The sequence below is a fragment of the Capsicum annuum genome, chromosome 1, assembly GCF_002878395.1.
Source record: "Capsicum annuum cultivar UCD-10X-F1 chromosome 1, UCD10Xv1.1, whole genome shotgun sequence".
NCBI lineage: Eukaryota > Viridiplantae > Streptophyta > Magnoliopsida > Solanales > Solanaceae > Capsicum > Capsicum annuum.
In genome coordinates this window covers 69,422,693-69,494,781 of record NC_061111.1, presented here as the reverse complement: position 1 = coordinate 69,494,781, position 72,089 = coordinate 69,422,693, and the positions used below count along the sequence as shown (strand labels likewise).

Below are 72,089 nucleotides of genomic sequence, written 5' to 3'. Positions count from 1 at the left end.
CATCTTTGTTCTACATAATTGCAAATAGAATTGAATCATGAGATTACAAAAATATTTTTGAATTGAATAAGTACTTCGAATTGAATAAGAAGTATCAACAAAGGATTCATGAATGAAGATAAAATGTTGATTTCTAATGGTAACTAAATATTTAATTTCTTTTCATTGTACATGATTTTGTAGTAACTTCCATGTCGAGTTATCCACTTAGTCATGCAAATCGGTGTAAATTTAATAGTAAAAAATTAATTAAATATATTTATGATAAAATCTTTTCTTATTAGAAGTCATCAAAATTAATAACTAATATTTCTTTCATTAGTATAAGAATTTTAAATCAACTAAATTTGATTTAAAGAAGATTTACAAAGTCTATAAATCTACATCTAAAATATATTAAATCTATTAACCATCTGAAACTTCTGATGGTAAAATATAGGGATAATACTAAAAAAAAATACCTGAACTTTGATCGAATTTTCAGTTGATCATACTGAACTTTGCGGGGGTCCTATTACCCCCTAGACTTTTTTTTTTTTTCATATTTTAATGTTATATGTCTGCCCACTTAGACACGTGTTAATATGAGATTGGCGCGTGTATTACACATGCCAATATACGTGTAAAAATAAGATTGACGCGTGTATTACACGTACTAGCCGCCGAAACTGGGTATAGAGTTTCGGGGGGGAGGGGGGGAGGGGGGAATTAAATCCATTTTAAAAAGTCTAGGGGGTAATAGGACCCCCGCAAAGTTCAGTATGCTCAACTGAAAATCCGATCAAAGTTCAGGTATTTTTGTGAGTATTATCCCTAAAATATATATGTGTTTACGATAAAATATATATTTTGAACTTTTTGCACTTCATTAATTCGTAATAGATAAAATTGTCTAATTTTAAATAATTGTTACACGTGCGAGGCACGTGCAGATAAACTTGTAATATTTAATTGTCAAGAGAGGTTATATCTTATAATTAATTAAAATTTAGGCTAAATAGAGTAATTAAGAGCTTATGGTTGCTAAGCCATGTAGTTATCCTTTAAAAAAATTGCATGCCACCTTGCACATTATAACACTTGTCTCGCCGGCCACTCCTATACCCGCCATAGTATTCAAGTGGAATCAGGATTTAAAATTATGAATTTAAGTTTTTTTTTTAAAATTTTAATTATTAAATTTTAAATTAATAATTAAATATACATTAAATAAATTTCTTAAAATAAATATAGTGTTTGGCCTAAGGTTATCGAGATTTTAATTCTAACTCTTACCAAGAGGAAACAAATGATCAATGATTTTAGTTAAATTTGAACGGATCAAAATAGACTGAATCAATAATGTAGCGGACACGTGTTTTTGCTTTTTTGTAGGCAACACAAACCAATTAAAGTGAGGTGATTGAACTTTTAGATGACAAGAGAAGCAATACCATCCATGTTGGTGTAATATATCACAATTACAATAAATTACAATTGAAAATAAAATAAACAAAAGTGAATAAATAAAATTTAGGTTGAGACACAGATATCTCGCTTTCTATAAGAAGATTCAAGTTCATTGCACCATATTCTACACTGATCCAGCAGTATCATTCTTGATTTGTCCCCACTAGGATACAATAATCCAACAACATCATACAACTCAAACAACTCCAATTTAGTTGAAGAATCCAAAATTCCACTAAAGAAACACCTTCCTTCAAAATATAATTACTCTCCCTATATAGTGAATATCGTTGGGCACTTATAATATTTTCTTTTTCTAATTCTCCTTTTTACTATTCTCACCTCACTACATACTCTAATATTTTTCCACACTTCACATAATTCTCATACTTCTCTAGTTACTACACATATATAAAAGAGCTCAATAGCCATGCCTAAGAATCAAGGAATATTATTTATCTTTTTTTGTTGGTTTTTTGAGTTTTTTTTTTTAATTTCTCCACCTTTAGAAATTTATAAAATACTATCAATCAATGCTATTAAATTATAAGCTAATACCTATACAATTACATCAAATTAAATTCAATAAATGTTACAAAATGTTTCTAACCCCTTTGCATTCTTCCTTTCACATATACATACACACTAGGATTTTTTTTTGCTCATACACTCTAATTTGTGAGCTTCGGGCTCCTAAAAGTTACTCCCAAACATGAAAAAAGAAAAGACACATGAATTTCTATATACTAAAGTTTGCCTGCATACATTCAAAGCATGGTAATTCAATTGTATTAAGAAACTTTTAAAAAGAAAAATCTCTATGATTTCCTCCTCTCCTAATTTTCATTATCCTTTCGTTATATTCTTAATATTATAATCTTAATCTTATTTTGGATTCAATTAGTTTCTTATTTTGTTATTTTTATAATTTTTTAATTTTTTAATTTTTTAAGTTATTCCACATATATGATGTGATAATTAATTTCACGATATATCTCAATTCATGAGACTACTTTATCTAAGAATTCGAGTTTTACAATGGATATCACACGTTCATTGGTAGATCTAAAACATGCACGGATCATTATTTTTTCTTTTTTGTTTACATCTAAAACTTTCAGGAAATATTGATCAATTTCTTACATTGAAATGACATGTACTTATTAAATTAGATATTGATAAATTTATCATTTCTTCATGTGTTGTTGTTATGCAGGAAGCAAGTTTTTATTGAGGAGTAATATGAAGAACTATGTAGGTAAAATTTTGTTGTTGTTTTTTCTTAATATTGAAATTTACGTTTTATTTTTAAGGAAAATGATTACACACGTCAAATTAGATGTTAATTTACTTATGATGATTATCAATGCTTTATGTTGTTGTTGTTATGCAGGAAGCGGGTTTTATTGAGGAGTAACATGATGAATCTACGGAGGTAATATTTGTTGTCTTAATTTGTTTTCCTTAAGATTATAATTTACATTTTATTTTTAAAGAAAATAATCACACACGTCAAAATATACTTTTTTAATTATTTAATTTTTTTAAAGAAAAATAATCACATACATTTAAATACATTTTTTGATTAATTTATATATTTATATAAAGAAGCGACATGTACAAGGTGATATGACACCTCTCTATAGCCTTTATTCTTATTTATCTTTTTTTGTTCTTCTTGTATGATTTTTCTCTCTTAGTTTTCTTTATTATTTTTCTTTAAAAAACCATCTACATAACTCAAATTTTTTCATCTTAATAACATCTACTCTTAATTAATATTAGTAATATCCATAATTTCCAAAGCTTTCACGTTGATAACTTTATTTATTTAATAAATAATTTTATGATATCTTAAACTCACATAAATGTTATTCCTATTTAAGTAAAAAAAATTTGAGTCATACTGTTTATATATATATATATATATATATATATATTAAATTTTCACAACTTCACCCATTATTATTTGACATTTAAGGAAAAAATAACTTACATGAGAAGTCAAAAAAAAAAGTAAAAGACATATATATAAAATAGAATATGATTAAGCAGAGGAAAGGATTGACCAATTAATTATCAGTGATCAAGTATCATGAAAAAATTGATTGTACGTGAGATGAAGAATGATTAATTGAAAAATTAATTGCAATATTATTTACTTAGCCATTTCGCAGTCTCATTAAATAAATAAATAAATAAATAAATAAATAAATATAATAAAGGTGAATGATAAAAAAAGAGATTTTTAAAAAGATTTTAGAATAGTAAATGAGGAAAAAGTTCAAAATTATGAGAAAATGGATACTAATATGTTATGACTTTGAATACAATGAAAAATAAATTATCTTTTGAAGTTCACAATGCAAACATTATATAAGTTCTTAGTATCATAACTATTTCATTAGCTAAGATTTAATGAAACTATTTAGGGCAATTTTAATTGATACATTAATGCAATTTTTAGTTATTCACGTACAAATCAATCCAAACGATTTTTCTCTACATAATGAAAGCATACGATAACCACTTATCTAACACTTTGGTTATATATATATAAATATATATATATATATATATATATATATATATATATATATGTATGAATCATTTTTTTTAAAAAATCAAAATAAGAAAATTAGCTAAACTTGAGTATCATCATCATCTTTTGTTAAAAGATAAATAAATTTCCACCATTCATTTAGTGACCTAAGAATCGAATTGAAAGGATATAAATTTATTAGATTTGTGCACAAATACAAAGTCTAAAGCTTAACTTATTATTACATCTTCAAAAATATATTTCAATCGAGATTAATTATAAATATTTTTCAAACGTCAAAGTCACATCAAGAACATATTCTATGTGAAGGGAATATATTTTCAAACTCTTAAATGTTATGGGGATAAAGTGGAATTAACTCTTCACTTACACATATTCTCTTTCTGTTATCTCTTTTTTTAATATATGTCAATAAAAAATAATGTTCATTTATTGTCAATATCTAATGATTTAATAAATTATATACAAAAAATAGTTAGCATATGAATGTACCACTAAATTTCCATTTATTTTATTTCTGAATAATTTAAAATTATTAATATGATAAAAATCGCGCGAAGCACAGTCTATTTCTTTAGTATAGATAGTAAAATGGCTGGGAATATGAACGATCTAGAGATTAAAAGAATTTCAAGAACTAATAGTCATAGGAGTTACAAGCAACTAGGAACAATTCTTACTAATAATTCATGCCAGTAAAAACACATGAAGAAGCTCACCGAAGTTAATGGGGAAGCAACCACGTTTTGTCACAGTGGAAAAGGCAATTAAGCCTAATAACTAAAGATGCTTCACGTCTATTGTTGATACACTTCTAACATATTAAAATGCACCTATAGACCATGATCTAAATGATTTTTAACTCAAATGCTCACTCAACTTATGATTTTTCTCTCAGAAATTCATTCAACTATGAATTCTTTTTCCAGAAAGTCATTCAACTTTAATTTTTACTCAAAAAGTCACTCAACTATAACTATTTTACTTACAAAGTCACTCAAACTATATAATTGATATTTTTCATTAAAATTTGCTAACATGTAATTTTTTTAACAAAAAATTTAAGAAATAAAAAAGATTTTCATTTAAACAATCAATTTAATGACCCGCTCATATCCAAAATTCAGTTAAATGGTTTAAATGAATATCTTTTTTATTTCTTAAAATTTTGATTTTATGACTATTTTTCGCAATGTTTTTGTCCATTGATTACTCTATACTCTAAAGTATATATAGTTATATAGATCTCCAATTAATATCCTACAATCACAATCATTTGGTTGTATAATTTTTACTACTAATTTTACCTCGTTGTAATGTATATATTATAATGTTACTAATATTTAATAACATTTGTTCATATTTTATATCATATCATTTTAGTTAGAATCTATATAGCGCTCCCTTTTATCAACTTATTAAGAATATAATTTATTGAATTTATTTGATGCATATGTATATTATGTTGGGTTCATAGTAATGAAAGTGTGTTGAATGAAAAATGGAGAAATCAAGTGGAAGAGAAAAAAATAAAGTTAACACCAAATTAGAAAGTGTACTCAATTTTGACAAGTTTACTCTTTCTCCCACATCGGTGGAAGAAGAGAACTTGAGAGTGTTTATAATGAGAAACACTTACTCCACATGGCAAGTGAGGCAAGAAATAGATGATGCCTTGCATCGTCGTCGTCGTCGCTCGCTCGCTCGGCTCGGCTTTGGATTTGGATTTGGATTTGGCAAATGATCGATCGATGAGATCTATCTTTTTGGACAAAATTTATTTGAGATTCGAATTTCTGAACAGTAATCCTCCATTTAATAATTTTTGCATGCAGTAACAGTAATGTTTTGCGTGAACAGTAGCGCCCTATTTTGCGTGAACAGTGGCACTGTTACGTGAACAGTAGCACTGTTTTGTGTGAACAGTAGCACTGTTTACGTGAAAAATTGTACTGATTCACGAACTGCTGCAACACTTCTTCGAACTGACACACTTATTCACGAAATGACATGCTTGTTCAGGAACTGTCACACTGTTTGGCCGAATGGACATGAATTTTTAGAAAAGGTAATACCTTTTAGAGAACCTTTGTCTCTTTTCAGAAGAGGCATCTCTTCGCTATAAATAACCTGGTTTTCATCCATAGGTTAAGAGATAGAAAATACAGAAATTTTTAGATTACAAAACATTCTTCTTGTCTTAAAAAAATACTCTAAGTGTGATCATTCAAACCGTGAGTGTGTTCGAAGAATCCGCCTATTTGAGGTACCTCTATAGTCGGATTGAAGGCCATTTTATCCTGGGAGGAATATTCCATAACCTCGGGTACAGTGAGGGGAATTATTCCTTAAGGAAAGTTCGTGAATTCAGACGACTTGACCTTAATCATTTCTGTTTCATCTTTATTTTTTGAAAAATAAATACACCTCTTGGAAAGGTCCTTTTGATCTTGTGTTGAGGGTGTTTAATACTTCATTGTGTTCTTGTTCATACTTGAACTCAAGTTGAAGTTGTTGTTCTGTGATACAGATTCTACGTATCCGTATTGTGGAAAATAACAATCTTAAGGAATAATTCTTATAGAATCTGTATTGCTTGTTTTTGGAGATTAAAGCTTAGGTTTTCTACTTCGCTTGAATTTAACTAGTGATTAGAAGACATAAAATCTTTATCACAAGTTAAGGTTCACTCGGTTGACAATTCGAAGTAATATAAACTTCATCATTAACTAGAAACAAGAAGAAGAAGAGTTTAAAGTTATTTAACTTTATTAATAGTATTCTGAAAAACACTAATTTTCTGTCTTGTGGTGACAGGAAAAATGACAATTGAAAGTCAAATGATGGATGCGACAACGTCTATGGGGGCAAATAATATTACCACATCAAGTCGCACAAATGCTCCGCCAACGATGGCACCGGCGAAGAAGCCCGAAAAATTTTCTGGCATCGACTTCAAGCGGTGACAACAAAAGATGTTCTTTTACCTCACCATTTTATGTCTACAACGGTTCACTAGCGAAGACGCTCCCGAGGTGTCCGAGGGAACCTCAGACAAGGACCTTTTCGTTATTATAGAAGCTTGGAAACATTCGGATTTCCTTTGCAGGAACTATATTCTGAGTGGTCTCCAAGACGACCTCTATAATGTCTATAGTGGAACCAAGACATAAAAAAAAAACTATGGGGGGCACTTGAACGGAAATATAAAATGGAAGATGCGGAATTAAGAAATTCCTTGTTGCACGGTTCCTGGATTTCAAAATGATTGATAGCAAATCTGTTGTCTCTCAAGTACAAGAGTTGCAAGTCATCATACATGATCTCCTAGCAGAAGGTATATTTTTAAAAAATACCTTAGTTGAACAAATTAAAAATGTTCATAATACTCACATAAACTGTTTTGTAGGTTTAATTGTGAATGCTGCTTTCCAAGTAGCAACAATAGTTGAGAAGCTACCACCTTGGTGGAAATACTTCAAAAACTACTTAAAGCATAAGCGCAAGGAGATGATCGTCGAAGATCTTATCGTTCATCTTCGTATTGAAGAGGACAATAAAGCTACCGAAAGAAGGTCAAAGGGAAATTCTACAACGAGTGGAGCACATATTGTAGAAGATGGCCAAAATAACTCGAAGAAAACAAAGAAAGTTGAACATGGAAGCAATCAACCCAAGAAAAAGTTCAAGGGAAAATGCTTCAATTATGGCAAAATTGACCACAAGTCCACAGATTGTCGAGCCCCGAAGAAAAGTAAGAAAAAATACCAAGCGAATATGATTGAGTCCAACCAAGAATATGATGATTAATGTGCTATGTTCATGGAATTCAACTTGATGGGGAATCCATGTGAATGGTGGATGGATTTAAGTGCCACACGCCATGTTTGCATAAACAAAGAGTTGTTCTCGTCATTTGCTCCGGCTCAAGTAGAAGAAATACTTTATATGGCCAACTCCGCTACTGTTAAGGTAGAGGGAATAGAAAAAATTTGCCTAAAGATGACTTCCGGCAAGGTCTTGACACTGAACAATGTTTTATATGTTTTGGAGTTACGTAGAAATTTAATTTCTATTTCACTCCTAGATAAGAACAGATTCAAATATGTAACCGTTTCTAGAAAAATTGTAGTGGGCAAAGGAGAAATGTATGTAGGAAAAGGCTATCTCACGGAGGGCCTTTATAATATGAATATAATGACTGTTGAAATGAATAAAAGTTTGAATTCGTCTTATTTGCTTGAGTCTTATGATTTATGGCATGAACGTTTAGGCTATGTTAATTACGAGACGTTACAAAAACTGATTAACTTAGAAGTTTTGCCAAACTCTGAGTGCAATAAATCAAAATGTCAAACGTGTGTGGAATTGAAGTATGCAAAGCATCCTTATAAGTCCATTGAAAAGAATTCGAATCCCTTAGAATTAATACACACTGACATTTGTGATATGAAGTCAACACCATCTCGTGGTGGGAAAAAAATATTTCATAACTTTTATTGACGATTGCACTAGATATTGTTATGTCTACTTGCTAAATAGTAAGGATGAAGAAATAGATGCGTTTAGGCAATATAAAACTGAAGTTGAAAATCAGTTAGACAAAAAGATCAAAATGATAAGAAGTGATAGGGGCGGAGAATATGAATCTCCCTTTACGGAAATATGTGTAGAGAATGAAATAATCCATCAAACTACGGCCCCGTATTCACCTCAATCTAATGGAATTGCGAAAATAAAAAACCAAACTTTGAAGGAAATGATGAATGCCTTACTTATAAGTTCTGGTTTACCGTAAAATTTATGGGGAGAGGCCATCCTTACGGCCAATAGTATACTCAACAGAGTTCCCCATAGTAAGACACAATCAATTCCTTACGAAAAATGTAAAGAAAGGAAACCTAACTTGAAATATTTCAAAGTGTGGGGGTGTCTAGCGAAGGTTCAAGTTCCTATACCTAAAAGGGTTAAGATAGGACCTAAAATAGTGGACTGTGTGTTCATAGGATATGCTAAAAGTAGTAAAGCATGTCGATTTTTGGTTCATAAATCTGAACATCTGGATATTAATGAAAATACGGTAATTGAATCAGACAATGCTGAATTCTTTGAAAATATTTACCTGTATAAAATTAGACATTAACAATCTAGCGGAGGATCTAAACGACCTCGAGATGAACCAAGTGAGAATGTACATAATGAAGAAAATCCAAGACGTAGTACACGTCAAAGAATGTCAACTTCATTTGGATTGGATTTTGTAACATTTCTCTTAGAAAATGAGCCTCAAATATTTAAAAAAGCGACATTGTCTTCAAACTCATCCTTTTGGAAAGAGGCAGTCAATAGTGAGATTGATTCAATCTTAAACAACCATACATGGGAATTGGTTGACCTTCCTCCCGGAAATAAACCTTTAGGTTCTAAATGGATCTTCAAAAGGAAAATGAAGGCGGATGGTACTATTGAAAAATACAAGGCAAGACTTGTAGTAAAAGGCTTAAAACAGAAGGAAGGCCTTGATTAATTTGATACATATTCGCCAGTAACAAGGATAACCTTGATTCGAATGTTAATTGCCTTGACGGCGGTATATGATCTTCAAATCCATCAAATGTATATTAAAACCACATTCCTAAATGGAGATTTGGAGGAAGAAATTTACATGGAACAACCTGAGGGTTTTGTGGTTCTAGGAAAGGAAAACAAGGTGTGTAAACTTATTAAGTCACTATATGGACTAAAGCAAGCACCAAAATAATGACATGCGAAGTTTTACCAAACCATGTTGGCAAACGGATTCAAAATAAATGAATGTGATAAATGTGTTTATATTAAAGACACTCCAAATCACCAAGTCATTGTCTGTTTATATGTGGATGATATGTTGATCATCAGTAGAGACATTTCTGACATAAATGCAACAAAACGATTGCTCGAGAGTAAGTTTGACATAAAGGACCTTGGAGTTGCAGATGTGATCTTAGGTATAAGAATCCATCGAACTCCACAAGGGTTGGCATTATCATAGTCTCATTATATCGAAAAGGTACTTAACAAGTTCAAGTATATAGAATTCGGTATTGCCAAGACTCCATTGGATACGAGCTTTGCACTTCGAAAGAATGAAGGTAAAAGTGACTTGCAATTAGAGTATGCAAGGGTATTGGGATGTTTAATGTATATAATGAACTGTACAGACCAGATATAGCATGCGCTATCAGTAAATTAAGTCGGTACACGAGTAATCCTAACAAAACTCACTGGATGGCAATAAATAGAGTTTTGGGTATCTTAAATACACTCAAAATTATGCTCAGCATTATAATAAATATCCTGCGGTACTTGAAGGATATAGTGATGCAAATTGGATCACCGAATCGAATAAAGTAAAATCCATAAGTGGATATGTATTTACTATCGATGGAGGAGCAATTTCTTAAAAATTATCCAAACAGACCTGTATCGCTCGCTCTACAATGGAATTTGAATTTATTGCTTTAGATAAAGCCAGTGAAGAAGCAGAATGGCTCCAAAATTTCTTGGAAGATATTCCGTATTGGCCCAATCCAGTGGCACCAGTATGTATACACTGTGATAGCCAAACGGCAATAGGTAGGGCAGGGAGCATGATGTATAACGGTAAATCTCATTATATAAGATGAAGACATAATACTGTAAGAGAACTTCTCTCTAGCAGAATTATCACTGTAGACTATGTAAAGTCAAAGAATAATGTGTCGGATCCACTTACAAAAGGCCTATCTAGAGAAGGAGTAGAAAGGACATCCAAGGGAATGGGTTTAAGGCCTAGGACGAGTCAGCATGGCGGTAACTCTACCTAGCAAACTGGAGATCCCAAGAGCTAGGTTCAAGGATATCAAACAAAGTTATGTCTGCCAGGTTCAACATTGTCAATTACCCAACCCATTCTCATGATGTAGACAATGTATAGTAAATAAGGATAAGACTTAAGGTGAAAAGTCTTTTAATGATTATCTAAATTTGGCAGATTTGACCAAATAGTTTAATCTATAGGAGTGAACATTTAGAAATCACCTATGTGTGGGTGAAGTGGAAGCCGCTTCAAAGAGAATGTTAGTAAAGGTCTATTCTCTAAGCTCTCATGAAAACTGGAACGTGTTCATGGCTAAAAATAATAAATCGTAAGAACCATAAACGGTAAAAGGCTGGTTGTGTGACATGTGTTATCTAGGTGTACATTAAAGCTCGACGGTTCAAAGATATCAAATCTACCAATTGACCGAGTGCATCCGATGCATGTTCACTACGGAAAGTTAAAGGGAAACCCACTTATCCAAATGCAATCAGTCTTTGCTTGATAATCACATACTTGTCCATAAAAGCTTTACGAAAAATATCCATTCCCCATTCATGTGGGGGATTGTTGGGTTCATAGTAATGAAAGTGTGTTGGATGGAAAATGGAGAAATCAAGTGAAAGAGAAAAAAATTGAGTTAACACCAAATTGAAAAGTGTACTCAATTTTGGCAAGTTTATTCTTTCTCCAACATTGGTGGAAGAAGAGAACTTGAGAGTGTTTATAATGAAAAACACTTACTCCACATGGCAAGTGAGGAAAGAAATAGATGATGCCTCACGTCATTGTCGTCGTCGCTCGCTCGGCTCGGCTTTGGATTTGGCAAATGATCGATCGATGAGATCTATCTTTTTGGAAAAAATTTATTTGAGATCCAAATTTTTGAACAGTAATCCTCCATTTAATAATTTTTGCATGCAGTAACAGTAATGTTTTGTGTGAATAGTATCGCACTGTTACGTGAACAGTAGCACTGTTTTGCGTGAATAGTGGCACTGTTCACGTAAACAGAGCTACTGTTTTGCGTGAACAGTAGCACTATTTATGTGAACAGTTGCACTAATTCACAAACTGCTGCAACACTTCATTGAACTGACACACTTATTTACGAAATGACATGCCTGTTCAGGAACAGTCACATTGTTTGGCCGAATGGACATGAATTTTCAAAAAAGGTAATACCTTTTAGATGAACCTTTGTCTCTTTTCAGAAAAGGAATCTCTTGGCTATGAATAACCTAGTTTTCATCTACAGGTTAAGAGATAGAAAATACAGAAATTTTCAAATTACAAAACATTCTTCTTGTCTTAAAAAAATACTCTAAGTGTGATCGTTCAAACCGTGAGTGTGTTCGAAGAATCTGCCTATTTGAGGTAACTCTATAGTCGGATTGAAGGCCATTTTATCCTGGAAGAAAGATTTCATAACCTCGGGTACAGTGAGGGGAATTATTCCTTAAGGAAAGTCCGTGAACTCAGACGACTTGGCCTTAATCATTTCTGTTTCATCTTTATTTTCTGAAAAATAAATACACCTCTTGGAAAGGTCTTTTTGATCTTATGTTGAGGGTGTTTAATACTTCATTGTGTTCTTGTTCATACTTGAACACAAGTTGAAGTTGTTGTTCTGTGATACAGATTCTACGTACCCTTATTGTGGAAAATAACATATCACACAAGTGGTAATACAAAAAATTGCATTATGATTGAAAAATCAATTCTGTAAATAAGTATCACATTTAAAGTTATTTTAATCTAATCAGCTAAATGAATAAGATTCTAAAAATCTTAAAAATTAATATTAACATTATAAGTGAATTGATATAACTATTTAGAATATTTTAAAATTTCAGAGGCTTAAATATAAAGTAAACATGTAATAATATTGTTCAATTTTTTCTTTTAATTTTTTTTTAGAATTTTGGTTTTAAATAAAATTTTATGTTAAAATTTTTTAATATAAAATAATTAATTGAATAGGTTAAGTGACTTTGTAAGTAAAATATCCATAGTTAAGTGACTTTTGAAGTAAAAATCAATGTTGGGTGACTTTCTGAGATAAGAATCCTAAGTTGAGTGACTTTTAAAGTAAGAAATAAAGTTGAGTGACTTTCTGAAACAAAAATCGTAAATTGAGTGACCATTTAAATTATTAACTCTGATCTAGATTGAAAATGATATTGAAATGAGAACACAAGACTTTAACCATCTTACCAAAAGGGATAAGATGTATCTATATTATAAGAAAACTAGCACTATGATCTGTTAAATGTGAAATGATATAAAAACGATTAAATATTAGTCACATATGAAATGATGCGAGATCTGTTAAGTGTGAAATGATATAAAACGATTAAATATTCATCACATATGAAATGATATGAGCACTTACCTTTAGGAGTATATAATAGAAACTGGTATAGTTTCATAAGGATGTAATACCAGTACTTGACATAAGAAAAGAAATGTGTGTTATCTTTAATAGCGTAAACATTTAGATGAGATGAAGATACATTTTAACATGATATTATTAGCAGATAGAGGCCCTAAACTTTAAGGGGCTTGTCCTTTGAAGAATTCCTGCAGATTGACTATTTATAGAGCAGCCTTAGTTGTATCGCTGAAAAATCATCAGTATGGTCCAAGAAGGGAATTGATTCACTGCAGACAGATATGAGTAATTGTGAAGAAAGGGTATTGTTGATAGGAGGAATACAGGCAGGTATGAGTAAGTGTGGAGAAGTCATGTTGTTGATGGAGGAAGACTGAATGTGCGTGAGATTCATGGAAGATGGAGTGCTGCTGATTGAGGGAATGTATGTGTCACTTAAGTGAATGAAATTTGAGTGTTTTGTGACTATGGTTTGTCATCATCAAAAAGGAGAAAATTGTTGTTTCATGTTTTGATGATGACTACATGATGCTCAAAGGACCAGGTCCGCTACATGTCTCGATGAAGGACAGCTTTCGCACTCTGCACAATTTTATCCTGTAGCATAAATATTGTACAAGTGCACAATGTACCAAATTGGACACCTGGTCCAATCAAATTTCGAACAAGATTTCTATACTCATATAAATACAAGAGGAAGCAACATTGCTTCATAGTTTTTGCAAGATTGATATTTTTGAGTGTGGCGGCAAAAACCCTAAAGCTCAAGATCTGAATTTTATATTGCTCTTAGTTTTATTATTCTTGAGTCATGTCCTTAAATCAATTTACTCCGGTGTTGTGAGTAAAGTTTTTCTCTTTTCTTTGAGTTTTTCTTAGGTAGAATTACTAAAGTATTGTTGGATAGAGTTATCCAACTTTGAGGGAGTTTTGACAGAGCTGACTGAAGGGTTGTGATAGAGTTATTACAATCAGTAGGGACTTAGAGTCAAGTCCAATTTGAGTCTACAATCAAGCATCATTTTGATTATAGTGGAGTTGAGAAAATCTGTGAGGAAAAATCATGATTTTCCATCTTTGAGCAAGGAGGTTTCCACGTAAAAATTCATTTGTGCCCATTTACTTTTAGTACAATCTGTGTGTTTCTATTTTACTGTCATATATTACTTCGTAGGGACCTGGTACCTTAGCGGTGGTGGACCCCTATGTTTCAACAATTGGTATTAGAGTGGGGTTTACTCTAAAAGGTTAACACCTAGAGTGGATTCTTGGTCATGACTGCCCCATCAAATTCGAAGGAGGGACAATCAACCACTAAACCACCTCGATTCAATAGTCGATACTATGGTTGGTGGAAACAAGAATGCATGAATTTATCATAGCTGAAGATAATGAGCTTTGGGATGTGATTCTTGATGAACCTTATGTTCTAGTGAAGAAAGTAAAGGAAAGGGACATAGCCAAGCTAGTTGCTAAAACGTGAAGAGAGTATAATGAAGAAGATCATAAGAATATTGAAAAGAATTTCAAAGCTAAGTATTTACTAGTGTGTAGGATAGGACCAAATGAGTACAACCGTATCTCTTCTTGTGAAAGTAACAAGGAGATCTGGGACTGTCTAAGGACTGCTCATGAGGGAACAAGTCAAGTAAAAGAATTGAAGATGGATATGCTAACCACTCAATATGAAACCTTCTCTATGAAGGAGAGTGAAACCATTCAAGAGATGTAGACCAGATTCACCTCATCACTAATGAATTGCACTATCTTGGTGAGCTGATTCCACTTTATAAACAAGTGAGGAAGATTTGGGAGTTCTCCCTAAGTTTTGAGAGAGTAAGGTTGATGTAATTACCGAGGCTAGAGATTTGAAAAACTCTCACCATGGATGAATTAATTGAAAACTTAAAATCTCACAAAATAAAGAAACAACAAGACCAGGAGAAGAATGATCCAAAAAGGGAAAAGTCATTGGCCTTAAAAGACTCAAAATCTGAGTCTAGTGAGGAGGATACAAATGTTTCCTACCTAGCTAGAAAGATTGTTAGGGCCATGAAAAGAAATGACAAATTTCAAAAGAAAGGAGTAGCTGCAGGCAAGCAGGTGCGGTGGAGGTTTGCCACAAATATGGGAAACCGGGTCATTTTATCAAGGATTATCCCTTGCACAAAATGCATTATCTAGAGTATCTGAATTCAGAGGAAGACAAAGCAAAAAAGAAGGACCAGGTCTCTGACAAGTCAAGAAGGAAAGTTGCAACTAACTATATGATGAAACAAACTCTAGCTATTTGGGGAGACTCTTCAAGTGAGTATGATGAATAAGAAAAACTGAAGATGCATCTATGTTGGTCGTGGAAGATAGTGAAACTTTGTATGACTCTCTCTTTGCTTTCATGGCTAGGTCAGGTGGTAAAGAGGAGGATGAGGTAACTCTTTTTAACATTAAGCAGAACTTAAATGATTACTCTACTAAGAAGTTAAAGAAACTTGCTAATGTCCTGATTGACTCTGTATGTGAACTTACCACTAAGAAACATCCACTTGAAGATAAGGTAGAAACTCTAGAACATGAAAAATTAGCTTTAACCTTTCAGTTATCTGAGATAGGAGAACATTTCCTAAAATTGAAATTTAAAAACAAGGAAATACTGGAAAAATTGAGGAAGTTAGATAAATCTGACTGTAAAGGGAAAAAATGAGGCTACTAAATTGCAAATTGAACTTGAGGAGAAGTTGAGAAATTCTCAAAAGTTTCTTATGACTGCCTTTGAAAAAAAATTATAAGTTAGAAAAGGACCCAGTTTGCATAAGAGAAGATCTTAACAAATACTTGAAATAGAACACCTCCTCTTAGATTGTAGAAAACTTAATAAATCAGGGTATGGGTAATGGAAAAAGTCTTGGATGTCAATACAACACTCCTACTTTTAAGCATCATAACAATTTCTTGGTTGTTAACAACTCTTTATGCACCAATTATGGAAGGAATTATCATAAAAAGAGGATTTTCAAGAATAGCTTAGAGCCAAAATAAATTTAGCTAAGCATGTTCTGCAGATGCAACCTCTTTTCAAGGGACCTAGTCCTTTGACAAAATTAAAAAAGACTAAACTGCCTAGCTGGACTAAGAAAGTAGTGATCACTCCTCTATCTTCTTTTTGGAAATTTAGACTCAAGTGGGTTCCCTGTATATAGGTGGGAGTAAGGGGAAATAGTCAAATATGGTTCATGGATAGGGGATGCTCTACATATATGACTGGAAGAACTGACTATTTTCTCTCACTCAAGGCACTTTAAGATGGAGGTATCTCTTTTGACAGACGAAAGGTTACATTCATTATGTTGAGATGATAGGGAAGTCCTTAAATCATTCTATTGAGGATGTTTACTATGTGAAAAGATTGATGTACAACCTACTAAGTGTGTCCCAAATATGTGATAAAGGGAATGAAGTGAAGTTCTTATCTAATGGGTGCACTGTAACAAACTTGAAGTCTAGGAAGGTTATTCTAAAAAAAGATACAAACATGTATGTGGCTGATTTATACTCAATTGTTGGATATGAATTGACCTATTTAAGTGCTCAAAGCGACAATGCTAATCTATGGCACAGAAGGTTGGAAAATGTAAGCTCCTTTCTACTTAACAAATTTATCTCAAAGGACATGGTCCGTTTTGTTCTAAAGCTATAATTTTTAGATACCAAGGTTTGTGATGCTTATGTTAAAGGAAAACAAACCAGATCATCTTTCAAGCGGAAAAAACACACAACAAGACCCCTTAAATTATTGCACATGAACCTATGTGGACCTATCAAAGTCCAAAGTAAGGTAGGGAAGAGATATGTTTTTGTTAGTATGGATGACTACTCCGGATTTACTTGGACCATGTTTCTAAGAACCAAGGATGAAACCTATGAAGTACTTGTGATCTTTGCCAAACGAATCCAAGAAAAACTGAACAACAAAATAGCAGGGTTCAGATGAGAGACATTAAGGAGAACCTGATAAAAACACTCAAGGACCTTGTACTAGTAAACCTCAATCAAGAAGATCAAATTAGAAGCATAAGTCATCTCACCCCTTTGAAAATTTGATTTCCCCATTAGAATCTAGTATGCAAACAAGGTCACAAATATGGAACTTTATGGCATTATCAACTTTTTTTTTATCCCAACTTAAGCTTAAAAATTTGAAGGAATACCTTAAAGATGCTAATTGGATTAATGTTATGCAATAAGAACTTTAGCTATTTGAAAGGAGAAAAGTCTGGTACCTAGTCCCCATACCTACTGACAGAACTATCATTGGGATAAAATGAGTGTACAAAAACAAGAAAAATGAACATGACATTATCAATCGAAATAAAGCAAGGCTTGTTATACAAGGATATAATCAAGAAAAAAATTACTATGATGAGACCTTTGATCCCGTTGCAAGGATGGAAGCAATTAGGATCCTTATTGCTTTTGCAGCCTATATAGATTTCAAGCTTATTCAAATGGATTTCAAGAGTGCTTTTCTAAATGGAAATTTTAAGAAAGAAGTATATGTTAAGCAACCTCCAGATTTTGATGATATTTGCCTCCTACATTATGTGCTTAAGTTGGATAAAGCTCTACAAAGGTTGAAGCAGACACCTAGAGCTTGGTATGCGAGACTGTCATAGTTTCTTCTAAAAAATGGAATTAATATAGGGAAAATTGACAACACCCTATTTCTTAAGACTAGAGGAAACAACTTATTGATAGTGCAAATTTCTGTTGATGATAGAATTTTTGGAGCAACCTCTGAATCCTCATGTGAAGAGTTTGCCAAATTAATGAAAACTGAATTTAAAATGATTATGATAGATGAGTTGAGCTTCTTTCTAGGGCTACAAATTAAACAAACATCCCAGGGCACAATGATTTCTCAAGAAAAATACATCAAGAAGCTGCTGAAGAAATACAACATAGGGGATATCAAGCCTATTGATACTCTTATTGGACTAGCTCAAATATGTATATTGGTGAACCTGGTCCCTCAGTTAATGAGACCATGTATAGAGAGATTATTAGATCTTTGCTATATCTTACTACTAGCAGGCCTGATATTGTGTTTAGTATGGATATGTGTTCTAGATTTTAGGCATGTCCAAAGGAGTTTCATTTGAAAGTTACCTAGAGAAATCTTAAATATTTGAAAGGGACAGAGGATCTGGTCCTGTTCTATCCACCTAGAGATAATTTTGATCTAATTGGGTATGCCGATGCTGACTACATTGTATATTTGGTAGATATAAAAAGTACCTCTGGATTGGCTTATTTTCTTGGTCCATCTCTTATTTCTTGGGGATCTTAGAAGCAAAATTCAGTTGCTCTATCTACTGCTGAAGTTGAATATGTAGCAACAACTTCTTGTTGTGCTTAATTTCTATGGATAAAACAGCAGCTGAAGGTTTTTGGGATTGTCTTAGACACTATTCCACTAATGTGTGATAATACAAGTGCTCTAAATATGGCAAAAAACCCTGTACAACATAAGAGGACAAAGCACATTGATGTGAGGCATCATTTCTTGAGAGATAATATTAAAAAGGGGAGCTATTTTTATAAAGTTTTGTAAGATAGAGGACCAAGTGCCTGACATCTTCACAAAGGCTCTTAACAATGAGTAATTTGTGAAGAACATGATAAAGCTGGGTTTGATTAAGATGAATTAACCTACCTAAGTGGATCAAATTCCTCTTTTGGCTGTGATTAGAAGGCAAGTATCCTTGTTTCAGTTTGTGCAATTTGGTCTATCTATGTACCATACATTTTACAGGTATACACATATGGTGAGCAACTTCTGAAGGAGAGCAGATGATATAGACATCAACTAAAAGTTCCTTCAAGCAAGGGAGGGACCTGGTCCCATTCCACAGTTAGTATCATGCATGTGTGTCTTAAAAATTACATAAATTGACTATCTGAAAAGCCCCATCCTTTCCTGCTTGTCTGAAAGATATTAAATTACCTAAAAGGTGAAAAGGTACACCTATTGAGACCGGACATGTCCGATGTCCGTTAAGTCTAAATGTTGTACATTTTTACTTCTTTAAATATCCAAAATCAAATCCCTTACTTTTCTCACTTCTCCCTAAATTAACTCTAAAAATCCTTAACAAAAAATTCTCTCATTTTCTTAGGAATCTCTTTTCTTATATTCAATTTGTTCTTAATCTTCAAATGGCTGACAAAATTTCTCCTTCTAGCCCATAAAAAATTTTAGAAACCCCCCAATCTCCTCCATTCTCCACTAAAAACCCTCTCTTTGTCTCTTCTTCATTACCTGTGCCCATGGTAGAGTCCACCATGGAAATAATTTCTGATATCGTGGAACCAAACCCAAAACAATCCTTGGTTGTTGACAGTAGTAAAGCTTTTGGTTTACCAATAGAAACTGAATTCCATACAACTGATAATCCCTTAGAAACCCTAAAAGTAGACATACCACCTGAGAATCTAGAAGAATCGAGTTCTCCTACACCCTCAGAATCCAACCCAATCTTTGCTCAACTGTTTGAGAAAGACCTCCTAGTAGAAAAGTTAAATCTCTCTTGTAGTATTTTGGCAGGGGAAGATTGAGTGGTTAAGAACTTGATCTTACTGGCTAATGATCCAAGAGAAATTATAGTTGGAATAGAAGAGAATGTAGATAGTGATATTCCACTCCCCTTATTTGACAAAACCCCTAAATTTACTGCGACACTTTTTTGCAACCTCCTATGGAGGATAAAGAGGTTGATAATTGTGATATGCCCTTAATATGGGCTATGCAAAAATAAAAAGATAGCATAGGAAAGGAAAAACCTAATGTGTAATACCCCGAGAGTACACCCTAGGCATCACACGGTGCTTACAGCCCCGAAGGACTACAAGCTAACCCATGACTGGTACCTGCTATGGGCACTGAATAAAATTGATAACAAAAGATTTATTTTGCAAAATTTAACTGAAATTACCATAATATTTTAAGTCATAATTCTGATAATCTCTAAAAAATAACACTGCTAATAACAACTGAAAACTGACTAACTATCTGTACTTTTCTAAAAGCCTCTAACTAAATAAAGGAGAAGTTGATGGGACAAGCACCCAACTAACTCCGACTGTCTACAAAAACTGAGAAACTTAAATAAACATAACTGGTCCTTAGAATATAAGGACTCACCACTGCTGCTACTACTGGTGCGCTGGGATAACTAGGTACGATCGGAAACTTGAGCATCTAATCCTATGATTTGAAACATCATAGAACAAGAAATGGGTATGTGATAAGTACTTTGAATGTACTGGTATGCTAAATGAGGTAAGGCTGAGATGCATGGGTTTATGTATGTAAATGATAACCAACTGAATGAATAGCATGAGACAACTGAATATGAAATAGTGACTAGCTGAATGATATGAAGTAACTTAGTAAACATGCATGGAGTAGAGACTGTCTGGTTAGCATGAGAATACTGAATATAAATGCGTGAAAGCTGAAAAATCTTAGAATGCATGACCAATCATATAATATGTTTCTGATATAGTTTGTAACTGAAATACTAAAATCTTATAACTGAATAAGTAATAAAATGTATGCTATGGTCAAGCAAAACTGAACTGAGTTTTGAACTGAATACTGAAACTAAAACTATGGGAGGTATCATCTAATCGACATGCCCTAGTCTAAGCTAATCGTGGTCCAACCTGTGACCCCAGTTGGAAGGGTGCTAATACCGTGCCACGGGTACTAAAAATGGCTATAGAGTCAGCTCTAATCTTGCGGATGACCCCTGAGATCAGTCCTAGCTAGAGGGTGATCCCTGAGAGTGTCATTCCTAAACTAGTGGGTGACATCTCATAACCTATGCTGGATACATAGTTCTAGAACTTAGGCTTTACTTCTAAGGACCCAGTCCTAACTGATAGATGAGCCCCCATCCCTAGTATTTCTTGGTGCTGAATCCTACTCCCAACTAAACTGACACTAATTATGGGACTGAGATAATCTTAACTGAAGAGGGAACTGACTCGGGTTACTAAACTGATCTAAGTTTAACTGATATGGTAACGAATTGAACTGATAATGCTCATACGTGTGCGAAATTATTCTAAAACTACTGAAACTAAGTAAATAGCTAAATTTCAGGTATTCATAAGCCCCTGGACTCGATAACAATAACAATAGGGTCACATGAAGGCTTTGAAACCATGGAAGGAAATCATTGTTCAGAATTATTCACTTAAGCATTTCATCAAATACATGGGGACCAAGACTTTAACATGAGGATATTTCTAGACATGATGAGATAACACGATCACATGATAAAATCATAAACTGAAGATTTATTCCAAATTCTCATAAACATGATATGGAAATCATAATATTTAAAACATACTATAATGCATTCCACTTGAAAACAAGTTCCAAAATCTTAACTTGAAAACATGTAATTAGTAGTCATTATTCAAAACCCAATTATTTAGGTATTTTGTCAAACACTTGCAATTCATGATTTAAACTAAGCATGGAAATAGGTTTAAAACTTGTAGTAATAATACAATTTCACTTCTAAGATCACCAATTAGGGTTTAAATTCAACAAATAACACCATTCAAACATGTAAGGTTTAATATCACCAACAATTTCATGGAAACATGATAAAGATTCAAAATTCATGTAAGTTCATGGACATAATTCATAAAATATGTAATAAAGGCTACTTTCAATGAAAATAGACTGTAAACATCATGTATAATCAAAATTCATAAAAGATTTATGGAGATAAATCATTATAAACATGTAATTTTATGATTTAAAACATAAAAGATGGATTCTTGGATTCCATGGGTGAAAAGGGCCCATGGATGAACATCTAACATACCTTAGAGCTTTAATCTTGAAAGAGAAATGACTTTCTTGAACGTTCTTTGATTGAAAAGTATAATTTCTTGGTTTTCTTGAAGAAGGGCTTGAATCTTGTTCTTGGGAGATGATCTTGAAAGAAAACTCTAATCTTCTAGTTCTTGAGAGTCGAGAGGATTATGAGTGATGAGAAACTGATATTTATCACTTAATAGGGTTTAATGCATCATTTAAGTCATGGGAAGTGAGGGAAAAGACCAAAATATCCCTTCAAAACTATTTAAAAGTGAGGTTGATTAAGTCTGGCCATGGGTGACGACTTGGGCTGATAGGTCGTCACTTAGTTGATGGCCTATCAACTTAGGTCATCAATTGGAGGCTTAAACTAATGGCTCACTAATTTGGGTTGACGACTTGGCTAATAAGTTGTCACTTAGTTGACGGCTTATCAGCTTAGGTTGTCACTTTGTTGATAGACTGATATGCTGAAGTTAAATGAGTATAACCTTTTGCTCCAATATCGGATTAAGGTAAACTAAATGCATTGGAAAGAAGACTCAAAGATCTTTTTTTTTATACATAGAAGCTCACGTAACTCATTATATACAAGGAGTAATGGTCGTTTAAAGTTTACCCAAGATGAAACGTTCACTAAAACTTAATCAATAGAAGCGTTTTTAACCCGTCTTTGAGTTAGGAGATTTTTATGATGTCAACTGATATAATAGGACATTTTCCACACTATAGAATTGATCATCACACATATATAGACATAGAATCATTGGGTTCAAGTTTGTATGTATAGGAACAACGATCTAAATTCTAGCCCAAAAATGTGGGGTGTTACAATATCTCCCCCTTGAGAACATTCATCCTCGAATGAGACTGACTTGGCTTATATACTATGGAAAGAGTGAGATAATATTCAAAATATTTACAGACTGAATCATGACTGAACATCTGGTGTGCGAAATTGAGGTTTGAGGAATAAAGGTTTAATGACACGAATTCATCAAAGATGTTTGAATTGAGGACATGCATGGCATGAATCTGAATTTCACTGATCATTAAGTATGTAGTATGAGTAATAGAACTGAACATACTGTAAAGCATGAGTACATGAGTCATGAGCTGCATGAATTGAATTTGGAGTTTATAAATTTATGAAACATGATCTGTACTAGTAAGCAAACTGGAACTCCTTATACTTGGAATTGGAAGCATACATGATTCTTTATGATGTGCATAAACATGAACTATGATTATGGAACTGGCATGTAAGGCATGAGTAAATATCATGATAACTAAAGTGCAAAGACTAAAATAAAAATGGGTCGGTCATCTTTCTCCCTAATGTTGTTCTACAACACACTGGCATTACTACTAGAATCTGAGAGCCTAACTTGGTTACTTGATCTACCATCTCCCCCTATGCTTAAAGCCATCATTCTAAGTATGTAACCACTTAATCAACATCTCTGAACTGAACTGAAACCACTTTACTTTAGCGTCCGAGATATAACAATACTCATAAGCACTAAACTCACCCTAAAAGACTGCACCTGAAAGTGTAAAACCCTACTGCTAATACTTCCTTCTGAGATAGAACTCTTAACTTTCTATAGCCCCAAATACATCATGTAACAATTTAAGAACTGACTAACTTAGAATTTTCAACTCCTCTTTCTATTAGCTCAACCTTCAAATATTCAAACATAAATTCTAACATATAAAATAGATATCCGCAAATCTTTAATAACCATACTTCTTTCATCATATCCTACAAATATCACATCTCTAAACTTATATTTTCCCCACTCCATAAGAATTACAACTACACCAACATTAACAATACATATAATTTTGAATTACCAAACTTAAATTCTTGTATACACTATTTCAAGCCTGCTGATTCACCTTTCATACAACTAACCCCATGAAAAATAATCTACTCAAATTCAGATAACACTATCCCAACTCCACTACTGTTGCTAAACTCCTAGTTTCATGCTTCTAACTCTAAATCATATGCTATCCTAGAATACTGAGAAGGGATTTGAGGGCATATCTTACTTTGAGTTTAGTGCATAATTTTTATGAATATGAATGAAATATTTCAAACTTTGGATCTGAAAAACACTTGATAGAAAACTCTCGAGCCTACGTGCATTCCCATAACTATCTGCGAGGAATGTCTGAGAAAGCTCTATTTGTAGGAATTTAAGCTTCATTGCTTCTGTTATGTTAAAAGTAAGGTAGAGTTGACATGAGTGGAGCATGATGAGAATATACATAAGTTTCTTAGAGATCCTTTCTATAGCACGATCTGAGACATGAAAGAAGGGACACTTTTCCTAATATATCTTGTAGCCTCTTGTCCATAAGTGTGATACGCTTCACACCCATGCACAAAGCTCTACTTGATGTGGCTTTCAAATTCCCTAGGACACTTTAAAAGCTTAGGCTCTAATAACAAGTTTGTAATGCCCCGGGAGTATACCCTTGGTGTCACATGGTGATTACAACCCCAAAGGATCATAAACTAACCCATGACTGGTACCTATTATGGGCACTGAATAAAACTAATAACAAAAGATTTATTGTGTGGAATTTAACTGAAATTGCCATAAGGTTTTAAGTCATAATTCTGATAATCTCTACAAAATAACACTAATAATAACAACTAAAAACTGACTAACTGTCTGTACTAGTCTGAAAGCCTCTAACTAAATAATTGAGGAGTTGATGGAACAAGCCCTCAATTAACTCTGATTGTCTACTAAAACTGAGAAACTAAAACAAACATAACTGGTCCTCAGAACATGAGGACTCACCACTGCTGCTGCTATTGGTGTGTTGGGATTACTAGGTACAATCGGGAACCTAAGCGTTCGATCCTATGATATAAAACATCATAGCACAAGAAATGGGTATGCGATCAGTACTTTGAATGTACTGGTATGCTAAATGAGGTAAGGCTGAGATGCATAGGTTTATATGCATAAATGATAACCAACTGAATGAATAGCATAGGATAACTGAACATGAAATAATAACTACCTGAATGATATGAAGTAACTTTGTAAGAATGCATGGAGCAGAGACTGTTTGGTTAAGATGAGAATACTGAATATAAATGCGTGAAAGCTGAAAAATCTTAGAATGCATGACCAAGCATATAATATGTTTTAGATATAGTTTGTAACTAAAATACTAAAATATGATAACTGAATAACTGATAAACAATATGCTAGAGTCAAGCAAAATTGAATAGAGTTATGACCTGAATACTGAAACTAAAATTGTGGGAGGTGTAATCTAACCAACATGCCCCAGTTTGAGCTGATCGGGGTCCAACCTATGACCCCAGTTGTAAGGGTGTTAATATCATTCCACGAGTACTAACAATAGCTGTGAAGTCAGTCCTAATCTAATGGGTGACCCCTGAGATCAGTCCTAACTAGCGAGTGATCCCTGAGAGTGTCATTCCTAAACTAGCGGGTGACATATCATAACCTACATTGGCTACGTAGTTCTAGAACTTAGGGATTACTTCTAAGGACCCAGTCCTAACTGATGGGTGAACCCCCATCCATAGGCTAGCTTGGTGCTAAATCCTCCCAACTGAACTGACATTGATTACGGGACTGAACTAAGTTTAACTAAAGAGGGAATTGACTCAGGTTACTGAACTGATCTAAGTTTGACTGATATGATAACGAACTGAACTAATAATGCTTATACATGTATGAAACTATTCTAAAACTACTAAAACTAAGTAAACAGCTAAATTTCAAGTATTCATAACCCCCAGGACTCGATAATAATTACAACAGGGTCACATGAAGGCTTTGAAACCATGGAAGGAAATTATTGTTCTTAATTATTCACTTAAGCATTTCATCAAATACATGGGGACCAAGACTTTAACATGAGGATATTTCTAAACATGATGAGATAGCACAATCACATGACAAAATCATAAACCTAGGATTTATTTTGAATTCTCACGAACATGATATGGAAATCATAATATTTAAAATATACTATAATGCATTCCGCTTGAAAACAAGTTCCAAAATCTTAACTTGTAAACATGTAATAAGTAGTCATTGTTCAAAACCCAATTATTTAGGCATTTCATCAAACGCTTGAAACTCATGGATTAAACTAAGTCTGAGAATAGTTTTAAAATTTGTAGTAATAGCACGATTTCACTTTTAAGATCACCAATTAGGGTTTAAATTCAATAAACAACACCATTCAAATATGTAAGATTTAATATCAGCAACAATTTCATGAAAACATGATAAAGACTCAAAATTCATGTAAGTTCATTGACATAATTCCTAAAATATGTAATAAGGGCTACTTTTAATGAAAATATATTGTAAACATCATGTATAATCAAAATTCATAAAAGCATCATGGAGATAAATCATTATAAACATGTAATTTCATGATTTAAAATATAAAAGATGGATTCTTGGACTCCATGGGTGAAAAGGGCCCATGGATGAATATCTAACATACGTTAGAGCTTTAATCGAATTGACTTTTCTTGAATGTTCTTGGATTGGAAATTATAATTTCTTGATTTTCTTGATTTTCTTGATGAAAGGCCTGAATCTTGTTCTTGGGAGATGATCTTGAGAGAAAATCCTATTTTCCTATTCTTGAGAGTGGAGAGGATTATGAGTGATGATAAACTAATATTTTATCACTTAATAGGGTTTAATGCATGATTTAAGTCATGGGAGGTGAGGGAAAAGACGAAAATACTCCTCTAAAACTGTTTAAGGGTGAGGTTGATCAAGTCTGGTCATGGGTGATGACTTGGGCTGATAGATCATCACTTGGTTGATGGCCTATTAACTTAGGTCATCACTTGGAGGCTGAAACTGATGTCTCACTGATTTGGGTTGATGACTTGGCTGATGCATAGGAACAACGATCTAAATTCTAGCCCAAAAATATGGGGTGTTACATGATGATAAATTTGAAAAAATAGATAAGATCTATACCACTAGAAGTTTATAAAAGAAGTTGATGGGTTATGCTAGGAAGGAAAATAAGTCAACCACAAGTAAATGAAGAAGATTGAGAAAAAGGACTGTAGTTGATAAAGAAAATGTGGAAGTAGTTGATATGGGCAAGGAAGATGAATAATTTGATATTGATATTTCCACGACAACAGAAGAGAAAGGAAAGAAATTTCAAGAGGGAAGGAGGACAAGGTTCTCTCAAACAAAATCAAAGAGTGCAAATCCTAAGAAATATATTATTATAAAGAGAAAAGTGACCGAGGGACCCAATTCCATGAAAAGAAATATTGCAAAAGAAAATTCTGAAAGTGGATCCAAAAGAATAAAAGTGGAAAAAGACAAAAAAGCTCTGTAGAAGGAAGAAAGGAACGAAAGGTCGAAGACTCAAAAAGTCTTATTTGGAAGAGTGTCTGATTTTAGGATACTACTGGTAGTACATTTTAGACACCAAGGCCAGTTACATCTATTTAAGAGACCAATCCTCTTAGTGTTTGAAAAAGAAGTCAGAGTTTTCTATTACACCATAAAGTTTGCTGAAGATGGTTTGAGTTTGTTTGTCTTGGTTCAAGAAAAAGAGGTGAATTTAGAAAAAGAAACTCTAGGAATGATCTTGGATGTTACTGTGATTGGGGTGAGGTTTGTAGAGAAGTAACAACTCTCAGTGAAGTTCATAAAAGACACTTATAAAGTAGGTGGAACTTCTATTGCAGGGGTTTGAAAGAAGTTCTTGAAAAGAGAGTTCTAGTTGGTACATGAATTTGTGAATAAGGTAGTTCTACCTAGGGTAGAAAAGAGAACAGTGGCTTCAACTATTGGTCTCTGTATGATAGAGTGCTTGAGAAATTTTGAACTCACTAGTTTGCTAGCCTTGATGATAGAACACATGTAAAAAGTTGTACATGTCAAAGAAGGAAAATATGGAATTCCCTATGGTTATTTTATGAAGAAAGTGTTCAATCATTTTAGAGTGGTTCGTGAGAAGGAAACACCTGGGACTACTAAACAAATATTCACTCTTAACTCTTTAGTGGAAAATAAGTGTTTTGAGGGCAAACTTGGGATCATATCCCAAGTGTCTGAATTGATAGCTGCCTAGAAGAAGTTGAGTTTGGAGGTAGATAAAGTAAGAATGAAATTGGCTACTAGGGAAGATGAGATTACACATCACAAAGTGAGGAATCAACAGATATCCTCAGAGGGATCTGGTGCTGCAGAAGCACTAAAGTTAAAATTGTTGAATTAATGGCACATGTCTCTACACAATCAGGGAAGTTCAAAGAATTAAATGCTGAAGTGAAGGACCTCACCAAGTAGTTGTTGAATTCACATGCTGTTGAAAGTGCTAGAATGGAGATGCTTCTCAAATACCTCACTCCCAAACCTCCATCCTTCTAAGCCCCTCACATTTGTTTGTTTAGTATCCTCTTTGTTAGTTTTCCTTCATTGTCCTAATGGCTTTTTAATTTAGAATTTTAGGGTTTTTATGCACCGTGGTTATTATATAAATGGAATCTTTTTATGTTTATCATCTATCACTTTTGTTTAAAGTTGTTCATTTATGTTAAAGTTGCCCAGTGGCCATGAGTTAACTTAATTATGCTAATTATTATCTTGGTTTACTGTCTTTAATTTTTTAAGATGCCAAAAAGGAGAATAATAATTCACTACAGGCAAGTATGAGTAAGTGTGGATGAGGGGTATTGTTGATAGGGGGCGTACATCAAGTATGAGTAAGTGTGGAGAACTGATGTTGTTGATAGGGGAAAGACTAAATATATGTGAGATTCATGGAAGATGGGGTGCTATTGATAGGGGGTATATATGTATCACTATAAGTGAATAAAATTTGAGTGCTTTGTGGATATGGTTTGTCATCATCAAAAGGGGAGAAATTATTGTTTCATGTTTTTATAATAACTACACGATGCTCAAAGGATCAGGTATGCCACATATCTTGGTGAAAGACAATTGTCGCACTCTGTATGGTTTTGTCCTACAATACAAATATTGTGAAGGTGTACAGTATAACAAATTGGACACATGGCTAATCAAATTTTGAACAAGATTTCTACACTCATATAAATACAAGAGAAAGCAATATTTCTTCATAGTTTTTGCAAGATTGATATCTTTGAGTGTGGAAGAAAAAACCCTAAAAGCTCAAGATCTAAAATTTATATTCCCCTTACCTTTATTGTCCTTGAGTCATGTCCTAAAACTGATTTATTCTAGTGTTGTTAGTAAATATTTTCTATTAGTTTTGATCTTTTCTTAGGTAGAGTTTTCTTAGTGTTGTCTAGAGTTAGCCAACTTTGAAGGAGTTTTGACAGAGTTGTCTGGTGAAGAGTTGTGATAGAGTTATTATAATCAATAGGAACCTAGAGTTAAGTCCAATTTGAGTTTGTAATCAAGCATCATTTTGATTATTGTGGAGTTGAAAAAACCCGCTAAGGAAAGACTGTCGTTTTCCTCCCTTGAGCAAAGAGATTTCTCCATAAAAATTATTTGTGTCTATGTACTTTTAGTACAGTCTTTATGTTTCTATTTTACTGTCATATATTACTTCCTAGGGACTTGGCCCCTTAGCTGTTGTGTACCCTTGCGTTCCAACGGGAATGATCCCTCAAAATTTTTTTGAGCTAGAGTAAACATCGAACTGGTTTTGTCTTAGCCTTGCATTATGGTCCAAGTTGCCTTTTTCCCATGATTTTTGCCCATACAACGACTTCATCATATAACACAAATAAAACTTGAACTAGTTATTCAGTCCAAAGTTTTCACTACTGGAAATTATCCCTATGGCAACAAACTTTTTAGCGTCGGTTAACAAAACGTTGCAATAGGTGGTCTACTGTGATGGTTTTAAGCGTTGCTAAATATAATTGTTCTATTAGCTATAATATAACACTATAACCGTCGCATTTGATAATTAAGCATTGCAATAGATAAATAATAAGCTATAGCAACGCTTATTCTATTCCCTTTATTTTCATAAAAAATTTCATAAGTCCGCAAAAAAATAATTTCATAAGCCATTTTCATAATCAATGGCTTCTCTCTTAGCTTAAACCTATAACACAGTACCAAATTTGTGTCTCTTCCCTACAATCTCTACAACAACAATCAATGGTTTCTCTCTTAGCTTAAGCCTACAACACAATACTGAATTTTCTTCTATTAGCTATAGTCGCTACAACAAAAATCAATCGATTAGGGAATCGTCTTCTCTTCGCTACAATGACAATCAATCAATTAGGGGAATCGGCTTCTCTTCGCTATAATTACTATGATTTGGTAGTGAGCTCTGTGGGATTTACTGGTGCTGCTTTGAAAATCAATTTATTGGTGCGAGAAATATTTGAACCAACATATCTGGGAATAGGTTATTTTGGTAAGCTTTGGACCAACTGTATAATTGCATTTTGGTGATTTGAAGATAAACCATATCTGATTTAAACTTTAATTTCATACCAAATTTGCACTTTGATTCGCGATTAGGGCTAATTTTGCACTTCAATTTCTCTTAGTATTGGAAACTGCAATCAAATTTCATATCTCAATTTGTTTTAGAAAGTCAGAAGGAATTCGCACTTCACTTTCTCTCTAATTTGCACTTCAATTGCTTCAATTTAGGGATTTTAAGGTTAGTGTATTCTTCTACGAATTTAACCTAATTTTTGGGGATTTTGTTTTTTTTCTCCTTAGAGAAAATTTGATTGTTGGGTTCATTTGATTGCGTGAACATTTTTATTTCTTCTTGTAATTCTGTTGATTACTATCATTATGTTGGAAATCACCAATGTGCAAAAAGTTGTATGTGTGGATGCTAGCGAAGAATGTAATGGCACCAACAGCAACATTACCAATAAAGTTGATATTTGTAATTTACTATTTCTGAACTGGACATGTAAAAGAACAAGTAACAATGAAGGTCCTAGGGTTGTTATAATAAGACATGGTTCTGTTGTATGCTCAATTGGTAGTATAGCACCTAGTAGATATTTCAAGAATGTTAAGACGAGGTATAGTATAGGACGATGCAATGCATATTTTGTTGATGTCGTCTGTTTTGAACTAGCTAACTAGTTTCATTGATTTGTTTCTTACTAAAAGGAACTTTTTTTTTCTTTACAATTTGCTATCTTTTATGAAATCAATCACTAGTCAAAGTTCCATTTGCTGCAATGAGAATTGATATGATGATTCTAAAGGCCATCATGATAATTTATTTTTTGGTCATTTATGATTGAATATCCTGATATATGTGTTATACTTTTTTATGAGAAATATACGTTTCCTTTTAAGAGTTTTCTATCCAATGACTTTCCAGATATGCTATCTCACTATGATGCAGCTCCTAAATTGTATCCTTATTTTTCATTGGTGTTGAAGATATTGCTTTGTCAGAGTATGCTTATTTAACTGGTCAAATTCAGCCTTGATACTGGGAGATTGAATATAGAAACCTACCATTATTTGATATAGTGGAGAAACACTATGGGATTCGTATTGAATATATGTTCCCTATTGTTGTTGAAGTTCAAGTGTCAGTGAGGAACAACGGCCTCTTCTCTTACAATGAAGATGGCCACCTAGAATGTTACCGCATAAGAAAAGTTATGCCCTTGAAGAGTGCCCTCTAATGATTTATGATCATGGATCATGAGGAAACATAAAGATTAATCCCCTGATACTTCGATCTAAAATTTCTATTGTTCAGGTAGACCCTTCATTCGAGAGGTTGGATGGTGGAGCTGGTAGTTTGGTGAAGTGGAATCCGGTTGCTAATATGGATGGAAAGGATATTAGAGTTTCTTACGATCTATGAATGTTACAGTGAAATCATTGCATGCACAAGGTTACGTTCTATTGGATACGAACCTTGCACGTGGGCTGTACTACCTGGCCAACACGAGTGAGAAAGAAGGTGGTGATAGGAGGATTTGAAGGCCAAGGAATGTTTCTTATATAAGGGCAACATCAAGGATGAAATCAAGAATGGTAATGTAAATACCATTGTCAATGCAAATGGTAGCACTGCTATTTCTGATATTTTTGACACCAGGTACATTGTAAACTTGACTAGGTCGGGAATTGAGAATCTATTAAAGTTGGAGAATCAAAGTGAACCTTGGCTCATTGTTCTTTATGCACCTTGGTGCCACTTTTTTTAGGTAATTTATCTTATCATCAATAATTTTTTATTTGTCCACCGAGGCTGATCCTAGATTTGAGTTTGATTAGCTCAATCCTTAAGGTTCTAAGCACTGAGCATAGTGTACTTTTGGCATTACGATTTTAGAATTTAATATTTGTTGAAAACTGGATGACTTTTTATGTATGCAGCCGTGTTTAGAAACTGTTGCATTCTTCTTTACTCCCAGCCTGATTGTGTTAGGGGATTATCTTAATGGAAGAATCCTATGTTGAATTGGCAAAGAAGTTGGCAAGTTCTGGAGTGAAGGTAGGGAAGTTCAGGGCAGATGGTGACGAGAAAGCTTTTGCACAAAAAGAATTGCAGTTTCCCTACAATACTCTTTTTCTTAGGCATTCTTCAAAGCCTATTAAGTACTGGTTGGGCAAGAGGGACGTAGACTCCTTGCTGTCTTTTGTGAAAGCCCTCAGGTGAAAGACATATGTTGTTTTTACATATCTTGGTGAGAAGCTATTCAGCAGTACAAAAGTTTAGCGCAAGCTGGTCTGGACATAGAAGTTATGAAGAAAAAGGGACTTGTGGTTATATAGAAGTTAGGTAGTAAAATTTACCGTCCTCTTAGTCCTCTCACTTTTTTTTCTTTGTCCTTTTTATATCTATCTTTGGTCAAAACTTGATTTCTAGGGACTCAATTATTTGAATCAATATAAAGGGGCTTATTTTTCTGGATTTCTTTAGACTATTTTTCCTTGATCTGAGGGTTGAAGGTCTATTGGAAATGACCTCTGTACCTTATTTTATTTAGAAGCTAGTCGTTGTAGATGTATAATACTTGCACGAGTCTCTTTTTTGACCTTTTTTGTCTATGTTCATGAAGGTCAATTTTCTTGGTAGGATTCTTGTGAACAGAGACATATATGACATAGCAGCCCTTTTTCCTAATCAACTGAAGTGAGTTCATTACTTTCCAAGTAACAAAACTATACTTGTTGGCAGTTTTTGTCTGTTTCTTTCTCTAAAATTTGTTCTGCGGAAATAAGATGCTTTGCCTTTTGACTCATCCAAGCAACCACTGTAATGGACTAAGAGATATATGTGTGGATCCAATTATTAATCTTTTATTTTTGGCATACTTTATGTGTTTGTTGCATGAATATGTGCAAGCTAACAATTCTTGTCATACAATGCAAATATCTTTGTGAAACTGATCCTTGAACCTTTAAACTAAAACTATTTAGCTTAACGTGAATTGATTAAATTCATAATAAATATTCTTCCGTGCTGGAGCTTTTTATTTGATAAATTGTCCTCTATGTTCATGTATAATCAAGAAAACCTTCCCTGCTGTTATCATGTATAATCAATAAATATATGGTGAATTTTTGGACATATATAGCTGACTATATATAACACTGCTAGCTGGTACAACTTTCAGTTGTTATGGTGTCGTATTTGTCTGTGACATTAGCTTTGTAGTGTAAGTAACTAAATGTGTAGTGCATGAAGTTGGGAGGAATGAAATTGTGATGATCAGTTGCATTTTTATCATGATTTCTAATTGTTTTTTTTGTGTGTTAGTTTTAGTTGTTGATATATTCACTACCTGTCATTTCAGCATGTTATTATCTCACTGTTGTTGCTATTTGTAGCTATTTGTAGCAGCATATCTTTTCTTTTTGCTCGTATTTCCTTGAGACTAGATCATGATTTGTATCAACAATATTTTTATCATCCTGCTGAATATTTTCTGCATTAAGTGATGGGCTTTCCTGGACAGATTCATCTCTGAATTCTGAACCCAATCTACCCACTGCATTTTAAGAAGTCTAATCAACATCTCCCCTATTCTAAACTTGAGAAGAAATTACCATTTCATGTGTTGCTTCCAAATTCTACTGAGATTGCACAACACTAGTAGACTGAACCTAAGCACTGGCTCTTTTATTTCGAGCTGAATTGTGGTCTCTAAAATCAATACCTTGACCGGTATCAACCACATTTTGAGAATGCACAGTGTTCTTTTATGTATATTATTTAGTTGTTATGAAGCTGTATGACAGGCATATCTCTTGAAGTTGAAGCACTGTTATGGTTTAGCCTTTGACTATTATAGAATTGGTATAGCCTTGTAGGATTTTGTCGCAGTCCGTTCAATGTATAGGGGTCATTGAATTCATGGTATTAATCTATCTTTCATGTATTATTGAAATTGTTTTACTTCACCTAGTTCTTTTGAACTTGTTTTGTAGGAAGAATCACCCCGGAGAGTGTGATATTTAGCTTTGGGACACTTTTGCTCGACCTTCTCAATGGAAAGCACATCCCTCCTAGCCATGTATGGTTTTCCTGCTAAGTTTATTTTATTTCTTGGTTAAGTGTTCCCTACAGGATACAACTATATTGTTCACACTTTATCAGTTTATTGTGACAAGAAGACATAACTACAAGTGTCCAGCTTTAGAAAGGAGAGAATGACTTTACGAAATTCTCTCTAACCTTTTCTCTACATGATCCTACCTATCACCAAAAAAAATTATAATTCCTGTTTCTAGCTCAAGCGTACCTACTTCTTGGCTTTTGGGAAAGCCTAAATAGTTTACATTGCCTTTGACACTTGGCCTAACCCATTTAGTACAGACAACAACAGCAATACATTGGAGACTTTTTGGTCTCTCTCAGTATATTCCTACAAGAAAAAATAATTAAATCTCTGTCTAAAAGACTTGCATCTAATTCTTTGTTCTGATTTCCTAGTACGGTCCTCCTCTTCTTCAGTAATCTATCTTGTTGAACTTCGTACTAATGCTTAGAATCTTACTGGAATAATAAGAATCATTGTTCAAGACATGAAGTGGAATCATATTTTTAGTTATTCTGTCTTTGAGAAATGAAAGATGGGGACTTCAAAGAGTTAAACATGAATCTACAAAAAGTTTGGCGAAATTGCTAAAATTGAACATCAAATTTAAATTTCTAATACCAAATATATTATGGTTTATGTTATTATGGTTATTAAAGTACAGGCATTCACGAGTTAACACAATTCTTTCCGGTGCTCCTATTCCTTCTAATACGTATCTACTGATGACAGGCACTGGATCTGATAATAGACCGGAATCTTGATATGCTAACTGATTCTTGCTTGGAAGGTCAAGAAATCATCAGAAAGTCAAAGAATTTTGTTTCAGCTGGATTAGTTGCAGCTTTACGGAAAAACAAATGCTAGAACACAAGAAGAAGAAGAATACAGGCTACATAGAATTTCTTGAAACTTATCGCGACTATAACTTGATACTATGTATAAACTTAACTAATCATTTGAGTACCTAACATACATTTTGCTTTTGGATTTAGATTACTAGTTTAATTTGTTACATATTTTGGATTATGTGATTATTAATGAATGATTTTATTTTATGATATGTGTATAATTGTTTATTGTAATTTATTATGTATGTAAATACTAATTTACAATACGTCGCAATAGATGTTATTGCAGTAGATACTTTTACAAATGTTGCAATAGATGCTATTGCAACGTTTTAATATCATTACAATAGCTTCTATTGCAATGGTTAGTAACCGTTACAATAGATAAAAATAGGCGTCTCAATAAGTCAAAAAATAACCGTTGCCATAGGTCAAGCTATGGTGACAGTTGTAACCGTTGCAATAGATGAAAATAGGCTTCTCAATATGTCAAAAAATAACCGTCGCCATAGGTCAAGCTATGGCAACAGTTGTTTAAAACCGTCTCCATACCTTGACTTATGGCGATGGTTCAGACAACCGTTGCATAAACCGTTGCCATAGACCTATTGCAATGCCCACCTATAGAACGGTTGCTAAACTATTGTGGTAGAGCTATGGCAATGGTTTTTCTGTCTATTGCAATGATTTTGCAACTGTCACTATAGGGGTAATTTCTGTTAGTGTTACCTTCCTAGAATTCATTTGTTCGACAAGTAAACTCTTAGTCTCCCCTCGTTCCAATTTATATGATATTTTTTATTTCTCAAAAGTTAAAATTTAGCTGAATTCATAGAATTCGTCACTATGTGTATGATGCCTTCTAGTCTTTGACATAGATAAATCAACTTGATAATTAAGAATTTAAACTTAACAAACTTTGGTGCAACTTGACATATATACATATAATAATACATTTAATTCTACAAAACTCTATTAATTACTCTTGTAACTTTGAATTATGATGTTATTAGGGAGATTTTAGATTTTGGACACTTTTAAAACCTTTTTTAATTTAAAATGGAGACACCCAAATGGTACTACAAAAAAGTGTCAACCCTAGCATACAAGTTTAAAAACTTGTGCTTTTGTCCCATCCCACTTCAGCCCCTATGTTTTATAAAATGCACTTTAGGTCATGTCCAAAAATATAAATATAAATATTAGATATTGAATTAAAAAATATATAAATCCACAAACTTCTCCATGAAGATGATTTTGTCGTAATTTTTCATCAATTTTTTCGGCATCCATTGAAAACTGACATTACCTTTATTGTTTTAAGTCATTTCTTCCTATTTTTATCCTTACATTTTCATTCATTTTTAGTAAAAAAGCTTGAAAATCAATCCTACTTTTTAAAATTGATTATAGGCTCAGTAGTAGCATTCCAACATTTCTTAGCTTGTTCCACAGCTCTAATCCATTGCATTATTTCAGTGATCATCTAAAAAGCGACCAGGCTAGTTCTGATCAAGTACTATATGAAAATCTAGTAGAAGAAGATGACTACAGTCTACTTTTTAAGTCTATTAAATACTATCATCTAGGTATATCATGTCGATTATAGAATACATAGTTGTTGGTGATGAATTTTTGGGTGAATGGGAGGAGACTCCTAAATATTAGATTTAGAAATCTGTGTCAAAGAAGACAGTGTCCATTTCTTTTTGTTGCAATGGTTTATATGCCGATATGGTTAAAATCATAATGGAGAGCGGAGAATTAAGTTACAATCCAAGCGACGTGTTCATTAGTTATTTGATTAATGGGAGGGGCAAAATCTATCTAACGTTCATAAAGAATGACAGGCACGTGCAATTCTATATGCTTTGCATTGATTTTGATAATTCCAAGCCTATTTTGAGGGTTAAAGTTGTTGAAAGATCCCAAGAACAAGCTTCCACATCAGCCTCACCCCCATCCCCTGCAGCGGATGATAGCTCAATGGGATACGAGTGCATGGGTAATCATACATGAAAAGATTATAAAGAATTTGAAGAAGAAAAGTGTGAAGGAGGTGCCGAGGAGAAGTCTGAACTAAAACAAGCCACTCTTTCTCAGATGGCATCGATCATTATGTTGGACAAATATTCAATAATACAAAAACATTAAAGATTTTTTTGAAGAAGGCCTTAATTAAGAAGTCTTTTAATTATACTACGAACAAGACTTGTAAGATATACCACAAGGTGAGGTGTCTATATCCCACTTATCGGTGAATGATGCATGCAGTTGCGAATGGAGCATCGGGTAGGTTTCAAATCTACAAGTACGTCGGTGAGCATAGTTATGGCATTGAAAATATCATGGTCAACCACAAGAATGTCGTTGTGGATATCATTACCTCACTTTGTTTGAACTTTTACATCGATAACAAAGGTCCAACTCTTAGAGAGATCGAGAGGATAGTCTTTAGAGAGCTACATTGCAAGCCAGACTATTGGAAGTGTTCGATGAAAGGTTTTATTGCAAAGAATATAGTTCATGAAACACTAGAGAACAGATATGCAATGTTGTTTGTTTGTTCATACATTTTTAACGGTCTCAATTGCAGGTCATAAATTTTCTCATGGTTGATAAGGACTCGGGAAACTTTATGTACTACTTTATGGTGTTTGTGACTTTTATTCGTGGATATGCACACATGAGAAAGGTCGTTTCCATTGATGGCACACATTTTTCTGGCAAGTACCAAGGTGTTTTCTTGTATGCTATTGTACAAGATACGAAAAATCATATCCCATAGCATGTTGTGTGGTAGACAAGGATAATAATGTGTCATAGGGCTTCTTATTCAAGAAGCTTATGTTTGTTGTTATCGATGAACCATAGTTGTACTTAATCTCTAATTGACATGTAAGCATTGCCAACAGCCTTTCAAAGCATTATCCTTATACATATCATGTAGTGTGTATGAGGCATCTCAATGAAAATATCCAAAAGAATCACCATTGTAAAGATTATATCAATGTGTACTACCATGCAGCCAAGGCATACACATTGGATGAGTTTAATGACTATTTTAGCTTGCTTAAAGAAAAATGCTACGATGCAACATCTTGCCTTCACCATGTCATTGGATTTGAAAAGTGGGGCAGGGTGCACTTTCTAGGAAATAGATTCAGCGTCATGACCACAAACATTGATAAGTCGCTTAACACAATATTTCTCGATGAATGAAAGTATCTAGTGGCCATCATCTTTAATTCACTTGCTCATAGGTGTAGTGAAATATTTAGAAAGAGGTACACAGAGGTGAGCAATTCAACAAATACATTGGTTCCCAAAGTCGAGAATATCTTGAGGAAAAATATGATCGAGGAATGCACTTTGTATGTGAACAACATAATTAGAAGCACCGACGAATTCACCATGATTGGTCGTGGTCCTTTCGTCAAAGTCAATCTATCAAAAAGGTCATATTCTTGCAAAGAGTATGAGTTGATGAAATTATCATGCGTAATACGATGGAAGCATTATGATCGAAGCATGGGGACGATTATGGTAATAGCATGTATGACTACTCTTTTCTATATATTAGAAAGAATCATACCTCCTTGCATACTTGAAATCTATTTGTGCAGTACCTCTAGAGTCGGAATGGAGTATGGTATAAGAGTATCTAGCAATGCAGGTTCTTCCACCCAATTTCAATCCCAAACTAGGGAGAAGGAGCGCAAAACCTGTTAAGGGCGTGTCAGAGTCTTTTAGTTTCAAAATAAGGAATAAGTGCTCCATGTGCAAAAGGGTGGGTCATAAGAGAACAACATATAGCCTTAACATAGGAAGATAGGATTTGCATTGTATCTTCTTTTTGTTTTGTCAAAGGCACTGGACAAGTTGTAATGCCACTGTCACTATTCTGCTTTCAAATGTAATAAAGTGTAGTTATAATAGATTTTATGTGTTGTGTATTGTCAATCATCATTTGATTTTTATATATTATTTTAGCAATTGATTATATGCTTTATATCCTCAACTAGTTATTAAATATATAATTAATTGATGCGTGGTCTAGATAGTAAATTCTAAACACATAATATATAATAAACCTTTGACGCATGGAAAAAGGTTCCCATTTGAAAAAAGTACTAACTCGACTACCATGTCTTTTCATTTTTCATTTTTATACGCCCCTCCTTTACCTGTGACATATGTCAAGCAATGATTGGTCCCTCTATTTATCTGTTGGTCTATTTAAGAAAGACAAATGTCTATTTTACACTAACTATATCTTTCTCCACAAGCACAAAAACACTACCACAAAGGCAAGAAGGGTTTATAATCTCCGGCCCATGCATAGATTGTGAACCACCCGCAACCAAGATCAAATCCAGTTGAGGAGCGATCTAGACTTTCTTTTTTAAGGCCTTACCGATGATCAACATCATATAGACATGGACCTCTAAGGAATGGCTCTCTTTCTTTAGGCCATAACAGAGAGGCTCCATCTTAACCTTAATGATCTCATCACCCCCTCCCCTTCTTTCCCCCCCAACATCCCATAGTGTAGTGTAGTGTAGTGTAGTTTAGTATTTTTTTATTGCTTAAAATTCATTGTGGAAGCTTACATGGTGGCTTAATTTTGTAAATAAAATCTTTCCTTTTTGGCCTTTTTGCTAGTTTTGTCCCTATATTGATATATGTAACAACAATGAACTTGTAAGTCTAATATAAAATCTTCCATTTTTGGTAAAAAAAATTGTGTTCAATTTTTGTTCAAGTACTATTTAGTTGTTCCATTTCATTTCCTTTTTAAATTTATATAAATTGATTGATGAAAGATCATTCCTATGGTGTTCCATAGACCGTATAGATTTATTTTAGACCCCATATATTCAATAAAATACTAAATAATTGAACATTTGATTAAAATTGATAAAGTAAGAAAACATTTAAGAAATACTAAACTATGCGAATCATTTATTGTATACTGATGTCATTGTTGATTGAAAGCATGTAAATGAAATTACAAATTTATTGATTTTTTTATTTTCGATTATTGTAAAGGTCTATAGACTGACTGAATATATGGAAAAGTTAAAATTATGACCAAAAAGAAATGATATTAAATAAAATTATAGTAAGCTAATTAACACAATCTAAATATTGTAAGGCTATTTAGATACATCAATTGTGATATCATATCACTTTTGAACAAGATCAACTGTTATTTAAGGAAGGCTATAATCGTAAATCACTAAGATGGGAATAAAATATTTTACGACTATATCATGTCTTAAATATTATGTGATCTTATTCAAAAGTGACATGGTGTCACAATTGATGTATCTAAATAGTCTTAGAATGTTTGGATGGTATTAATTGGCCTATTATACTTTTATTTTATTTTATTTCTCTTTTTTTGGTCATAATTTTAACTTGTCCATATATTCAGTCAGTCTATCATATACCTTTACGATGGTTGAAAATCGATAAATTAATAAATATATAATTTTGTTTACATTCTTCCAAATCATCAATGACATCAATATATAATAAAAAATTTGAATAGTTTAGTATTTATTGAATATTTTCTTACTTTGTTAATTTTAAGAAGCCGCAACTGCACCATATTTAAAATTACAGTCCTTTTAAGTCATACAAAGATAGGGTTTACAATAAACCTCAGTGATAGATTATAGACAACATAAACATTCTTTTGACCACCTTTGATGTGAATGATAAACCATTTGTATGGTCTATGATAATTCCCCAATGATCAAAAGTAGAAGTCTCTAATGGTCAAATTTTTGCTAGCCCTACTATATAAATGAATGAGATCTCTTTGAACTCCTTCATGTTCCTTTATTCATCCCTTATCATTTTGTTTCAACAAAAATAATATCTCTATATTCTCAAACATTCAAAAGTACTTACATTTGTCATTGTGGTAATTCTGCTATTCTGAATACATCACAAATCGATAAAAATTCAGGTCAGAAATTCTACAACTTGCAGTTGACAAGGTATGATTTTATAATAAAAATTATTATGTGCATTACTTAATAAAAAATTTTAATATATTATTGTTATTTTTGGATAATGGTGGATGCTCTATTTCAAATGAATTTCTTCTGAATTTTAGGAAATCAAAGTTTCAAGGTGTTCCAAGATTGGAATTTTGAAAAGACTTTGATAATCTAAAAAAATAAGGATATTCTTATGATATTATATAGAGAATTTTAATACAAGATTGATCACTTAAAAATATTATTGAAAGACGTCGAAATAGAGAGAGATCAACTTAAGCATAGGTTGGTTGTGTTTGAAGAAAAAATAAAAAGGCCTAAAAATTATGATGTATGGTTTACTATTAATTTTGACTTTTTGAAAAGGTGTAACGGAGGTGTGGTGAAATTGAATGTATTATGCATGTCTTTTATTAATCAAACCACTTTTGACTTATATTATATATGTTTTACCTTTTATCCATTGACTACTTGACACTATATTATATATGTTTTACCTTTTATTCAGAGTATTTAATCAATAAAGATAACCAACTAAAAGTATTGACGTGATTATAAAAATTATAAAATATTTATAATAACCATACCACAAAATTTTTACATTATCATAAAGCAGCTTCCAAAAGAAAATTGCTTATGTCTACCCATCCAGATCTTAAAAAACTTAAATTATTAGTCTTCATCACCTCCTAAACTTTATTATTTCAAACCCAACCTCATAAACAGAACACCATAGAAAAAATTATCTCAAAGGTCAACGAAATAAACATTATAAATTGTTGTTTGATTCTTTAACTGTCTTGTCTTCCATAAGAATGTTGTTGATATCATCAACAACTTCCTTAAGAAACTTATCTATATCCACTGTTACATTTTTTTCTTTTTCTACAGTTGTTTTTTCATCTATTGCATTCTTTTTTTCTTCTTCTTTCTTATCCTCATCTTTCGTTGTCTTCTTTTTCCCTTTTTCTTATTCTTCTTTATCTTCTTCTCCTTTTGTTACTGCATTGGTTTTCCCTTTCTCTTACTTTTTTGCTTCTTCTACTATCGGTGTTGTCTTTCCTTCTTCTTTTTTACTACTTCTTCTCTTGATGCTTTCTTCCCTTCTTCTTCTTCCTCTCCTGCTTTCTCTCTATCTTCTCTTTGTTTTCTTTTTCACAAACAACTTTCTCATTTTTTTCTTGTTCTTCTTCTTCTTTATCCTAATTATCCTTCTTTACAATAGTTGGTTCATCAGGGATCATCACCCATCAACATTGATCGATGCCTATTCTGAAGTTGCTACCTCAAGAAGCACTTTTTTAATGCCGCCGCCATCGCGGATAGCCCTCACTGATGAATGTTGACTTTGAACCTGCACATCTATATTTGAAGTATTTAGAGTTTACAATTAACTATAATATCCATCGATAAAATGTGACATAGATTCTATTATTACAAACATTGATTATACAAAATGCACAACTTCCATAATAAACATAGAAGATATTACCTTGATCTTATTCTTTCTTTTACTTTTTCTTCTTCTCCTCCTTTTCTGTTCTCCTTAATTTTTAATTTTTCAAAAAATCAATAATATCCTTCATCACCTTCTCCAACCTAAACATGTTGTCTTTCATATTTTAGATCATCGATCTTTTTTCCACTGCTCTCAATTTGCTTGCCCCCGCACCGTGAGTGTAATGATTTTATTTTGATGATGTTTGTGAAATATTATTTCTGTATTATTTAAATATTTTACCCCTCTCTGTAATTTCTTTGTGGTATTTTTATAGTATAGGAATGATTGGCACAGTTTTTGGTGCATTTCGACGTGATTTATGTAATATTATGGTTTTTGGTGGCTTGAGAAGCCTTATAGTTGACTTTGGTTAACAACTATTGATCTGTGCATTGAATGGGAAAGTGAACTACACCAGTAGATCCAGAATGTCAATTTCAGGGTGGTAACATGGTATATTTAATGGCTTTTATATATCACTTTAACCCTCGGTTTAAAAAGTTGTGAAATGGGGTTTGGGGGGTCAACTTTCTGAAAATGATATTTTTTTGTAAGATATGATATCACCATTGAGTATGGATCATTGAATTTGATAGGGTAGGATAGTCCATTTGTGTTCATGGGATTTTGGATGAATTCCTAGGGGTCCGTGAAGACTTGGAATTCTCCAACTCTCCAGCTAGTGCATCTGTGTACGTGACTGGTTGGTCACTTATGCAATATCTTGGTCATGATTCTGGGACTCACTTATACGATGGTAGGGTTTCTTACGCAACGCCTGCCATCATTCGAGGTATTGCATATGCAACTCCTGGTCGCTTGAGCGGTAAGCGACTCGGTGATTGCGTATGCAATGCTTGGGTACAATAAATACCCATATTTTGCTATTTTCACTATTTTGAGTCTTTGAACTTAGCATTTCATGATTTTGAAAAGTTTTATCCATTTCTAAGCTTGTGTAAGCTCCATAACACCTGTTTCAATTACTTCCCCTCAATTTTATCATTTAGAACTTGTTTTAATACAAATTTAAAAGTGGAAAATTGTCTTTATTTTGGCTCGGAAGGCCTAAAAATTGTATTCTCCAACTTAAATCCTGATTTATTTGGTTCTTACTTGATTAGTTTTAATCTTAAAATTATCACTTTTCTTTCAATTTCATCTTCAAAACAACTGCAAATTGAGATTTTAATGTGAATTTCAGAGATTTTTGCCAATAAAGTTTGAAAATAATTTTTCTTCGATTTGGACCTAGTTTTAATTCATTTTCTCTTGAGGTTTTAGTTGTAGACTCCTATGAGCTTGGGGAACTTATTTCAAAAATAAAAATTATAGTTTTTCTCTTCTTTTTCAAAAACTCATTTCAGGGGTCTATTTTGACCCCGACCTGAAAATAGGCAATATAGGTATCATTGGATTTCTTTTCATGCATAGATTCTATATTTCTATGTTTTAATTGACTCTGAGTCTGTTCATGGAAGTAAGACTTCAGATTAAAGTCTTTTGGACCAATTTTTGGCATTTGAGGTAGATTATGGCATAAATTTCTTCAGATAGAGCTGGTGGTTAATATTGATACAAAATCAAATTAAGGGTGTGGGAACTGATCATTAAAATGGCCATAATTTTGTGTTGTGCCCATGTGGGGGCCTAAATATTGAGGTATTCTATTGTTTTGGAATATTATGTGCTATGTGTGATCGTGTGGGGTCCTATATGATATTGTTCGCCTTGTATACATGAAATTTGTGGTATCTTATTTAATGCCAAAAACCTAATGTAGTATCAATGGTGTATTTTAATATATTTTACTCTATTGACATATGGTTTATGTTGGATTTCATGGACGGTTGGAAATATTGGATGGATTATTGGCTCACTTAGTTGGTATATTTGTTGGATATGGAAATTCTCATTCTGGTTGATCGTGAGCATTATATCCTCATACCATATTCACTCTGACAAAAACTGTAACATCTCCAAAACTCTTTATTAATGGATGTACCGAATAGGAGATATGGATATTGGTATTGGATACTATTTGTATATGGGTTGACATCATCTCCATTGCATTTTTATTTACTTTATACATTTCTCTGATGTATTATTTTCCTTGATGTGATACCTGTATATTTGTATTTCTTCCTTCGTATCATATGTGTTATATCTGTATACTTGTATTTATTTTTCATATTGATATGGTGTGAATGAATAGTATAGAACTATTAGTGAAGATGGTCTTGGCTATCATTAGGGATATTTTTTGGTTCCAGGTGATGTTCCCTTAGTTTGTATTTTGTATGCTTTATTTTCTACTTTCCTTAGTCGGTCTATGATACCTACTGAGTATAAGTGGATTGTACTCACCTTACTGCGCCCTTTCAGTGCAAATCCAGATTTGAATATGCCTCATGGTGGTTGATTTGGGTGATGTTTAGAGCTTTTGAGGTAGCATTGATTTCATATGTCTGGAGTTGACTACTAACTTTCCTTATTTAGACTATATCTCTATTTATATTTAGAGATAGAGTTGTTCTTGTTGGATACCTTATGTATTTCAATCTTGAGTTGTACTAGTTATGCTCTTACACTATGACACTAGGTTTTGGGATTATGTTATTGTTAGTTATGTTTATCTGTTATTGTAAAATTATGATAGTTTGGATTAGTTCTAGAAGCCTTGCCTTGGATATTAATGTTATTTTCTCTTGTTAGATCATTTTTGGGTGATAGGCTTACTTGTCAAGGCATTCCACGACAAGTTCCATCATGACCTAGATTTTTGAGTCGTGACAAATTGGTATCAGATATAGGTTCATTGGTCTCAAAAATATAAGAACATAATATTAAATTGAGTCTCACGAATTGGTTTGTAGATGTCTGTATCTATCTTCAAGAGGTAATGGAATGTCTTTAGGAAATTTTCCTTATTTTGTTCCTTATCATATGAATTTCCTCATACCTTATGTTCTAAGTCTTAGTTTACTCTTTTCTACATAGATAGTGATGACTAGATCTTGTGAGGTTAGAGATATGGAGCCTTCATTCGAGGAGCCTAGTCTAGAGGGCGAGTTGTGAGCCGTGGATGAGCTCGAGGTAGTGGACAGGCATGAGGATCTGCCCCTATCTAGAGTAGTGCTAGAGGACTCTTCCCTAAGTCTCGAGTTTAGAATATTGGAGATGTGGGTCCTACTTTGGTCCTACCAAGTTCTTCTACCCCAGTCTTTTAGGGGTTATTAGTTCCCTTGTTCACCCGTTTGGGGGGTGCTCATGGTGTCCCCCCAGCTCTGATATTGTGTCTCCGTCTGTGCCAGAGTCTGCTTATGATGTTTCTCTATCCCCGAGTATGGACCCTCCAATAGTACCTACTTCTTATTTTGGTACTCCATAGACTCCGAGTATTATTCCTTCTTCAGCGCTTGCATCTGAGTATGGTATCTCGAGATCAGAAGTTTAGCCTTTATCTATATTGCCTCCTTGGGTGGGAGATTAGCCTTCTAGATTCACCATCCTTTTATTCACCATCTTTTCTCTTATGAAGAGTATAGCTATGTTATCTAAGGGTTAGAAGAGGTTTGACAAATTTACTCGTTTGGGTCCCCCTAGGTTCAGTGGTTCTTTGGGCGAGGATGCCTATGAGTTATTGATTGACTATCATGAGAAATTGCATAACCCAGGTTTGCTTGAGCCATATGGTATTGTGTATACGACTTATGAATTAAAAGATGTCGCTAGCTATTGGTGACGTCTAAGTTACACCTCTACTCTGAAGATGATATGGTCACTGCCAAATATAGTAACCCAACAAAGGTTAGGGTCGAATCCCAAGGCAACATGTGGAATTGAGGCTCTCAACTATTGTAAGCAATGGGTGGAACTAGAAAACTAAATGGGGGTTTTAAATAGCAATATCGAATAAGTGGAAAATATCAACTTCGGTTATAATCAGTCATAGGTGGACACTAGGATTGTGTTACCCCTGGCTTCTCAACTTTGTAGGCTTATCGTGCTTTGTTAAACCAACCTGATACCTTGCATACATAATCGATAAGTTTACCTTCTACAGTCTTTTGGATGAACAGAAGGATTTCACCCTTTACCTTATGAGTTTCAGGATGTCGCCTTACTAACCCTTATCTTTATCCAATTAACTATAATCTTTTGATTCCCTAGTTATTAGATGAAATCTAACCATCTTACTTAGATAAAACCTAGTTGCATGGATCGGCACTTAAACTCCAAATTACTGTTGTCATTATCTTTTCCTAGTCACTACTCCTCTTTTGGATTAAGCAATAATAATCTAGGTGGGATTCTAACATTTACAACCGCTAAGATAACTATTAAAGTGCAGATAATACAATGCATGCATGGGTATCAGTTCAGAACAACAATAGCACTTCCCCTACTTCATCAATCTGCTAAGATTCCCACAACCCTAGCTAAGGGTTTTTAGCCTCTCATACTTGTGAAGTAATCAACAAAATTCATGATTGAAATAATAAGATGAAATCACAATAATCACAAGTAAAAATCCAAAACCGTAACTGAATAAATCAACTGAAATCAATACAAGAGAATTTCAAGACTAAAATTGAATCTCGGAATCAAAATATGTTTTTGAGTATCAAGAGTGCATTACTTCTACTAAAAAACACATAAGGGGTATTTATAGTACATGAGGAAACCTTAAAACCAAAGCCCGAATGAAATAGGAGAAAAAAGGGTCGGTGGCTATATGTGGTCTCTACATGCACCCTGTCCTTGGGCGCATATAATACACGCGGCCTGCAGGCTGGGCGCATGTAGTGACCACATGTTCCCAGACCAAAATTTCCTGTAGGTTAGCTCTCTATATCTTGGGACTTCTGACACATGCTTTGCCCATATACGGTCTGCATATTGACTTAGCACATGCCAGAAGTTATTTTTTCTTCTCTTCTTTAATTCCCGCACATGTTTTGGTTATGAACAATCTGAAAAGTGTCCCAAACATCCATAATTGCTCCCATAATTAGCCAAGAACATCTTTTTTCATATTTTTCATGAACTTAGTATTCAAAACATGATTTCCTGCAAAACATACCCAAAATGCATCATATCTGACAAAACAACATCAGAAACTTGCATATTTTCATAGTTTTAAGCATCAAATGTGCTATATTTCTATATCATATCAACACTATCAACTTAGAACATTTGAATATCCTCAGGCAACAAAACACAACACAACAAAACAAAATTAAACACGACGCTTAACTAGGAGAACCTAAGTTATTCAAGGCAGTCAGTCAACACTTTAAGCTCAAAACACAACACCCCCTTCTATCTTATGTTTCAAAACCAACCGTGTAAGAACATGAAGAACAACAATGTGAAAAAATGAGATCAAGGTGTGGCATTACATTAGCAACAGACAACCATAAATATGTACAAGTTACATTACCCAAAACAAGCAAGCGGCTAGCAATATGACTCATGTGCCCTCACAACAAAGATGTCCCACTCACTCATATGAAATAATGCATGTCAATGCAAAGGTAGTCAAGAGATACTCATAGTTAGAAGAGAATTTCCAATCAATGTGTATCAAATACCATAGGCTTGCCCTTATTTTCTTTACCTTAGCATTTAGACAGTTAAGTTAGGATCACTATAGGATTTTTCTCGACTTGTAATGTAGGCTTGGGGGATGGTATTGTACATATGGACATATCAAGTGGGTAAGCTTCCTTGGCACTACACTTACCTTGGGGTCTTACTTACTAGCCAATTTTATTTTTATTCCACTCTTATTTCTCCCTTTTTATTATTTATTGACCATTCATGTGGTGTGTGGTCTTTTATTCCTTTTTTGTCACTTTTCACAAATTTCTCTTTTCTTTTTATTTTTCTCTTCTTTTTCTACCATACCCAGCCTTACTTTCTTTTTCTTTTATTTTACCCTTTTACATACATACTTTACACTATGCACCCTTATGATAGCCACCCTCAACTTATGCATTTTGCCTGAGTTGAGGTGCACAATGTCTAAGGAGGACTAGGGCCAAAATAAGTTCATTGTAACAGAAATGGGAAAGTGAAAGGTGTAATAAGAAAAATTGTCTCTAAGGCTCAAAATAGGGATCAAGGGATACTATTTCACGGAGAGAAGGTCATTTAGGCTAAAAATGGACTAAAATAAAAAACGCCTAAGATCCTTTCCTATATAACTGTCCTACCCTAGGCAAGACTAGCCAGGTAAGTTACAACTTATCCGGTTCATGCAACTGTTAGCAAGTGATTATCATGTCCCTACTCCTAATGCCATAACAAGATCCACAATGTTCACACATATATATATTCACACAGTCCTAAAACACATATCTTAGAGGGGTATTATTTTTCTCATAAAATCAATAAACAAACATGACTATTGTCCTAAATACTTAAAAATCTCCTAATTACACGAAAATACAACACAATACGAAACAAAACAAAATATGACACAAATTACCCTAGACATGTCGATTCTATAACCCTACCACGGCCGACAGGAAAAGAAGAACGACAATAAAAATGTGCGGCAACTATGGCATACCCCACCCCCAACTAAAAACTATGTGCTATCCCCAATGTGCTAAAATAATATAAATCAAAGGGAATGAGGACATACTTGGGATGGACTAAGAGCTTGTGTCAAGATCTTCCCTAGATGAGGCTATATCCAATGGCGAAGGACATGGAGACGGTGTTGCACTATGAGAAAATGCACCCGCAGCTAGCTCAACATGCCTATGCTTATAAACAAATGTAGTCTCTGTCGAATCATGAGTGGCCTTTTTAAGGGCTTGCTTATATAGCTTGTCTGGATTCTGTAATTCCCCCTCTTGGCCTCTCTTGGTCCCAACTACGGGGAATGCCACACCACCCTCCATGAATAAATCAACATGTCTGGGACCACACAAGGTGATGGCTGAACAGTCAGGGGTACAATCAGACCATTAAAAGTATCCATTCATGAGTGCAACTTAGCTCGTATATCTGACATTACAGCCCAGTGCATAGATTGCAGTCTAATCTCAGCTGTCTCTAGTATAGTCTAGTCCCTTGGTCAGATCTGCTAATATAATATCATCACCTTGGTCTCAACAATTGGCAGATGAGTGGACGTAACCTATATTCTCTCTTTATTAACTAGTATATTTGGTACACTGCCCCCGTAACAATATTTTCATCAATAGTGTCTATCATAGACACTACTCGCATATCGTTTGGCTGCTACACTATCATACATATATCACAAACTACTTTCTCATCATTTAGTTTGAAGGTGATCTTCCCTAAGTCCATATCAATCAACACCCTACCAGTAGATATGAAGGGTCTACCCAATATAATAGGGGCTTGAAAATTCACCTCAAAATTGAACATAATAAAATTAGCAGGGAACATAAAGGATACAAACTTTACATCTACATCACACAAACCACCCACTGGTTTCTTAATAGATGAGTCGGATATCAATAGCTTTATGGATGTAGGTTTGAGTTCCCCCATCCTCAACTGTTTGTATAAAACTAGTGGCATCATATTTACTCCTGAGCCCAAGTCATATAAATCCTTCTTGAAATTGAAAGGCCCTATAGAACACGAAATGGTGATAGCTGTGGGATCCTTCTTTTTTTTACTAATGGCAATAAAGGGGTTGCACTATGAGGGTGCAAATGATCATTAGGCTCGACAACCCAATCCTCACAACTATAATTCTCAAAACCATCATCACCCCATGTTGACTTCTAAAACTCTACCTCAGGTGTCTCATCTCTCTCAGTTCTATCAATCTTTAACACTTTAATAGTAGGTACAAGGGGAACATCAGTAGTGGCACTACAATTAATGGTGATATCTAGACAATGACTGATGTTTGAAGGATTTTGAACCATGTTACTCAGAAGGGTACCCTGCTCCCTTTGATGCAAAGTGGTAAACATCTTCCCAAACTAATGCTCTAACTTCTTGATAGCCGTTGCATGAGACTCAACTTTCTGGGTGAAACTTGAAATTTCAGCCTTGATCTCCTTAAGGATAGCCTCCTGATTTTCTTGCCCTTTCACCAGTTTGGTTAATATTTCTTCTATTCTTTATTCTGTATCTCATCTGCCAGGCAGAATGTACCTGTCTCCCTTCTTCTTATAATCATCTCTCCATCGTAAGTCACCATCTTTGTCCCTACCGCGGTCTCTATATTTGTCATTATAGTAGTTACAACCTTTATTTTCTTGCGCTTTGACTTGAAAACCCACCAACTAACGATCCAGATACCTAGCCTCCTCTTCTAATTTAGAATTATAAGCTCTAAAAGTTGCACCCTGTGCTCCTACTACATGAACTTTCTCAAAATTCACAGTCATGAAATACTTTGCCAGCAACCTAAAATTAGTCCTCAGTAGTGTAATTTCTTATGCTACAAAATCATCAGCTACTCTATGGTCACTGGGGGCACTAATAGCATAAGTGCAGAACCCCTCTCAACTCTCCAAGTTTTCCACCCTCAGTTAGTAAGAGTGATCTAGTCTAGAATATCAGAAGCTACCTCCCAGCGTAATCTTATTATAGCTCCTCTAGAGATAGTGTCTACCATGGCTCAAGAACTGATGGTCAAGGCTCTATAGAATAAGTCCAATAATCTTGTCCCTGAAATCCAATGGTTGGGCACTATACTTAACTTCTTCTTGAATCCGAACCAAGCCTCGTACATAGATTCTAACTACATCTGCCTGAAATTATAAATCTCATCCTTAAGCTATAATATTCTAGATAGAGGAAAGAACCTATTCAAGAATTGCCTGCGCAACTCATTCCTAGTGATAGATCTTCTTGGAAGTTTCTCTAACCATAAAGATGCTTCTCCTATAAGCGAGAAAGGGAACAACCTCAACCTGAGCACCTCCTGATTAACCCCTAGGTTTGTATAAGAAGTGAAAATCCTAGTAAAGTTGGCTAGATGCATGTTTACATCATCTGTAGGCAACCCCGTAAATGCACCCTTCAGGTATAAGAGCTAGATCATAGCCCTGGTTATGTTGAACTTGACACCTGGGAATAAATTGAAGGAACAATGTCTTCTATCTCTACTGGATCAACGTACCCTATATCCTCATAATCATCCTCATATGGCTGCACATACTGATATGCTGGGATCACTTGAATACGACCACCTCTAGCTCTATTTTGATTTCCACCAAGTACTGCTCGATGATTTACTTCTTGTCACTGCTCAGCTTGCTCTACCTCCTTAGTTATCTACTGAGCTTCTTCTATTTCCCCCTCTCATTAGTGGGTTATGCTAAAATTTCACCCGTATGATGATGAATAATATCTTGAACTCCTTGTGGAAAAGGGGAGACACATCATCATGAACCTCTTCAGGAATGTTATCTTTTTTCTATTCTATCATTTTACTAGGTGTTTGTAGGATTTTCTGTGCATTCGAATTCACAAGGATTAAGGGATTACCTCTACTCTGTATTTTAGGTATATAACCGATTACAAACAAAAACAACAAAAAACAAAAAACTATAACAACTTTAATTCACAAATCAAAACCACATTCCCCGGCAACGGCGCTGAAATTTGGTGATGTCCAAGCTATACCTCCACTCTAAAGATGATATGGTTGCTGCTAAATATAGTAACCTAACAAAGGTTGGGGGTCAAATCCCAAGGGAATACGAGAAATCTTAGCTCTCAGTTATTGTAATCAATGGGCAAAACTGGAAAAGTAAATAGGGGGAGGTGGGGTTGAATAGCAATATTGAACAAGTGGAAAATATCAACTTCGGTCGTAATCAGTCATAGGTGAACACTAGGGTTGTGTTCTCCCTAGCTTCTCAACTCCGTAGGCTTATCGTCTTTTATTGAACCAACCCGATACCTTGCATGCAGAATTGATATGTTATGTACCTTCTATAGTCTTTTTTATGTAGCAGAAGGATTTCACCCTTTACCTTTTGAGTCTCAGGATGTCGCCCTATGACATGACCCGAACTAGGGCTTTTTCGTATGGGTATGCCAAGTCTAACCAGGACTGGGGACCACCTCTGTTACCCAACCCAACCTCCAAATACACATACCCTAAGTTGGATAAATTCCAAACATATAATATGATAGTGTTGATTATAATTCCAATCTGGGATAGTTCTATAATCGTGACCAACCCAAGAAAGTGTAACCATTCAAAACCAACCAACAACCATAACTAAACCAATATAAAAACTGAGTTTCTATCCATAACATAACATAAAAGGATGGAATAATCATAAATTCAGTCAAACGGTATCAACCCCAAACCAATGCCAATACTAAGGCTGACACCAATACCGACACCACCCATTCCAACCCATAGTAGTTCCATACAGCCTTTAACCAAAGGAAAAATAATATCTAGTTGGGACATGCCCACAACAGTAGCCTAAAATAGTATCCATAAAATAACAAAAGTTCGTTAAGACATCCGCGATTTGAAATTTAGACTTTTAAAATAAGGAAGTTCACTACTTCAATCCAATAGCTGATCCCAAATTCGATCACTAAGCAGGAGGAGTAGAATGGTTGGTTCCTATATCACGTGGGGATACAACTGCCTGAATATGGGTTAATGGGTGAATGCAAGCAAATACGCAGGATAAGGATAAAGTAATGCCCACCTTTAAAACCAAACAAACAACCATATGCACACATATCCATACATGTATAAACCATGCTAGAAAGGGAACCAGGTTTAGCATGCATTTAAACCATTAACCTGGGTATGTGTACCTCAACTATTCTAGAACCACCTCGTGCTATATGGGTTCAGTGTAACCCCCTAAACAGGCTCCGATGTGTGTAGTCGCACGAACTGGAGATACCATAAGAGTAGGGGATTCTCAAGTACCCTTCGATCTCCATGATACATATATATGATTTTAATTTAAGGGAATCCTATGTACCCCATATGGTCATCATGACCTAATACTCATGCCGAAAAATATGAGTTTCTAGTGTTCGTCCATTAGACTCACACCTTCATGGTTAGCTATCATACCCTGTCATTATTGCCCAATTAAAACCATTACCACATAACTAAGACCATCACTCCATTTGTTATTAACTAAGGCTATAAGTATTCGTATAGTCATACCTCTATAGCCTATAAGAAATATCCTTAGCCAACCTTTAAAAGATTAAGGGATTTCTTTGTACCCATAGGTTTTATTATCAAGTTGACTTGGGGGAGTCCCGTGTACCCACAAGTGTTTTATAATTAGGTTTACTTGGGGGATTCCTTTGTACCCTATAAGGAATGTTTAATTAACCAAGACCTTTCTATTTAAACATTCCAGACCATTGAAACCATTTATGCCAATTATGGTTCCATTACCAAGTTATACCATGCAATAGTTCCATTAAAAGTCCAACAATATAGTTAAAGTATTCTTATAGGCATTTTATCAAACATATAAGGGCATAGTGTTTCCAAAACCAAAACCATTTATCAATTAACCATTCCCATGCAACCAATTGATCAAACCACCATTAAAACATGTAAATCCATAATTAGAACACGGGAAAACCATAACCAAGCATTTATAACCTAAAAGCCTCAATGTATGATTAAAAACAAAAACCATACAACTATTATGCCATGAAAACAATTTATAAAATATGCCTTTAGTTGAAACTAACAATAAGGGAGAAGTATCTTGCTTAGATTACAAATATGATGGAGAGAAATCATCTATACAAGCCCCAAATTGATCCTCTAGATTAAACTCTAGCCTTCCTTTACCCAAGATCCTTAGAGAGAATCTGAGAGAGTTTCTAAGTGTTTAAGATTTGAATATTAGGGTAAATGATGTCCCAAAATAGGTATAAGTCGTGGTCCTTAAGAGGTTAAGTGGAGAAATTTCTAGATTAAACCCACTTAAATGTATGAAAAAAATCTCGTAGGAGGGTGCGACGACTCTATACCAGTCGTACCCCACCGTATGAGTGGTACCCATCACTCGTACCCTAGGCCTCCCTTTGGACCCCAACACTGTGCAATATACGACCATCCAAGACAAGTTATATCTGATCATATGACCTGTACCCTTGACTCGTACCCACCACATACTGGAAATCAAAGAGAATTTGGACACTGTCCACTATATGAGTGAATGGTATGACTTGTATCCTATCTTATGGCTCATGGTAAGCCACTCATACTCAGATCCAAGTTAAGTTACCCAGTTTCAAATTAAGTGATAGAAAAAAAAATATGAACCGTCACCTACCATACAACTCATACCCACTCGAGTCGTACCCACACCAGAAACCAATCCAACCCATCAACCAACACTAGTTAACATACAACCCAGACCATACCAACCATACCCCATCATATGACTAGTACCCTTTAGTCGTATGATATCTTGAAACCAAAAATCCAAGAAATTTTCTAAGGTTCCAAAAACCCAGGGTGTTTTACCTTATTAACCCTTATCTTGATCCCAGTTAACTATTACCTTTTAAGTTTCTTGTTATTATATGAAATCTAACCATCTTACTTAGATAAAACCTAGTAGGGTGGATTGACAGTTAAACTCCTAATTATTATTGTCATGCTCCTCATTATTGTTGTCATTATCTTTTCTTAGTTAGTAATCCTCTTTGGGAGTAAGCAACAACAATTTACGTGGTATCCTAATGTTTGCAACCGCTAAGATAACTATTAAAGTAAAGATAATACAATGCATGCATGAGTATCGGTTTAGAACAAAAATAACACTTTCATTTCTTATCAATATGCTAGGGTTCCCACAACCCTAGCTAAGGGGTTTTAGCTGCTCATACTTATGAAGTAATCAACAACATTCACGATTTAAAACATAAGATGAAATCACAATGATCACAAGTAAAATCTCAAAACAATAACTGAATAAACAACTAAAATCAAATTTTAGAATCAAAATATGTTTTTGAGTATCAAGAGTGTGTTACTTCTGCTGAAAACACATAAGAGGCATGTATAGTACATGAGAAAACCTTTAAATCAAAGTCTAAATAAAATAGGAAAAAAATGGTTAGTGGCTACATATGGTCTCTACATGCACCTAGTCCTTGGGAACATGTAGTACATGCGGTTTGTAGGTTGGGCGCATGTAGTGACCGCATGTGCCCGAACCAAAAAAATTTTCAGGTTAGCTCTCGAGATTTTGGACTTCTAACCCATGCTTTTCCCACATACGGTCCACATATGCTATATATGGTTTGCATATTGACTTAGCATGTGCTAAAAGTTATTTTTCAGCTCTTCTTCAATTCTCGCACATGTTTTTTATCACGAACAATTCGGAAAGTGTCTTAAACATCCATAATTGTTCCCATAAGCATCCAAAAACATCTTTTTTTCATATTTTTTATGAACTTAGTATCCAAAACATAATTTCCTACAAAATATACCCAAAACACATCATATCTAATCAAAGAACCTCAGAAACTTGCATATTTTTATAGTTTTAAGAATTGAAAGTGCTATATATCTATAGCCCATCAGATATTGGTAAAGTTCACTTGTTGGTTACAGATCTCTCAATTCTTTTAAGATGACTTGAAATTAGTTTATTGAGTACTTTTTGGAGAAGTTCGTGCCTCACAGTCTAAGGGATGAGATAAGGAATAAGTTTGATCATTTGGGGCAGAGCTGTATGACTATTAAAGATTTGAGGCATGCTTCTATGCCTTGTTTATATATTCCTATGCCAACATTACCACCAAATTTGAGAAGATTTAGAAGTTCTTTAAGGGGTTGGATATTTCTCTTCAGCTAGCTACGTCTAATATTGTAGTGTTTAGAGCATTGTTCTATAGTATAGTGGATCAAGCTAAGATTACTGAGGGTATTCTTCAAGTATCTTAGTGAGTCACCAAGAAGGTGCATCATCTGGGCGAGTTTAGAGGTCACACTTCTTGATATAGGAATTTTAGAGGTTTTCATATTATCATAGTAGACCTATGCCGATAGACTTGTATAGTTCAGGTAGTGATTCTTCTAGTTCATCAGTTTTGGGTGGCCATTCTGGTTTGATCGTACCTCCTTCTACTAAGTTTAGCCATAAAGGTTGCTATGTATGTGATAAGACTGGCCATTTGGCCAAGGATTATCCCTGTCATGTGTTCAGGGATACTTCTATTTTAGTTTTAAGAGGTTCTACTAGAGTTGCATGAGGCAGAGGAAGTGGAGCTTGTAGGGGTGGTTGCAAGGCTATTCAACTAGTCGGTGGTCATGGACAGTGCTATGCTATACCCTCTATACTAGAGGCAGAGGGTTTTGATGCTCTTATCATAGGTATCATCCCTATTTATTTTAGACCTGCATCTGTGTTATTTGATCGGAGATTGACTTTCTCCAATGTGTCTGCACACTTTGCTTTGGGTTTTAATTTTGCTAGTGAGCCTTTTGCCATGCCTATTCATGTATCTACCCTATAGGAGATTCTTTAGTGGTGGTTGGGTGTACTGATCTTGTATTGTGACTTTCGCTGGGCGTGAGACTTGGGTAGATTTCCTTATCTTAGATATGGTTGATTTTGATGTTATCTTGGGCATGGATTGGTTGGCTCCTTAATATGCAATCCTAGATTATTATGCTAAGACCATAACTTTATCTCCACCGGGGTGCCAAGGATAACTTGGAAGGGTGCGCTTCATTCGGGTCCCAAGAGAGTTATAGTGTATCCTTTGGCTTGTCTCTTGGTTGAGAGAGGATGCCTTCCATATTTGGCTCATATTTATGATACTAGTGTTTCGTTATCTCCTTCCTTGGATTATGTTTGTGTTGTCCAAGATTTCATGGATGTATTCTCTATAGATTTGCCTAGTATGCCTGAATTATAATATTGACTTTGCCATTGATATTAAGTCGGGCACCAAGCCTATTTGTATTCCTCCTTATAAGATGGTCTCAATTGAGTTAAAGAAATTAAGGATCAGTTATTGAGTTGTTGGATAAAGGATATATTTGACCTAGTGTATTACCTTGGGGTACGCCTATTTTGTTTGTGAAGAAGAAGGATGATTTTATGTGTATGTGTATTGATTATTGGCGGTTGAACAAGGTAAAGATTAAGAATAAGTATCTTCTTTCTCGTATTGATGATTTATTCTACCAGCTTTAGAGTGATTCAGTATTTTCGAATATTGATTTGTGGTTTGGGTATCACCAGCTAAGGATTAGGGCTTCGGATATTACTAAGATAACTTTTCAGACTCGGTATGGTCATTATGAGTTATTGGTCATGTTTTTTTGGTTGACCAATCCCCCGACAATGTTTATGGAGTTGATGAACTGGGTATTTCAACCGTATCTCGATTCCAATGTTATTATATTTATAGATGATATCTTAGTTTATGCCATGAGTGAGGCCAATCATGAGAAGCATTTGCAGATTGTGCTTCAGAGATTGAGGGATAAGAAGTTGTATGCTAAGTTCTCCAAGTGTGATTTTTGGTTAGAGTCTATCTCTTTCTTAGGTCATGTGGTGACTAAGGAGGTTATTATGTTGATCCAGCCAAGATTACAGTGGTTCGTGATTGCACCAGGCCTACTTTGCCCATCGAGATTTGGAGTTTTGTTGGCTTAGTAGGTTACTAGCAACATTTTATTGAGGTTTTTTATTCTATTGCAACTTCATTTACCAGGTTGACTCAGAAGAAGATTTCTTTTTAGTGGTTCGATACATGTGAGGTGAGCTTTTAAAAGTTCAAGAATTTGTTTACATCATCTCTTATCTTGACTTTTCTTAAGGAGGGTGTGGGGTTTACCCTCTTTTGTGATGCTTCAGGTGTTAGGTTAGGTTTTGTGCTGATACATAAGGATAAGGTTATTGTGTATGCTTCTCGTTAGTTGAATCCTTATGACAGGAATTATCCTACCCATGATTCGGAGTTGTGTGTGGTTGTTTTTGCTTTGAAGTTGTGGAGACACTACTTGTATGGAATCCGTTGTGAGATTTTCTCAGATCATCATAGCCTTCAATATTTCTTCACCCAATAAGATCTTAATATGAGAAAATGTCCTTGTCTTGAGTTTCTTAAGTATTATGACTTGACGATTCTTTATCATCCAGGCAAGGTTAATATGATTGCGGACGCCTTGAGCCAAAAGTCAACTGACATGGGTAGCTTCACACATCTTTTGACCCAGGAGAGACCTTTGACCTTAGAGTTTTAGTCTTTAGCTAATCAGATGGTCAGGCTTGATATTTTGACACTTTGGTATATTGACCGGACCTGACCTTGAGCTTTGTCGTAATAGGAATCCCAAGCCCAACCAGGACCGGGGACCGCCCTCTGTTACCCAACCCAACTACCTATATCCAGCCTTAGGTGGGCTGAATTTCGAACATATAACAACCGAGTTAGGGTCATAACTATGACTGACCCAACCGAGTCCAACCATAGCATACAAACCTCCCAACCATACCAAACCAAGCCGCAGGCCATAGCCAAAGAGAATACCAAAACATATTATGATTAATCCCAAAATGTAATACAATGGAACAGTCAAAAATTGTGTCCGATGATGCTAGTCTCCTAGCTTATTCTAATGCCAAGGCCGACACCAATACCGATCCCGCCCATACCAACCCCTAAAAGTACTACAAAACCTCTATCCAAAAGAGTAAATAAATCCAATTGGGACAAGCCCCCAACCATGGATAAAATCAATATCCAGAATAAAGTCAAAATGTCTAACAATGTCCATATCATGAAATGATGCCTTCCAAAAGGATGGAAGCTCACCACTTTAGTCCAAATGTTGTCTCCGAGTCAATAACTATATAGGAGGAGTTGAACGGCCGATTCCTGCATAGCGTAGGTATACAGCCACCAGTAGACAGGGTTAGCGAGTAACCGCTAGCATGAATCTTAGGATAAGGATAAAATAATGTCAGTTATAAAACTAAATAAAACCATCGATAATGCATACAACCTTACATATATAAGTGCAGGAAAGGGAACTGGGTTTAGTATGCATTTAAAACCTTTATACCTGGCATGTGTAGCTTGGCCGTCCTAAACCACCCTCAGGCTATATGGGTTCAGATCTCCCTGCTAAAGGGTCCACGTGTATGTAGTTGTACGACTAGGCAATATACCATCGAATGACTAGTACATCCCCCAATATAAAATATGATACAAGCACACGGTCATCAAGACCCCTCATATCAGAAAATATGAGTTTTCAATTTTGGTCCTCCCAGGACTGCTACCTTCCACGGCTTTGCTACACACCCTACCACTAAGGCCCAATTTATTAGTGGTATCATCATACCACCCCTTACTTGCAAGTAATATCCATAGCCAAACCATTTAGGTTAAGGGGACCTTAGGTGCCCTTCCAATTACCATACTAAATCCACTTGTGAGACTTCCTTGCTCTCCATAAGCATAACCATTTAGCCTTTAGCCTTTTCAAACCATTTAAACCATGTATAAATCCTTTATGAAGTTTAAAAAATGCAAGAGTTCCAATAAAAAAAGTCAATGCAATAAACATATCTTTTTAAGTATTTTATCAAACACCTTGGGGCATAATATAACCAAAACCAATTCCAAAGACCATCAAACCATTACCATGAAATCCAATTGTCTAAAACCACCATTAATGAATATATAAGCATAATTAAAACCATAGGAAACCATAACCAAGAATTCAATATCAAAACCCCCAAATAATAGTTGAAAACCATAATTATGAAATAGTAAAACCATGAAATCAATTATATAAACCATGCCTTTAGTTGAAATTACAATAAGGGAAGAGAATAATACCTTATACTGAAGAATTTATGGAAATAAATCACCAAGACAATCCCCAAAGTAATCCGTAAGATGAAACCCTAGCCTTCTTTCCCTAAAAGCTCTTGAGAGAATTATAGAGTGTTTTGGAATAGTTTTTAAGGGTTAATGAGAATAATAGGGAAAATAATCTCCTAAGTATATTAGAAGTCGTTGGTCCTAATTAGGGTAAGTAAGGAAATATCCAAAATACCCCCACTTAAATCCCTTAAAAACCCATCGCAGGGATACGACTGACCTATACGAGTCATACCCTTCTATACGATTGGTACCCACTACTTGTATCCAAGCCTCAACCCTTGGATCAAACATTGTCCAGTATATAACTCATCCAACCAAGTCGTAACTATAACATATGGTTTGCACCCATAACCCTATCCCTGGCAGAATGAAATACCATGAGGATTAAACAATGCTCACTATATGAGTCCTTGATACAACTCGTACCAATCCCTATAAGTCGTATCCATTTCAGTGACCAAAATCATCCAACTAACTAACATTAGCCAGCATACAATAGGACTATACCACTCGTACCCGAGCATATGGCTCGTACCCATGAGTCGTATTGAGTTTGGATAACTAAATTCCAAGAAATTTTCTAGGGGTCAAAACCTAGTATGTTTCATATATTTCAGCATTCATGGAAGACAGGTCTCCTTTGATGGAGTAGATTCGAGCTTACTAATTTGATGATGTTGACTTGATACTGATTCGAGATATGGTATGAGTGGTGAGGCTTAGGAAAACTCACTTGATTCAGATTTTATTTTGAGGATTAGAGGCTGAGTTAGTGTACCGAGAGTGGGTAACTGAATTAGGTTGATTTTGGAGAATACCCATTGTTCTAGGTAATCCATCCATTCGGAATGACTAAGATGTATCATGATTTGAGGCAACATTACTGGTGGGGTGGTATGAGGAAGGATATAGTGGATTTTGTAGTTTGTTGCCTATGTTTCCAGTATATGAAGGTCGAGCATTTGAGACCTGGTGGTTTCCTTTAGAGCTTACCCATTCCTAAGTTAAAATGGTAACGAATCACCATAGACTTCATTACCAGATTGCCACGTACTTCTCATGGTTATGATAGTGTTTGGGTCATTGTGGATTGATTAAGAAATGTCCACTCACTTCATTCTGGTTCAGGTCTCTTTCTATGCTGAGAGGTTGGCCTATATCTATATTCGCGAGATTGTGCATTTTCATGGTGTGCTAGTGTATAATATCTTAGATAGAGGTTAAATATTCACATCCCACTTTTGGAAGACCTTTTAGGATGAGTTGTGCACTCGGGTTGATGTTAATAGAACATTTCAACCCCAAAATAATGGGAAGTCAGAGCGGACTACTCAGGTTTTAGAGGATATGCTTCGCGCTTGTGTAATGGAATTCGGTGGAAGTGGGACAACATCTAGATTTGGTAAAGTTTGCATATAATAATAGCTACCATTCTAGCATTGATAGGGCTCATTTTGAGGCTTTGTATGGTAGGTGTTATCGCTCTCCAATTGGTTGGTTTGAGGTTTATGAGATTAGACCTCGGGGTACGAACTTGCTTCGTGAGTCCTTGGATAGAGTTTGGATTATTTAGGATAGGCTTCGAGTGTCTCAAAGTAGGTAGAAGTGCTATGTAGATAGTAGACTTCTATCATTACTAAAACTAGGGATGGAGACCACCACCTTAGCCTAATATTCAATTCCTTTTGTCTAAACACATACTGCAAGCTCTTATGTTCTGAATAGATATCTACATGAACCCTATATAGATAATCGCGCCAAATCTTCAAAGCAAAAACCACAACCACCAACTCTAGATCATGAGTCGGGTAATTCTTATCATGAACCTTAAGATTCCTGGAAACATAGGCTACAAAATTACCATATTGTATCAATACACAACCTAATACCATACGGGATGCATCGCAATACACAACAAATCCATCAGTACACTCAAGTAGGATCAAAATTGGCGTAGAAGTCAACTTATACTTCAACTTCTCAAAACTACCTTCACAAGTATCGACTATAAAAATTAACCTTTTTATGAGTAAACTTCATCATCGGAGCAGTAATAGATGAGAAACTCTCCACAAACCTCCTATAATGCCCATCCAAGCATAAGAAGCTCCTAATGTTGGTTGGATTCATGGGTCTAGGCCATTTCTTAACTGCCTTAACTTTCTATGGATCCACCTGTATCCCCTCACTAGTAACAAGATGCCTAACAAAAGTCACAATACTTAGACAAAACTCATACTTAGAAAATTTTCCATACAACCTCCGGTCCTTAAGAGTCTGCAACATAATTCGGAGGTGATTGGCATGATCCTCCTCACTCTTAAAGTACACCAAGATGTCGACAATGAAGACTATAACAAACAAATCTAGAAACAACTTGAAAACCCAAGTTATAAGATCCATGAAGGCAATCGAAGCATTAGTCAACCCAAATGACATAACTAAAAACTCAAAATGGTCGTACGGGGTTTAAAAAGCAGTCTTGGGAACATCAACCTCCCCATCCTCAACTGATGATAACTCGAACAAAGATCAATCTTAGAGAAATACCTTACACCCAGAAGCTAGTAGAAAAGATCATTAATCCTAGGGAGAGGATACTTATTCTTCACTGTAACCTTATTCAACTGATGATAATCTATACACATTCGAAGAGACCTATCCTTCTTTCACATGAAAAGTACAGCAGCACCCCATGAAGAAATACTAGGATAAATGAAACCCTTATCAAGAAGTTTATTCAATTGCTCCTTAAGATCTTTTAGTTCATCTGAAGCCATTTTATAAGAAGGAATAAAGATGGGATGGGTATTCGGTAGAAGATTAATTCCAAAGTCTATTTCCCTATCGAAAGAAATCCTAAGAAGATCATTGGGAATGACTTTAGGAAATTCATTAACCATAGGAACAGATTGCAAAAATGGACTCTTAGAGTTAGAATCTTTAACTTGAACTAGATGATACAGATACCCTTTTGAAATCATTTTCTGAGCTTTAAAATAAGAATAAAACCTCCCTTTAGGGACTAAGGAACTCCTCTCCCATACAATTACCGATTTATTAGGAAAATGAAAACTGACTTTTTAGGTCCTACAATCCAGAGAAGAATAGCACGAGTGAAGCCCATTCATCTCCAAGATTCACCAACGTCTTCTTATGAAGAACAAATACCACACAACCCCTATAGATTTTACGAGCAACAATAGAATCACTCACTAGAGTAGACATATAAAAAGGGACCAAAATACTTTCAGGACTAAAACCAAAATGTATAGCCACATAATATAGGGTAAAACCCAGATCAAACAAACAATAAGTATCTCAAAAAAAGAGATGTAACATACTAGAGGCAACATCTAAGGATGCCTCAGATTTTTGATGAGTAGCAATAGCGTAGACACGATTCCATCTAGAGTCGGTACCTAAAGTGGTGCCCTTAGGTGCAGGACCCAAAAAAATCACAATTGGGACCTTATTAGCTCCAGTGGTAACCTTGCCCGAAGGACAATCTCACTGCATATAACTAAGTTGACCACAATTATAGCACTGATTTCTCCTCTCCTAACAATATCCATGGTGAAGCTATCCGTAAAAATGGCAAGGAGGATAAGGTAGGGCTGACTGAGCTCCACTGGCCTAAGACTAGGCACCTTATGCCTTAGAACCACTGCTAGCCTAAAAACGATGGTCACCCAAAAACTTAGGATAAGAAGCACTAGTTGTTTAATAAGAATTTCCCTAATTCTTCTTCTTAGTCCATTGTCTACAATATCTCTCAATATTCTACCGACCTTCACCCTTCTCTGAATATCTAACTTCTTATTTTGCCTCTCCCTATCTTTACCTACTTTTTTTCTCATCCTCTACCTGCTACATATACACCATCAACGTGGATATATCTATATCATTATTCAACATAACAGCCTTACACTCTAACACCAACTCATGGGAGAAACCAAAAGTAAATTTCCTCATTCGGGACCTCATATTAAACACCAATTTTGGATCCTAATAGGACAACTATTGAATTTTTAGAGCATCTTTCTCAACACTCATCTGACCCTCTTTAAGTTCACCAACTCTTAGGCTTTAGCTTTACTCAACTTCTGAGGAAAGATATGATCAATAAAAGCACCCAAAAAATCATCCCACACTGTCGGTTCAGCATCATTACCCCTCATCGCTTCCCACTCTTCATACCACTAGTAAGCCACATCCTTCAACTAATAAGCAAGAAACTTCACACCTTCTAAATTATTGGCATGCATTACCCTAAAAATCTTCTCTGTATCATCAATAAACCCCTGAGGATCCTTCTCAACCTTAAAGACTGTAAAGATTGGAGATTCAACCTCATAAATTGGCCAACCTGAGTGACCTCAGATGAATTAGCAACAAAACCAATATGATCAGACTAACGAGATTGAGATGCCACTAGCTGCGCAATCATATGAACAGACTGATGGAGCTCTGCATTAGAAATATCTCTCTGAGGAGACTGGCATAAGTATCACCAGCCAGAAAAGTCTGAGAAAGACTAGTAGAGACCAGTAGAACCCCACTTGGTGTAGTACAGTCAGGAGTAGGGACCCTATATTGGGTCTGCACTTTGTAACCAGAGCGAGTTCCCTCCACATCTTCCCCAGGTGGGAAAAAGTTTCCAATAGAGTTTCTATGATCATCAGATCTTCGGGGAGGCCTGATCTGAAACACAAGTAAGCCAAGAGTTAGAAAAGTTTTATAGCACTAGACATTATAGCTCAAAATAGAACACAAGAAAGGAAAACATTCCTAAATGCCTCGTAGTCTCTCCCTTATAAGTGCGATGTGCTACACACCCATAAAAAGGAACTCTACTTAACATGGATTTATGGACACACAACGAGCTTGAACCGTGCTCTAATACAAAGCTTGTAACGACCCAAACTAGGGCCTAGTCGTGATAGATATCTCAAGCCCACCATGGGATAGAGACCACCCCCTTAGCCTAGCCTTTAGAGAACATAAATATAAACAGCGGAAACCAATTAAAATAGTAGTAAGGATAGAGAAGTAAAATGACAATTTTAAGAATCCAAAAAAATAACCAACCCACACTTGTCCACAAAAGCCTCTAAAACCAGAATACCACCTAAGTCAGGACATGTCCCTGACTATGACCAAAAAGACTCTAAATGAAATACTGAGTCAATACTAAAGACAATAAAATAACTAGGTTTTCCAAAAAATAGAGGCTCACTACTTCACAGTAGATCCATAGGAGTACTCAACCACCAAACACTACACAGGAGTAATAGAAAATCCCTCAGACCCTACATCTTGAAATAATACAGTGTCCAGGGATGGTCAGTGAGGCGAGCACTAGCATGTAACTCAGGGGATAGGGATAACATAAAAAATTATTAGAATCCATTCATAAACCATATGCACCACATTCATATAATATAAGATGTCGGGATATGGCAAAGGTCATGAACATGACATTTTAAAGTATTAACCTGAATATGTAGCTTACCCCATCGTAAAGGCACCCATTGGCTAAATGGGTCCAGCTCCCCCTGCTGGAAGTGCCCCAATACATGTTAGACACATGAATCAATGAAAAACTATGAAAAGGATAAAGACGCCAAGTCTATATCCCTCCCAAAATATATATAAGATGTGTACCAAGCATACGGTCACATGGACCCCCAACGGCGGCAAATGTGGTTTCCAGTGTTGATCCTCTCTGGGGACCTATACCTTCATAGTGAGCTACATAATTCTCTTTAAGCCAAAATTAAAATGCTTTGCACATAAACCAACTATTAACCCAATAGTCATTTATTAAGGAATTTACCAACATGGTATCGTCATACCAATATGCTTGCAAGCTAATTCAATTATGTCAAACTAGTCCATATAACTAATTTGACTCCTAAGATTCATTTAAAATTCAAAACTAAGGCCATCCAAAACCATATTCATTCATTTATCCTTTAATGCAATGCAATAGGTTCAAAAAACAAGTTAAACCATTAATTATCCATGTTCAAAATCAAGTTTAAAAGGTGGGTTGAGGTTAATGTAATTCCAATCCAAAACTTCATCAATTTAAGTAGACTCATGTCCCCCATTCCAACCATTAAAATGATGCACCAATTCAATCCCCATAACTGTAAATTAAAGCACGAATAAATAATTTAAAACATGAGAAAAGCAATTCAAATAAGCCCAATCAAAATCTCTCAACCCAATTTCAATTTCATAAGTTAAATCATATGAATATCCAATTAATTTATGCCATAATGCAAAAATACAAGTTAGGGATGAGCAATATGCCTGAATATAGAACAATTTGAAGACATTCAAAGTTTGGAGCTTGGATGGTGAATTCCTTGTAAACCCTTGAGCTTTCTTGAGTTTTGAGTTAAAGAGGAAAAAAATAATTTTGATCTTTGAAAATTGAAGAAAAAGGGTCAACCAAATATTTATAAGTCGCACAAAAGGTAAAAAGACCAAAAACTCCTCACCCAAGTAAAAAACAAAATCGGATAAATTTAACATAGCAGTGTGGCATGCTGCTATCGTGGAGTGTAGCCTCCATACCACGCCCTTATTTTAGAGGTTATACTCCGTGGAACGCCCTTATTGTGAAGGCGTACTACCTCGAGGTCCCAAAATAGCTCTAAACCCCTTTCAAAAATTCTAGAACTTTCTCAAAACACCCTTTTAACATACCTAGTCATAATTTAAGTCAAAAATTAACATTATGCATGCGGGAGGGTCAAAAATAAAATAGTCAAAATTTTATAGGGTCTTACAACTTTGTGCCTTGATATTTGGTGTTGGTGATCATGTTTTTCTTTGAGTTTCGCCCATGAAAGGTGTAATAAGATTTGGAAAGAGAGACAAGCTTAGTGCAGGTATATTAGCCCATTTGATATTCTTTGGACTGCAGTGATATGGCCTATGAGTTAGCTTTGTCCTTAGAGTTATCAGCTGTTATCTTATTTTTCATGTTTCTATGCTTTACCATTATATTTTGGATGAGTCTCATATCATTCATTGGGATTTGATTAAATTAGATGAGAGGTTGCCTTTTATTGAGGAGTTTGTCTCCATCTTAGCTAGAGATATTAGAAAATTGCATTCTAGAGATATTCCAGTAGTTAAGGTCAAGTGGATACATCAACTGGTAGATGAGGTTTCTTGAGAGGTTGAGTATGATATTTTTAGTTCGTATCCCCATCTCTTTGTTGATTCAGGTATTCTTTAGTTCGTATCCCTATCTCTTTATTGATTCAGGTATTCCTCTTAGCCTTGGCTCGAGGACGAACAAGATTTTTAGTGGTGAATGATGTAACGACTTAATTTTTGGTGATATTATGAAATATTTATTTTGATATAATTTGACCATTTTACCCCTCTCCATGGTTTCTTTGTGGTATTTCTACAGTATGGGAATGATTGACACGGTTCTCAATTTATTTTGACATAATTTATATGATATTATAATTTTTGGTGTCTTAAGAAGCCTTGTTGTTGACTTCGATCAGCAATTATAGATTTATGTAGCAGATAGGAAAGCGGACTATGCCAGAAGATCTAAAACATCAATTTTAGGGTGGTAATATGGTTGGTATAGTTTTATGGATTTTATATCTTATTACGACTCTCAGTTTAAAAAGTTGTGAAATAGGGTTTTGGAGGTCAACCTTGTGAAAATAACTTTTTTTTCAAAAATCTAATATCGCCTTTGAGTCTGGAGTGTCGAATTTGATAGGGTAGCATAGTTTTTTTTTGCGTTCAGGGGATTCCAAATGAATTCGGAGGAGTCTGCAAATACTTGGAGGTCTCCATCTAGTGTTATCACTCAGCTAGTGCACCCGCGTACGCAACTAGTTGGTCACTTATGTGGCTGTCATACCAGACCCAAGTGTCGCTTATACGATATGTTGGTCGCAATTGCAGGACACGCTTACGTGACAGGGTCGCTTACGTAAAATTTTTCATCAGGTGAGGTATCGTGTACGAGACGCCTGGTGGCTGAAGCATCCCGGTGATCGCGTATGTGATACCTAGGTACAATAAATACATATATTTCCCCATTTGTCACTATTTTTTTGACTTGGAGCTTAGAGTTTTGTGATTTTAAGCAATTTCCTCCATTTCTAAACTTGGGTAAGCTCCAAAACATCCATTTTGATTAGTTTTCCTTAATTTTATCATTTAAAACTTGTATCATCGAGGATTTAAAAGTGGAAAATTGGAGATTTTGGCTCGAAAGGCCTAAAAATTGTATTCCTCCAACTTAAACACCAATTTTAATCCATTCTCACTTAGGTGAGTTTCTAATCTTAATAGAATCACTTTTATCCCGATTTCATCTTCGAAACAACTCTAGTTCTCGATTTTAACATGGATTTTAGAGATTTTTACCAGTAAAGTTTCAAAATAGGTTTTCTTCAATTTGGACCTTATTTTAACTCATTTTTACTTGAGTTTTCAGCTATAGACTTCTATGAACCTAGGGAACTTGTTTTAAGAATAAAAATTATGATTTTGCTCCTTTTTTTAACTAATTTTGGGGGTCCATTTTGATCCCGGCTTGAAAATAGACAATATAGATATCATTGGCTTTATTTTGATGCATAGACTCTATATTTTTATATTTTAGATTATTTTGAGTCCATTTGTGGGGTAAGGATTTGGATTAAAGGCTTTTAGATTGATTTTTAGCATTCAAAGTAGGTTATGACTTAACTTTCTTCAGACAGAGTTGGGTAGTTAATATTGATACAAAATTATGTTAAGGGTGTGAGAACAAATCATGAAAATAGTTGTAATTTTGTGTTGTGCCTGTGGGAGGGCCTAAATATTGAGGTATTTTGTGGTTTTAGAATATTATGTGCTATGTGTGACTGTGTGGGGTTCTATTTGATATTGTTGCCCTTGTATATATAAAATTTGTGGTATCTTGTTTAATGAAAAATAATAATGTGGGATCAATGATAAGTTTAATGTATTTTACTCTATTGGCTTATGGTTTTTGTTGGATTCATAAACGGTTGGAAGTAGTGGATGGATTATTGGCTCACTTGGTTGGTATATTGGTCAGATATGAAAATTCTTATTCTGGTTAGTTGTGAAATTACATCCTCATATCATATTCATTCATTAAACATTGATATCACCATGAAAATACTGAATATACTGGCTTTTTCTGATAGAAATTATGACATCTTGAAAACCCTCTAACAATGGATGTTCTAGAGAGGAGATATGGATATTGGTATTGGATATTGATTGTAAATGGGTTAACGAACCCTCCATGGTTCCCATGTCGGGAAGCTTTAGCTCTGTAGGTGTATATGGAGGTTGTGCGACAACCTCAGTCATATTCATTATTATCATCATCATCTCCATTACATTTGTATTTACTTTGTACATTCCTGTGATGTATTATTTTCCTTGATGTGATACTTGTCTATGTGTATTTCTTCCTTTATCTTCATATATGTGATATTTGTATACTTGTGTTTCTCTTTAGTATTTCTATGGTGTATGTGAATATTATAAAACTGTTAGTTGAGATGGTGTGGCCCGTTTGTGATATTTTTGGGTTGCAAGACGTGTCCTTAGTGTGTATTTGTATTTTTATTTTCTCCTCTGCTCAGTCAGCCTATGATACCTACTAAGTACAAGTGGACCGTACTCATCCTTACTGCACCCTTTCAATGCAGATCCAAGTTTGAGTATGCCTCATGGTGGTTGATTCAGACGATGCATGGAGATTTTGAGGTAGAGATTGATTTCATGAATCCAAAGTTATCTACTGTCTTTTCTTATTTAGACTATATCTTTATTTGTATTCAGAGATAGGGTTGTTCTTGTTGGATACCTTATGTATTTCGATCTCGGGTTATACTTGTTATGTTCTTACACTATGACTACAGGTTTTAGGATTATGGTATTGTTGGTTATGTTTTTCTACTATTGTGAAGTTGTTGTGGTTTGACTTCGTTATAGATGACTTTCCTTGGATATTGATGTTATTTCCCCTGGTAATATCAGTTTTGGGTGATAGACTTACTTGTTAAGGCGTGCCGCGACAAATGTCATCGTGACCTTGATTTTAGGTTCGTGACAGTGAGTGACATGTCTTTAACACAGGATTTCCACCCAAATCCTAGTCATTGTACCCGTCCTCACCATCCCCCAATGAGTTGATGATAGTCACACCTTGCAAATGGATCTTCAAGCCATCAATAAATGGGTCATTCGCCTCATCCGTGAACTTTAAATTTTATCATGTATTGCTACTTTATTTCACGGACAGTGGGGATAAGGTTGCACTCTCTAGAGACAAATAGGCAAATGTGATTAATAAGAAACACATTATTGTTAAAAAGGATGGTAAAAAATTAATTTCATACCTTTGTGCTCTATCTGTTTAGATATATATCACTTTCGATCAATTTATCAGCTTTTGAGGTATGCCATCTGAGAAATCAGGGAATGGGCAGTGTATCTTCTATTGATTTATCATTTCCACTAACGATCTCGAGAAAGGCTTAGTATATCCAAATCTATGATTAAATAGAATATATATATATATATAAATCAGTCAATGTACAATAGATACCATAAAATAAATGACAGTATAAAATAAAATAATTCAATGGTTTAAAATCAATACCAAGAATGCTCAGGGGAATTTGTAGAGCACGTACGACGAAGCACCCTTCCTCACATATATATTCTTTTGTTTGGTGAAGTGTTTCTGCTTCTTCAGATAGTCTAGATTCAATACGAATAACTCCTTACCCCAAGGGTGTCTCTCAAAGAAGCTCGAGTTATCCACCATCTTGATGATGTCTATGTCCACAGTTTTGGACAAATCTCGTGCAAACAATATGTGTGCACGAACCAAACTAAGAAGTATTTAAACTTGTCCTCTTTGTCCTGCCTCCCACCTCTAATAAGCGTCAACAATATCTTTCCACAAACACTCTTATTTCTCGCAACCCTTTTGAAAAAAGCTTCACCCTCCTCTGTGATTTTGAGATATTTTGTATCACGAAGATAACGCCCATAATTTAACCCCATGATTAACACAAAATCCTTAAGTATAAAATACGTCAAACTTTCGTTGATGCAGAATCAC

The 72,089-nt window shown here is 34.6% G+C and overlaps 1 pseudogene; it reads left to right on the top strand.

Annotated features, from left to right (window-relative positions):
• The first annotated feature begins 15,129 nt into the window (after positions 1 to 15,129).
• Positions 15,130 to 32,800, top strand: LOC107852110 (annotated as a pseudogene).
• Positions 32,801 to 72,089: the final 39,289 nt, after the last annotated feature.